The 63,383-nt window shown below is 34.4% G+C and overlaps 3 protein-coding genes across 3 annotated transcripts; 1 reads left to right on the top strand and 2 right to left on the bottom strand.

Annotated features, from left to right (window-relative positions):
* The first annotated feature begins 11,165 nt into the window (after positions 1 to 11,165).
* LOC116131791 (disease resistance-like protein DSC1) lies at positions 11,166 to 17,146 on the top strand. The gene is made up of 7 exons (XM_031417465.1): positions 11,166 to 11,730; positions 12,342 to 13,491; positions 13,746 to 14,039; positions 14,145 to 15,380; positions 15,458 to 16,134; positions 16,335 to 16,441; positions 16,765 to 17,146. Exons 1-6 carry the CDS (start codon positions 11,198 to 11,200, stop codon positions 16,408 to 16,410), a joined length of 3,966 nt encoding a protein of 1,321 aa, XP_031273325.1. The 5' UTR covers positions 11,166 to 11,197; the 3' UTR covers positions 16,411 to 16,441; positions 16,765 to 17,146.
* Positions 17,147 to 17,186: 40 nt separating this feature from the next.
* LOC116131790 (alanine--glyoxylate aminotransferase 2 homolog 1, mitochondrial-like) lies at positions 17,187 to 29,065 on the bottom strand. Its single transcript, XM_031417464.1, is given in 15 exon segments — positions 17,187 to 17,394; positions 17,511 to 17,717; positions 17,720 to 17,746; positions 18,330 to 18,555; positions 18,713 to 18,892; positions 19,005 to 19,148; positions 19,604 to 19,774; positions 19,940 to 20,170; positions 21,232 to 21,453; positions 21,961 to 22,034; positions 27,403 to 27,490; positions 27,601 to 27,744; positions 28,199 to 28,369; positions 28,565 to 28,681; positions 29,036 to 29,065. Coding segments are annotated over 15 exon segments (2,076 nt in total). The 3' UTR covers positions 17,187 to 17,350.
* Positions 29,066 to 33,141: 4,076 nt separating this feature from the next.
* On the bottom strand, positions 33,142 to 34,353 carry LOC116131802 (disease resistance protein RPP2B-like). Its single transcript, XM_031417474.1, has 3 exons — positions 34,266 to 34,353; positions 33,725 to 34,078; positions 33,142 to 33,616 (listed from the first exon to the last, which is right to left on the bottom strand). Exons 2-3 carry the CDS (start codon positions 34,043 to 34,045, stop codon positions 33,248 to 33,250), a joined length of 690 nt encoding a protein of 229 aa, XP_031273334.1. The 5' UTR covers positions 34,046 to 34,078; positions 34,266 to 34,353; the 3' UTR covers positions 33,142 to 33,247.
* Positions 34,354 to 63,383: the final 29,030 nt, after the last annotated feature.

Raw genomic sequence — 63,383 nt, 5'->3', positions numbered from 1 at the left:
CATCATCAATGAAAAACAAACTGTTCAAAATTCCATGTAGAATGCTGGAATGTGTACTGCCGATGGCAAAGGGTGGTCTGTATAGCTCTGAAATCAAAAGAAGCTGATTATATGGTTTATAACTGTTTTTAGCTGGGCTATAAGTTAAAAAATAAGTTGGAAACTTAATTTTTTAATTTTTTATTTTGGTGATCAATATATTATCTATTCTTTTATTTAATTTAAAATTTATCATTATATTTTATTTATTATTTATAAAATAATGTAATAATATTTTAATCATTTAAAATAAATATATTTATAAGTTATTTTTAAATGTATTAATTATTAAAATGACTTATAAATATTTAATCGAATCATAACTGTTTAAATTTAAATACTTCAAATTATCATTAAACACTAACGTTTAAACAAATTTTATAAACTCGGCCCCAACAAACTCTAAGAAACACTTAACTTCTTCTTTCTTCAACGGTGATGGATGAAGAAGAAGAAAAACATCCTGCTTCATTATAGACTAACATATAAGGGCTTTCCTTCTTACTTATGGCTCATTGCTGACAACCTTTAACTCTTTTAAAAATAAGAATAAGAGGACAAACAACCAAACCAATATAAATGTTTTAATTTCTTATTATAAATATAAAAGATAAAATCAATTTACAAAAATATATTAATTTCAGGAATTAGTAATATAAAATTAACAACAAAATTAGAACGTTGCTACATCGTTATGCTAATAATTAATTTCATCTTCATAGTAGCAAAAAAATAATGACTTGTAGTTGCTCAATTGTTTTAGTTTTATTAACTCAATTTTCAACTGCCTCCGACGAATTATGGTTTCAATTTCTCTGTGAATAATGCCTTGGGAATGCAAGATTTATATAGCCTAACAAAGACAATAAAATACAGTAAAAGTCCTAAACATTTCTACTCTCAACAGAAACATAATAATCCCTCATTTAGTTTATGGCAGTTTATAACATTTTTACTCAATTGATTGTTGAATAATGTATATTTTGATAACCTTGAATTCTAGCCATTTCATTGCCATCTTAGATAGATTACCATTTCTTTTGATAAGAATAATAATAGATATTATAAATGACATGACACGAAAAGGATAATGAGTGGATATAATAATCAATTCAATAAATGTGAAATAACTGTATAAATAAAAGAGTAATATTTATTTTTATTTGTATTCGTAACATTATTGTTTCTGTGCAAAATTTGTTGATAACAAAATTTTGACCTCTCATGGCCCATGATAGTTATGACCTACGTAGGTCTGGGCTCCGATGCCCATCTCAATCTTGCATGACAAGGCCCTTGTTTACCACAAGGCCACAACCAGACATTCTAAATTCACCCATTTAATAATTTTGGCTGATATGAGGAATATGGTTACCCTTTTATTTTTAAGCCCTTAACATTGAGCCTGTAGTGCTTACACAATTTGGGCATCACGGGTAATGCACCATTTGTGCTTAAAAAACATAAAATCTAATGAATATTATCTATACTAAGATAAATTAACCAAATATTCTTTAATTTTCATAAGTTATATGTTGGCAAGTAATTAAGGAGATCCACATAATTAATTAAAAAGTTAAAATTATTCCACTCTCTATATACAGTACTTGGTTGAATGTGAACCTTCTTCATTCTATACTTCTCATTATGTAGTTCTTGACAACTTGTTACATAGTCCTTATGTATGCACTTATGCTGGAAAGTTTGGTTTCAGTACATTATATATAACATAACATCTATTGTCTTCTTGGTTTTTATTTTGTTTTCACTTTAATTTCTTTCAGGAACATTAGTTAATACCCAACATCACAAGAACCACAAATTTTTCGAAATTTCACTTCAGCAAATGTTTTTCATAGGTTAAATATTGGAGGGGTTGTGCCTGGTCAGAATTTAATTGTGGCTGAATATGATCTACAGATGAACAGAGTTTAATTAACTAGAGCTGTGATATTTTTTCTGACTGTTTTATGTCTAAATAAAGTTATCTTCTAAGCGTACAATTGGTCAAATGATCTATCATATCAAAGGAATACATGATCTGTGTCAACAAGTCACGTCCACTACAAAAATCCCAAACACCTGAAGTGCCTTGGAATAGTTCGTACCATATTACTGCTAAAATGCAGTCAAAGCCCACTACATACCTGCCTTCATTACAGATAGGTTTGAAACTTACAATGGCGCAGACAGTAAGACCAAAGATTAAAGCGGTCAAATACCGTGGCATCATGAAGTTATAGCTGATCCTGTCTTTTAAAGCGGAACCGTTGGGAATTTCGTTTCTGTGAAAAAGATAAAAGCCCTACCTGGAGCAGTAAACTGTGTTAATAAAAAAAAAAAATTCATCAGTTTTGTGACATCATTAAAACTTCTGTTACATGACGAAATTAACAATCATATGAAATAAGCAATAGTGAGGAGACTTTTTTCCTGCAAGAATCTCAATTTCTTTAGAGAATCTTCCACAATTTTTCGAACGCACTTTTGATCCACCAGTTTGAAACAATTGATGAAGTTCACTCTTAGGTTTTTGGGAAGAATTTCTGGAGATAGAATGGCAAACTTAGTGATGCTTACAGTGACAGCCAATTGGTGCACTCAATACTTAATAATTGACATGGAAGTGCTGGTAAACGATCGAAGCTTTGCCATAGCTTAAGTCAAGAGAAGATAACATGAAAGGTTTGTGATGCTTGCTGGAATGCTCTCCAAAATTGTTTTCTGCCTAGAAGTAAGATCAGAGAACTTTTAGAAGCTTGAAGACAGATCAATAATTTCAATTTTGAAGCTGTATGACAGGAAAGAAATGATAGTAACATTAATACAACAGAAAGATAATCACAAAATATAACATATTACCTTAGCACCAGGCCAAAGTTGTTCAATATTGCTATAGGCATATCAAGTGCCACAGGTCTCGGAAGAAATTGACAACAAGATTTCAACGAGCATCCATGCCAACAAGGTACCTTAGCTCTATGAAAATAGAATTAAGGCCTTCAAGAACACGTACCCCAATACTGTTATTCTTTTCATAGTTTGAGTTATGTAGTTTAAATAATCTCAAATTATGCACTCATCCAATGCACGAGGTTGGAAGTGTATGATTGTCTTTCAATTGAGACACTATCAAACATATGCCTTCCATCGCTTCAGTCCACTGACAATCAAGAAAAGATGACAATTAGCTAATTAAAACACTTAAAGCTTAAATTACTAGGTACCAGTCAAGATTTAAAATTTTTGTACTCTTTTATAATACTAAATATAAAACATCTTCCAAGCTCACCCAAACCTTCTATTGCGTAGCAAATGCAGAAGGAAGTTGAAACAAAATTTCATAGCTGATGTTTTTTAACTCACGTATGAAATAGAAATCCAAGGGAGGGTATGTAGTTAAAAATGAAAAAATTAAAAAAAAAAAAAAAAAAAAAAAAAAGGTCTAAGATTTGTGGTTTTCTTTATTTAGTAAATACCTTAGATGTCACATTGTGAACTAAGCTTCAAAAAAAATGGAAAAATACATATTTTCTTTGACACTTACTGTTTTCTTCCAATACCTATTATTATCTTCAGGAACCATAGACGACTACTACTACCAGGATGTTTCGGGGATTCTTGCCGCACAATTACCATTTCTTGAAGCAAATTATGAGTTTATTATTTGTTATCACATGATATGGTTACTAGACATTTGTCAATGAGAATAGTTATTCTTGCATAGAAGCACAAGTATCTAAGAATGCTTGCAAACTCCTATCCTCCCATTTAGTAAAAACGGCAATATCTAGAAGTAGACCTTCTCCCAATCTTCAAGTTCATCGGAACTATTTTTAGCACCTTCTGAATATTCTCATTTCGGAATTATTGTAATTCTCTATGTTACTTTTCCAAAATGTTTGGTCTGTCATATAAAACAGAACCTAACACCACTTAAGAACTAATGGAACGCCTTTAGCATAACTATAATCTGTGATAACTACATCATAATCTCTTAAAGAAGATTTTGTTGAAAGCAGACCTATTAAAAAAGCTGATGAACATCTCTAGATAATCCCTCTATCCAAATATATTATGATCAGACATGCCACAATTTTTAAGCACTGCTTATCCCTTGTTGTAATGATAAATTTGACACAACAGAAACAATGTGATTAACACTTATGACAAAACAAATTACAATAAGGATTCAACGGCTATGGGTAAAATATATTTGATGAAAGGAAGACTACAGAAAGGTTCCTGCATCATCTTTGGTGAACACATTGGTGGTTGATTGAAAAATTCCATAGTCCACCTTTCCCAACAAGAACACCGAGCTCCGCAATTGCAACGAGTCAATGTAAATGAGAATTAAGAGCTTTTCTCTGAAGAAGAGGTTAGTTAATGTACCTCTAAGTTTCTCAAACAAGACTGCAGGTCTTCAGCCTTCGCAGGCAGTCTTTCTCCTACCTGTCAGATACTAATTACTCCCACATGAGTCCTCTCCCTCCACATCTCCAATGACTGAAACAGGATTTCATCAATGTGAGAAAAGCGCAAAATAAAGTTGCAATTCCGAGAATAAGACATTAATCTCCGGTACTCAAATAGCTTCAATTGAACAAAAAAAGTACAGCCAAAGAATCAGAAAGCCACAGAAGCTTTGTAGATCTATGTGAAGACTGAGGATGTTCAGAATAAGTAGACATTGTGTACAGCAGCACAGGACATGTATTATCAGTCTCTACAGTAGGATACACACCAATCATTTTAATATGATGATGTGATGTCAATCGGGGCTTCTACCAAATCACCAAATGCGTTTAAGACAAATGATTGTTTCAGTGCCGCATGGCAACCTATAGAATGAAAAGAACCACAATGGGTTTTCCACTCCATTAATATTCCTAAGGAGCTAGTTCATAAAATTCGCATCACTAATTCAAAGTCTTAGTATGACTGTAAGCTTACTCAAAAACTGGGTCTACGATGATCTTACAGATATAGAAATGAAATCTAGGTAAATAGGCCAGATCTCTTGAATTTGCAGTTCAATTAATGTGTAAAGTCAAACACAATCAATTGAGAAAAAACGGGAAAAAAAGAACACTTGAGAAGTTTTTAGTTCAAGAGTAATTACTATCTGTCTCTCTTGTAGAGCTCTCAAGCACAATCAGGTGAGAGCCAATTCAGCACAATGTGCTTGACGCTTCTCTTTATCAATAACCTGAGAAAACCGCAAAGCCCCCAGCAGCCAATACTGGGTTCCCAAAGTGTTGAACTGAATTTGAGCCATTACACGCTATCACTGGTGTTGTCACTACAGCTCCTATGGCACACCATTGCCAAATTCCTGTGAAAATCATATTATCGTAAGTAAATGATTATCTGAATGAGAACATAAGAAGGGAAAAAAAAAAAAAAAAAACTAAATTGGTGATAATATTGAAAAAGGATAACTCTTTCTGTAATCGGGCAAACATTAAGAACTAAAGGGATTATTCATCAAAACCTTTGCCATGGTAACTATGTCGGGGATGCCCCCTTGTGTCTGAATGCCCAGTAAGTGGCTTCCAGGCGACCAAAATCCCGTTTGACTTCATCAGCAAGGCGGACACCACCAGCCTTGAGCACAATGTCAAACATGTTTTAAGTAACAGAGGCCAATTCCACTGATCCCCAACTCCCTAATTCAGTCAAAATTTGAAAAAGGGAAGTGCAATGTTTAGATACCATTCAGGGCTGTTGAAAGCACAAAATTTATATAATCTTTAGGGACAACTATCAATAAAACACTAATGGTTTCAGCTAATAAAACCAGAAAACTTTTCTGAACTTCCAAATCAAGGATATTGTACGTCTCGGCATAAAGGGCCACTTCGGGCACAAAGATTCTGTGGTATGGATCGGATTTACACACAGATAGTTCACCCTGCAAAAGTGGCACGTCAGTATGAACACAGGTTGAATTTCACTCTCAACTGTTATTTCAGTTTCCCGTTTCATCAAAATAACAAATAAAGAGAATAAAATAAGTAGAATGATACAAATAAAATTTAGGTCGTCACTAAAAAATTCAGAAAACTGCTACAGTTATTGGTTATTGTAGAAGACAAAACTGAAGAATAAAAGCCATGCCAAGGCCAATATTTGTGAAGTAAGCTGTAATTCACACCCCATGTAACATGTTGCTAAAACCAGTCTTACCCTTAACATTGTTGAATACTTACTAAACCAGCTTACACTTGTGACAAGTGTATGAAAGAGAAAGAATGTTATTAATCCTATTGTTGCTCAGATGATAAGCTTCACACTATGTTGTCATTCCAAACAAAAAACCATGTTAAATACATATCCTCCGAACGTATAGAATGTCACAAAATGTGGTATGGGGTACTCCACATGTTAGGACAGTCAGTCCAATGTATTGGAGCTTCACCATGATAAGATTTCTGAGGGCAACCATGCCAAGATTACCACTGTAAAGTACTAGCCATCAACATCTGCTAGTTCATTTGCTTCTGTCCCAGAATTGACGAAATACACAACCTGCATTTTTCAAATCTCAAGTAAATATAGACATTACATTGTAATCAAATGTTGTTATTAAGTAGCCATCTTAATGTGTAATGTGTAAAATGAAATCTCATCCAAAAAATACCACAATATAACAGAAAGAATGACATCAAGTGCTAGACTCGAGAACAAAACCATTAGGTTCCAGGCATTTTTGATGCTAATGCCTCAGCAAAGGTCAGCTTAAGTATGGTTGTAGTATTAGTCGTTGATGCTGGAGAAGATTGTTTTTGCTCTGTAATCGCATTCACGATATCGGATGGCAATGCCCACAAGCCACAGAACTATTCCAGCAAAAGCATCCGGTACTGCATCCCGCTCTCATCAAACAAGTAGAGCATTTTCCCTTCAACATATTGAGCTGTCACCAAAACAAAGAAATAATACCGGCTAATCACAACAAGGAGGCAAAAAATAAAGAATAACCAATCATGCAATAACTAGGCTTCGTATTTGGGTACAACTTGCTTTACAAACCAACATTAAAAAATTGTAAACAAGTTCATAAAAATTCCGCACACTCTTGTCACATAGAAATCCCATTCTCTGCAGCAATATCAGCAGTAACGGATCTTAGGCTTAGTGACGATTGTGCAGACAGAGATGAATTGCTTACGATCAAATTAGAGGATTTTGAAGCAGCTTTAAGAATTTTACCCCAATAGATGTTTGAATGTTACTGTGCTTTTAGTGTATTTTGCTTGTGTATCAGTCGAACTTTCAATTTGTATTTGCCATATTTTTATTACTCTTTCTTTATCATTTCTATCTTTATTCCTTAGCATTGTTTTAATTTTTTGCTTTTGGAACACTGCTGCTTTGTTTATTCTGGGCATTACCTTTAAAAAAATATTTAATAGTAATTTTAACGTGGGAGCAAGCCATTTACATTACTATATAGGTGCATGTCCATGAATGCGTTAAAAAATGAAAAATAAAATAAAATAAAACAAATGTGAATGGTTCAATTACCTGTTTGTTGGGGATGCAATTATGAGTCTGGTCAAAAAATAAAAAAGGCAAGGCATCTTTTAGGAAAAGAGATAAAGTTGAAATGCTTACAGATTGTCAGATTGATGCTAATACTCAATTATATGCTGTCTTGGTTTAGCTCTTTATGTTTTTGCCAATGTGAACTGACCGTCATTTGTGGAAAGTTAATGGCGTCTTTGTCTTCTTCCGCTGTTGCTCGACTAAAGTATCATCTTTACGAAGCCTTGTGTCGGTTTGAGACTTTCATTGATGAAGATGAACTTATTAGGAGATATCAAATTTCTCCATCTCTTTTGGCTGCATTCCTGCCTACAGTTTTACACTAGTAAAAGAAAAAAAAAAAAAAAAATCAGTTCTTATGCAAGAAATTTGATTGAAATTTTTTCTTATAGCGTCAAAATTACCCATCAGGAATGGAGATATGGATTTTTAAAAAATAAGACTACATCTAAGAATTTTCAATTTGTTCAGAGGCAATGTAGAATGTGTTGAAATCTAACACCAAAACACATAAAATAATTGAAACAGAAAAGTAAAAAAGACAATCAATTTATCTTAATCGTTCCCAATATAGGAACTACATCCAATATTTAAGATAAAAAAAGTCTTTATTAGGTTTCAAAAATCTACAGCAAATACAATAGTAATAACAACAATTCACTCTTTCTCTCCTCGCTTTCATTATTCTTCTCACATTAGGTTTTTCCACTATTATAGTACACATGTAATAGTAAACTTAATCACATTTGGGCTAAACACTTCCAAGCCCAAATAATTACCCTTGAGTGCATCAAGGTTGGTAGATAATCCATTAACCTTGTGCAAAGTATGAACCACATCCACTAGAATAGTGTGTTAGGAATTTCACAAAAATGGTTAAATTTTCTTGAGCAGACATGGGGAGGTCACTATTTTAATTTGGAAACTTTTGGGTGTACGGGGAGGGTAAATTATTTGACCATTATCTATTACCTCACAATTATGTGTTACAAATGGTAACCTTCATTAAGGAATTTCTTGTGTGTGAATCAATGAATCTGTGTAACACAATTACACCAAATGTGAATGGCTCATTAGTTGCTTGTTAGGGATGCAATTGTAAGTCTGGTCAAAAAAGAAAGAAAGCCAAGGCACCTTCTAGCAAAGAAGACAAATTTAAAATGCAGAGAACTTGATGCAAAGACTCAATTATATGATGTCTTAGTCAATGGATTCTTGCTCTCCTTCCACTGTAGTGCTCAACTAAAATATGATCTTTTTCTTAGTTTCAGAGGTGAGGACACGTGTCACAATTTAGGATAACTAAGTAGCTAGTTTGTTTTTTGGTAATTTGAAAATTCCTCGAACATGTTTTGCAAACCCAAATTTAAAAATTGTAACCTCCATTGAATTCTACAATTTTTTAAAAACAAAAAATTATGGTCTCTAACCATATGGGTGTCGATGTGTGAAAAATAAGAAACAATACCCTTTGATTATATGGGTGTCCACTAGAGAATTCGAATTCCATGCCTTCTTTGTTTGAGTGTTTTGTGCTTTAGTAACCTTTAGCTTCAGTAACTGTCCAACTTTCTATTTGTATCTGGGATGATGAAATCTCTACTCTTTCTTTGTCATTCCTATCTTAATTACCTAGCACTGTTGTTAACGTTTTTTGTTTTTTTGGAACACTGCTTTTATTTGGCATTTAATCCTTCGAGGCTAGCTTTTGTTTATTGTGTTTGCTTTCTTGTTGTATGGCTATTAATCCTTACATCAATTGGGCTGATCTCAAATCTCTACAGACATTTAGTGCATTTCGGGTGAAACCATGAATTTATTTTCGCGAGAGTTGTCTAAGTAATTTTTCATATATTTCTAAAAGGGTTATTTTTGTCGTTTTAATATAAATTTAAATGTCAAATAACATTTTTATTAAGTCAAAGAACTAAAACAGTAGTATTTGGAAACTAGAAAGACCATATTGTAGTATTTGAGACTGTTATTCTTAAATGGCAGTAAACTGAAACCACAAGGACTAAAAAGAATTAACTCTAGCGGAATGCCAACATAAATCAGCAAAATTAGTAAGCCATTGAGATTGTTGTCTCTTGTTTACTAGTTCTCTTGCTGCAGTGGCAATTGTCAAAGTTTGAGTATAGGCAAGAGTAGCAAGAGAAATGAGACTAACTGAGTATGCCTAAGAGGAGAAAGAGAGAACAAAAATATTTTCTGCATTCAATTGTATATTGTGTATTTGTACAATCTTCAATTTATACACATTTGTAACAATAAAGAAAGGAAATACAATCATGTCATGAAGGCCTAATCACACAAATTATGCTAACGGAATATTTGACATTCAAGAGAAAATATCAATCACTCCAATCACTCTATGATTATCTCCACCAGATCTCAATCTTTCCATGATTATGGTCATCAGCAATGACAGAGTTCATATCTTTTGATTTGGGGAATTGACAGAAGCAAACTGATTACTATTAGAATCCTTTTTTTTTTTTTTTTTAAAAGAACCCAATATGATTTAAAAAGCAATTTACCTGTTAGAACTCATCCTAATCTACAAAGACATAATATTAGGCAGGCAGGCAGGCATCGATCTTCGGAGAAAAGAGATGAAAATAATAAAGAATAAGGCAAGGCATCTTCCGAGAAAACAAGATGAAAGTGAAAATAAAGTATAATAATTGTCAATTGTCACAGGGGTGGTCTGATCACCTGCACCGAAAGAGAGAACAAAAAAGTGAAAGCACTTAAATTTTTAACTATTCTTAAGCGATAATGTAATCAACAAACAAAAATTTAAAAATGAAAAAGCAAACAAAACGTCATTAAGATTTAGTTTAATCAGTTTTTCCCTAATTTTAGAAATAATCGGCTTTAAAAATATTTTGTGTTGGGGTTCCTATATCGACTAAGCACAATCAAGCCAATGAGTTTATAAAAATGGGTAATTCTTCCACTCAATAAAGCCTTTTGGGTGAAGAGTTAGGTCCAACTCCAACAAGTGGTATCAGAGTCAGCCCCATTTAAGCTGAGTGATTGACCAGCGGTGGGCTGTCAAACTACCTTCATTCATAGGCAAGTGAACCATATGGGCTTGACCATGAATGGGAGTGTTGGAGATCCCACATCGACTGAGCACGCTCAAGCCAATGGGTTTATAAGAGTAGGTAATCCTCTCACTCAATAAGACATTTTGAATGAGGAGTTAGGCCCAACTCCAACAAGGGAATGTGTTTAATAAATGACTTCTAATTGTGTAATTGGTAAATTAAATATTTTTATAATTCTAATTTATATTTTATACGTAATTAATAAATATTAAAATAATTTATGTGCGGGGCCTTGATGTAGCTTCGCCCCTGCTTTGGTTCATGAACCTTCTGAGAAAGTTTTGATTAATTAATCAACTTTATAAAATAAAATTAAGTTAGTAAAACCTAAGAAAATTTGCGCAGGGCATGCGTCTTCCTGGAAAAAAAAGATGAAAAAAATAAAATAGAAAAAGGCACAGCAATCAATCAAAGACATAGAGATAGTGGAATATAAACTCCTTTACTCTCTTATGTAATGTTTTAGTTTAGTCCTCTACGTTTTGTTAATGCGCAGTGCCTCTCATCACTGGAACTTAATGGCTTCTTCTTCTTCTTCTTCTTCTTCTTCTTCTTCCACTACTCCTAAACTAAAGTACGAAGTTTTTCTTAGTTTCCGAGGTGAGGAGACCCGGCAAAACTTTACAAGCCATCTGTGTGAAGCCTTCAACCGGGAAAACATTAATACTTTCATTGATGATAAACTTAACAGAGGAGAAGAAATTTCTTCAGCTCTTTTGAGTGCAATTGAACAGTCAAAGATCTCGGTTATCATTTTCTCTAAAGGGTACGGCTCTTCAAGATGGTGTCTCAAAGAACTTGAAAAGATTATTGAATGCAAGAAAAAGTATGGTCAGATTGTAATTCCTGTCTTTTATCACGTAGATCCATCAGAAGTAAGGAAACAAACTGGGGATTTTGGGAAAGCATTTTCTCAGCTTGAAGATCGTTTTGAGTTTGATGATCCAGATATGTTGCAGAGATGGAAGAGTGCTTTGACGGACACAGGCAACATATCTGGCTTTGTTTCAAATAACAACAGGTAATTGTTAATTTATTATTAATGATGTCTTTTATGTCGTAATTTTACTTTCGGTCATTTTTTTTTTTTTTTTTTTTTATCTCTTCAAATTTACTATGTTTTAATTTTATTTTTATAGTGATAAAAATTATTTACTTTAATATTTATTAATACCATTTTTTATCAATACAATTATAACAATCCGGCTAGACGATGAAATGAGAAAACCTATAAAAGTAGAATATGATTTATTAAATTTAAAGAATTTGTGCTATATCTAAACCTTAATTTATTAAGTTTGTGTCATTATGTGTTTTAGTTACATATAATCTACAATTTCGTTTACTGTATTTTTTGCTTAATTATTGGATGGGATTACTAAATCTGTATATGATGTACATGTGTCTTTTTTATAATCTAAAATCTCATTTAGCTTGTTTTTAGCCTTAATTTATTAAGGCAGTAGAGTAGGTTAATACTCTATTCCATAAAATTCTCATATCCTAGGATGGAAAACTACTGTATTCTAATCTTTGACCGGTTCTAGGAAATAAAATTATATTATGTTTGTTTCTTTTTCATTTATCTAATTTTATTATTATTATTTTATTTATTTATATTTTACTATTTAGGTACGAGTCACAACTTGTACAGGATATTGTCAACAATATTTTGAAGCTATTGGATGAGGAGTACTCGGTAATTGACAAGAAGAACCTAGTTGGACTAGATTCAACAGTCAAGCAGATTGAAAAATTATTATGTACGGTCGGTGTTTGCAAACTAGGAATTTGGGGCATTGGGGGTATAGGTAAAACGACTCTTGCTGATGCTGTATTCAGAAAAATCTCTAAACAGTTTGAAGCTGCTTACTTCATTCGAAATATTAGAGAAGAATCGGAGAAAAGCGGGGGACTAAATGACTTGCGCCAAAGACTTAGTTCTAGAGTTTTAGGGGATAAACATTCCAATAGTGGGTTCACCTTGGAAAGAAAAAGGCTTGGCCGTGTTCTTATTGTGCTTGATGATGTGACAAAATTAGAACAAATGGAATGTTTAATGGAAGAATTTGGTTGCTCGGACTCCGAAAGTCGAATAATCATAACGGCAAGGGATGAACGAGTACTAAAAGAATGTGATCACATACATGAGATGAAAGGATTACCTCATGATAACGCTTTTCAGCTCTTTAACAGATATGCCTTCGGAGGAAATAGTCCAGCAGAAGATTATATTGAGCTATCATCAAGGGCAGTAGCATATACTAAAGGTGTTCCTCTTGCTCTTAAAGTTTTAGGTTCCTCTCTATTTGAGAAGACAAAAGAAGATTGGGAAAGTATTCTAGAAGATTTGAAAAGAACTCCTCGTATGGATATCCATAACGTATTGAAAGTAAGTTATGATGGACTAGATAATAAACAAAAGCAAGTATTTTTAGATATTGCATGTTTCTTTAAAGGGTGTGAAAGAGAGCTTATAGAAGAAGTCTTGGATGCCCGTGGCTTCACCGCACGTATTTGTATAGATGTTCTCATTGAAAGGTCTCTCATAACTACCTCATCCAACATCGTAACAACCTCAACCAACATCAGAACTACGTCGTCAAACATCATGACAACTTCACCCAACATTATAACAACCTCATCCAACATCATAACAATGCATGATTTACTTCAAGAAATGGGTAGAGAAATTGTTCGTGAAGAATCAGCTGATAATCCTGGCGAACGTAGTAGGTTGTGGGATCATGAGGAAATCTGCTCAGTATTGAAAAAAAATAAGGTGAGAGCCAAAAACACTAATTTTTTATCTCTACATTATATATGAGAAATGATAAAATATTAGCTTGCAGAATATTCCTTCCATTATCATTGGGAATCAGCTTAACTGGTAAAGTAATTAGGTGGGAATATGAGGTATCTTATATTTACATATTTTGAAAAAATAATGTTTAATATGAGAATTAAGTACTTGACACATTATGTAATTGAGAAATTTCAAACTAATTTATCATCGATCTGTTCTTGATTTTATAGGCGAAAGGAGCCATTCGAAGCATAAGCTTGGATATGTCTAAAGCAAAAGAGATACGTTTACAGCCTAAAGCTTTCAACAAGATGCATAACCTAATGTTCTTGGAAGCCTATGGCTTCACCCGCGGGAACAAGGTACAGGGTTTTGAAGAGCTTCAATCTGATTTCTCTGAGCTAAGGTACCTTTGTTGGTTTAATTATTCTGCCGAATCATTGCCACGAGATTTTGATCCAGACAACCTTGTTGCACTGTACATGACTGATAGCAAAGTTAAACAACTTTGGACTGGTAAAAAGGTATTTTTTAACTTTTATAGTACCATTTTGTGCTTTAAATTCTAAATATTTATATGTTATTTCTATTTTTTTTTTTAATTTATTCAATTTTTTATTTTCTTACAGAAACTTAATAAGTTGAAGCATATTGACCTCAGTCATTCCAACCATCTACTCCAAATGCCAAATCTCTCATTAATTCCAAATCTCAAAAGCTTGATTCTACAAGGTTGTACAAATTTGTATGAGGATTTCTCATCTATCCGTGATCTCAATAAGCTTGTCCTCTTGAATCTACGAGAATGTAAAAGATTTGAAAGTCTTGCAATCAACCCTGGTTGTAAATCTCTTCGAACACTTATTCTCTCCAAGTGTTCAAATCTGAAAACAGTTCCATATATCCCCCATACGGTAGAAGAGCTATATTTAGATGGAACTGCAATAAAAGAATTGTCGTCATTAAAGCATCTTTCCAGCTTAAAAATATTGAGTCTTGAAAATTGTTCAAAGCTGGAGAGTCTCCCAGAGAGCATTCGTGAATCAGAAGATCTTCGAATAGTTATTCTGTCCAATTGTTCAGAGATCAAAACAGTTCCATGCATCCCTAGTAGTGTAGAAGAATTATATTTAGATGGAACTGCGATTGAAGAATTGCCGCCATTAGAGCAACTGTCTAAACTAGTAAAATTGAGTCTTAAAAATTGTTTAAGACTAGAGAGTCTCCCGGAGAGTATTTGTGAGATTAAATCTCTTCGATATCTTTATCTTTCGGGTTCTTCAAAACTTGACAGATTGCCTAGCGGCCTGAAAAATTTAAAAGCACTGGAGGAACTTGAAGTGGAGGGAATTGGTATAACAGATATACCATCGTTGACTTTGACATGTTTGAAAAACCTTAAGAAATTATCTTTCCTGAGATGTGGGCTTCAGAAGCCACCGGTTTCTCTACTGTCACAGTTACCGGCCTGCCACAAGCTGGAGCAGCTAAATCTGGAAGACTGTTGTATCGAAGTGCTACCCGAAAATCTCAGCGAATTACGCTCACTGACATTTTTATATCTTGGCGGAAACAATTTTGAGAGTCTGCCAGAGAGTATCAAAGACCTCTCTAAGTTGTATGAGCTTGATTTAAGCAATTGCCAGAGGCTGAAATCCTTACCGCAACTTCCAGATAGGTCACTACGTATAGAAGCAAAGGGTTGCCCATCACTGGAAGCGGTATCAGGTTTACCAACTCAGTGCCTAAGTATGGGGACTCACAACGAGGAAATTAGCTTCATCAATTGTTGCAGTCTGAAACTAGATTTGAATGATACTCTGCTGAATATTGAGAGAAATGCAGATCTATGGTTTAGGTCTGAAGTAAGTCTAACTCTCTCTCTCTCTTTTTCATATTATAAATAAATAAATGTTAGAAGTTGATGATTTTGTTGGCACAGGAAAACACAACATCGCTGTCAAGGGTTAACCTGCCAAAGGCATATAGCCTGCCAAAGGCATGCAGCCTGCCAAAGGCTTCTTTATGTTACCCTGGAAGCGACATTCCAGATTGGTTTAACTTTAAAAGTCAGAATGGTTATATAGAGCTTCCATCAGATTGGCTCAATGATGACTTAATTGGTTTCGCTTTGTGCGCTGTTGCATCGTTTCGAGACCATGAAGAGGCTGAACCTCTGCAAGTTCGTTGTTTTCTGGTTGTTGGCGAGACGATCGTTTCCTCTGGCTGTTTGTTTAATGATTATGGACATAAGGTTATTGAATCAGATCATGTATTCTTAGGATATGATTATGATATCATGGCCTTGGAATTGCTTACTCTCAGCTCGAAGAGCAAGGGCTACATGGAGTTCTTTGTTGAGCATGGAAGTAATAATTGCAGAAGAAAAACCAAGTTGAAAAATTGTGGAGTCAGACTGTTGTACGCCAAAGATAATTATACGAGAACAGATGGAAGAGTGGAAAGAGACCAGAGATTTCCATATATAAATGGCTGCTTGAGGTGCCATCTCTATTGCTGCGTGGAACATGATGAAATGGACGAAAAAAAACCATATGAAATTTTAGATAGCTGGTCCCCGTATTCAGAAATATACAAGCCACCAATAAGATGGGATTAGTAAGTTGGATTAAATCACGAAATTATACGGTTTGGTTTCTAATATTTGGTTTCTACGTGAAGCATAACTAATCTTTTTATTTCAAAAGAAAAAAAAAAGGATTATACAATGATCTTGCATTATATATTTACATGTAGAAATAACATATGGCTATGTTATAATTTTTTTTATTGATGTAAATATTCACTGTATTTTACAGTTCAAATTATATCGGGTGCAAAGTGGTTGCACACCATCTGCATCGGAAGCGCATGGACTGGGCTAGACCGGTGTGAAACTTGAGGTTGGAATCTTCTTAAGGAAAAGGTGATGTAACTCCAAACAGATGAGCTTATTATACAAGGTTATTGGAACAATTTGAATGATTCTCCTTTACTTCCCCATGTCCCTCCGGCTGTAAAATGATGGCTGATGCTTGTGCAAGTTCAGCACGGCAGGTTTCTTCTTGCTTTGTTGGGAAACTCTCCACAGGGAAATCAAGGCTTTTTACTCCATTTCTGCGCATAAACGGAGGAATTTTTTTTAAAACATATATTCATGCCCTATGCTCTGCCGTTCTCCATTCTGTTCAAGAATTTTGAAGTTATATATATGCTTTTTTTTTCTTATGTTATTCGTTGTCTTTTCAGACTGGCTTGATCTCGTTTGCACATGCTCACGATTTAGCTGGCAACTTGGCGCGTGAACATCTCAATGTTTTCTGGATTTTCTTCCCTGGAATCGAATTATGTTAGCGGACTACTGTGAGTGGACACATGCTGTTTTGATATTTCTGGTGCTTCGCTTTCTGGACTGTGAAAGGATGCTGATTGCACTTTAATAGTGTTGTAAGCCGACATTATGTGAATGTTCTGTTTTGTTTGAAACACTAGTTTATTGTGAACTTAAAATTTTCCTGATGTTTCTGCCTTCTGAGGCTGCTTTAATCTTTTACTTGCATTATCAGATTTGTTTCCAAATAGTTGGACTTCTTATCACAAATATTTCCAGCTTTCTACATAATCTTTTACTACTAAAACTCAAATAGTTGGACTTTCAACCAAGATTGCATTCAAAATTATCACAATCATTCTGTGAAAGATGTATATAGACATTGCAAATCTTTGATGCTGACGTACGTGCGTATTATTGAAAATAAGCTTTCTGAAGAGATTGATACTCCCAAGGATTTGAAGAGTTACATGATTTTTCCAGGCTCTTAAAAGACTAATACTCTCATAACTTTGACATTGCATAGTCCAAAGCATCAACAAGAAAATCTGCATTTCCATAACAGAACAGTGTGATTAAACATTATGACAAAACAAATTTACAATAACAGATTCAACGGCTAATGGTAAAATCTATCTGATGAAAGGAAGTTACAGAAAGTTACCTGCATCATCTTTGGTGAAACACATTGGTGGTTTGATTCTGAAAACATTTCCATGCAGTCCACCTTTCCCAAGAAGAACACCCAGCTCTGCAATTGCAACGAGTCAATGTAAAATGTGAATTAAGAGCTCTTCTCATAAGAAGACTGCAGTTTCAGCCTTTGCAGGTGTCTTCTCCTCCCTATCAGTTACTAATTCTACTCCCACCTGAGTCCTCTCCCTCTCGCATCTCCAATGACTGAAACAAGATTTCATCAATGTGAGAAAAGCTGCATGATAAAATTGCAATTCCAAAGCATAAGACATTTAATCTCAGGTACTCAAACAGATGTTATAAGCAAAAGACATATTATTATTAGTTTTTATAGTACCCATATCACACCTTCATTTCAATATGATGACATGATGTCAATTGGTTCTTCCGCCATACAACTCCAAATGTCGTTATAAGCAGAATGATTTATTTTCAGTGCTGCATGAAAACCTATAGAATGAAAATAGATCCACAATTTTGGGTTTTCCACTCATATGTATATTCCTGAGGAGCTTACTTCATATAATTCTGGGGAGGTGTAGAAAGAACATGTGTGCATGCTGGCACATACACACTAATTCAAAGTCTTAGTATGACTGTAATGAGCTTACTCAGAAACTGGCTAGGACATGTATTTACATGATATAAAAATATGGTTAAATAGCCCAGATCTCGCCAAATTTGCAGTTCAATTTAACGTGAAGTCAAACACAGTCAATTGAGAAAAAAAGAGGGAAAAAAAAAAAAAAAAAACCCTCTGAGAAGTTTTTAGTTCAAGAGTAATTACTATCATGTCTCTCTTGTAGAGCTCTCAAGCATCCAATCAGGTGAGAGCCAATGTCAGCACAATGTGCTTGACGCTTCTCTTTATCAATAACCCTGAGCACCGCAAGCCCCCCAGCAGAACATACTGGGTTTCCACCAAAAGTGTTGAACTGAATCTTCTGAGCCATTACACTAGCTATCACTGGTGTTGTCACTACAGCTCCTAATGGCAAACCATTGCCAATTCCCTGGAAAATCATATTATCGTAATGTAAATGAATTATCTGAATGAGAACCATAAGAAGGGAAAAAAAAAAAAAAAAACTAAATTGGTGATAATATTGAAAAAGGATAACTCTTTATGTATAGGGCAACATTAAGAACTAAAGGGATTATCATCAAAACCTTTGCCATGGTAACTATGTCGGGGATGACCCCTTGTGTCTGAATGCCCCAGTAGTGGCTTCCAGTGCGACCAAATCCAGTTTGCACTTCATCAGCAATGCAGACACCACCAGCCTTGCGCACAATGTCATAAACATGTTTTAAGTATCCAGAGGCCAATTCCACTGATCCACCAACTCCCTAAATTCAGTCAAAATTTTGAAAAAGGGAAGTGCAATGTTTAGAGACCAATTCAGGGCTGTTGAAAGCACCAAATTTATATATATCTTTAGGGACAACTATCAATAAAAACCTGAATGGTTTCAGCTATAAAACCAGAAACTTTTCCTGAACTTCCAAAATCAATGTGATCTTGTACGTCTTCGGCATAAAGGGCCACATTCGGGCCAAAGATTCTGTGGTATGGATCTGGATTTACAACAGGATAGATTTCACCCTGCAAAGTGGCACGTCAGATTATGAACACAGGTTGAATTTCACTCTTAAACATGTTATTTAGTTTCCCGTTTCATCAAATAAACAAATAAAGAGAATAAAATAAGTATATATGATACAAATAAATTTAGTCGTCACTAAAAAATTCAGAAAACTTGCTACAGTTATGGGTATTTGTCAGAAGACAAAACTGAAGAAATAAGCATGCCAAGGCCAATATTTGTGAAGTAAGCTGTAATTCACACCCCATGTTAACATTGTTGCTAAACCAGCTTACCCTTAACATTGTTGAATACTTACTAAACCAGCTTACACTTGTGACAAGTGTATGAAAGAAGAAAGAAATGTTATTAATCCCTATTGTTGCTCAGATGATAAGCTTCACACTATGTTGTCATTCCAAACAAAAAACCATGTTAAATACATATCCTCCGAACGTATAGAATGTCGACAAACCTGTGGTATGGGGTACTTCCACATGTTTAGGACAGTCAGTCCAATTGTATTGGAGCTTCCACCATGATAAGCATTTCTTAGGGCAACCATGCCAAGATTACCACTGTAAAGTCTAGCCATCAACATTGCTAGTTCATTTGCTTCTGTCCCAGAATTGACGAAATACACAACCTGCATTTCAAATCTCAAAGTAAATTATAGACATTTACATTGTAATCATAATGTTGTTATTAAGTAGCCATCTTAATGTGTAATGTTATAAAATGAAAATCTCATCCAAAAAATATCACAATATAACAGAAAGAATGACATCAAGTGCTAGACTCGAGAACAAACCATTAGGTTTCCAGGCATTTTTGATGCTAATGCCTCAGCAAAGTCAGCTATAGTATGGTGTAAGTATATAGTCGTTGCATGCTGGAGAAGATTGTTTTGCTCTGTAATCGCATTCACGATATCAGGATGGCAATGCCCACAAGACACAGTAACTATTCCAGCAAAAGCATCCAGGTACTGCATCCCGCTCTCATCAAACAAGTAGAGCATTTTCCCTTCAACAATATTGAGCTGTACACCAAAACAAAGAAATAATACCGGCTAATCACAACAAGGAACGGCAAAAATAAAGAATAACCAATCATGCAATAAACTAGGCTTCGTATTTGGGTACAACTTTGCTTTACAAACCAAACATTACAAAAATTTAAACAAGTTCATAAAAATTCAGCACACTCTTGTCACATAGATAATCCATTTCTCTTCAGCAATATCAGCAGTAACTCAAAAACGACAAACAACTAATTGGATTTTTTGATAAAAGGTGATAATCAAAGTAGAAATTAAGCAATTATGCAACTCTCTTAACTTCATATCGAGTATGCTTATAACATTAACTAAGAATTTATGACTCCAATTCATACAAAGGCCCAAAACAAGATCATAGTACATCAACATACTTCACCTAAATAGAATCCAAAAAGCGCTTTCTTTTCTCAAGAACTTGTTCAGCAGAAGGACCCAAATAAGGTTTAGGCTGATAATCAAAGGGCGGCAACTGAGGCGGCAAGGAAGAAGAAGAATCATCATCACTAGGAAACCTTAACATAACAAAAATTTAAAGAAGTTCATAAAAATTCAGCACAATCTTGTCACATAGTATCCATTTTCTTCAACAATAACTCAAAAACAATAAAAACTAATTGGATTCTTTGATAAAAGTGATCATTAAAGTAGTGATTAAGCAATTATGCAACTCTCTTAACTTCATATCGAATACGATTAAAATTAACTAAAATTTTATGAATCAAGTTCACAAAATTTTATGACTCAAGTTCATACAAAGCCCAAAAGAATATATATCATAAACAACATAACAAGCCATGAACTAAAAAAACCATTTGACAAAAGTAAAATACTCTTTGTCCTTCAAATGCACCCCAAAAAAAAAAAAAAAAAAAAAAAAAAAAAAAAAAAAATCCTCTAAATAGAAGCACTTTGCCTCCATAACAAATAGTAATCACAAACAACACAACTTAAAAGAGTTCAACTTTAAGATAAAGATCATATTTTTAGTACAAAAACACTAAAAACTGACTACGTTAAAACAAACGCATTTCCCAAAAACTTACAGGCTTTTGATAGTAATAGAACAGAGAAGGACCCAAAAAGCGCTTTTTTCTCAAGAACTTGTCAGAAGAAGGACCCAAGTAAGGCTTAGGCTGATAATCAAAGGGCGGCAACTGGGGCGGCAAGGAAAGAAGAATCATCATCAATAGGAACCGCAGAGAGCGAACTGCAGAGATTCCTCTACAGTTCCCATTAAGCACCGGCTTCCTCTTCAAGATTAGCCTCTGCAAAAAAAGCATTAAAACCCCACTTCCTCCAAACTTCCCTCTTTTCCAGGAATGAAAAGACAAAAGCACCAAGTGAAAATGCAAAGCAAAAGGGTCCAAAGAAAATAAATAAATTGGTGAATTGGCGCTTGTCAAGTCATGAAGTTCACTGAACACTAACTTGGGGAGTTGATTTGTTGTGGATTCATTTAACTTAATTAATTAGCGTTTGATTGTGACTATGGATACGTGTGATATATAATATAAAATTAAAATTAGGGGAAAATAAATAGTACAAATTAAAAGAGAGAAAAAGACGGTTCCTCTTCTGATGTCCAGCCAGTAGATTAGTTGCTTCTGTCAAAGCAATCCTCTACCTGCACCTTATCTTTCAATTGTTCTTCTATGATTTGAAGCTTCTTTAGCCTCTTGTTGTAAAGCTTTCTACAAGCTTAGCAAATCCATCCCCAAAAGTTCCCGTTTGATTCCTCACATGTGATGGATCTATGGATAAACGGGTATTACCACCTCAATTTGCGCTTTCTTGAACTCCAATATCTTCACAAGTTCTTCGAGACACCATCTTGAAGAGGCATAACCTTCTCAAAAAATAATAACTGAAATCTTAATTCTTCGATTGCATCTCGAGAGACGACGAAATGCTCTCTTCTCTGTTAAGTCATCATCAATGAAAAACAAACTGTTCAAAATTCCATGTAGAATGCTGGAATGTGTACTGCCGATGGCAAAGGGTGTGCTGTATAGCTCTGAAATCAAAAGAAGCTGATTTATTGGTTTATAACTGTTTTAGCTGGGCTATAAGTTAAAAAATAAGTTGGAAACTTAATTTTTAATTTTTTATTTTTGGTGATCAATATATTATTATTTTTTATTTAATTTTAAAATTTATCATTATATTTTATTTATTATTTGATAAAATAATGTAATAATATTTTAATCATTTAATAATAAATATATTTATAAGTTATTTTATAAATGTATTATTATTAAATGACTTATAAATATTTAATCGAATCATAACTGTTTTAATTTAAATACTTCAAATTATCATATAAACACTAACTGTTTATAAACAAATTTTTATAAACTCGGCCCCAACAAACTCTAAGAAACACTTATACTTCTTCTTTCTTCAACGGTGATGGATGAAGAAGAAGAAAAAACATCCTGCTTCATTATAGACTAACATATAAGGGCTTTCCTTCTACTTATGGCTCATTGCTGACAACCTTTAACTCTTTTAAAAATAAGAATAAGAGGACAAACCAACCAAACCAAATATAAATGTTTTAATTTCTTATTAAAATATAAAAGAAAAATCAATTTACAAAAATATATTAATTTCAGGAATTAGTAATATAAATATTAACAACAAAATTAGAACGTTGCTACATCGTTATGCTAATAATTAATTTCATCTTCATAGTAGCAAAAAAATAATGAACTTGTAGTTGCTCAATTGTTTTAGTTTTATTAACTCAATTTTCAACTGCCTCCGACTGAATTATGGTTTCAATTTCTCTGTGAATAATGCCTTGGGATATGCAAGATTTATATAGCCTAACAAAGAACAATAAAATACAGTAAAAGTCCTAAACATTTCTACTCTCAACAGAAACATAATAATCCCTCATTTAGTTTATGGCAGTTTATAACTTCTTTACTCAATTGATTTGAATAATGTATAATTTTGATAACCTTGAATTCTAGCCATTTCATTGCCATCTTAGATAGATTACCATTTTCTTTTGATAAGAATAATAATAGATATTATAAATGACATGACACGAAAAGGATCAATGAGTGGATATAATAATCAATTCAATAAATGTGAATAACTGTATAACATAAAAGAGTAATATTTTATATTTTTATTTGTATTCGTAACATTATTGTTTCTGTGCAAAATTTGTTGATAACAAAATTTTGACCTCTCATGGCCCATGATAGTCTTATGACCTTACTGGTCTGGGCTCCGATGCCCATCTCAATCTGCATGACATAGGCCCTTGTTTACCACAAGCCACAACCAGACATTCTAAATTCACCCATTAATAATTTTGGGCTGATATGAGGAATATGGTTACCCTTTTATTTTAAGCCCTTAACATTGAGCTGGTAGTGCTTACACAATTTGGGCATCAACTGGGTAATGACCATTTGTGCTTAAAAAACAAAATCTAATGAATATTATCTATTAAGATAAATTAACACAAATATTCTTTAATTTTCATAAGTATATATGTTGGCAAGTAATTAAGGAGATCCACATAATTAATTAAAAAGTTAAATTATCACTCTCTATATACAAGTACTTGGTGAATGTGAACCTGTTTCTATTAATTCTCATTATGTAGTTCTTGACAACTTGTTACATAAGTCCTTATGTATGCACTTATGCTGGAAGTTTTGGTTTCAGTACATTATATATAACATAAATCTATTGTCTTCTTGGTTTTTTATTTTGTTTCACTTTAATTTCTTTCAGAAACATTATAATACCAACATCACAAGAACCACAAATTTTTCGAAATTTCACTTCAGCAAATGTTTTTCATAGGTTAAATATTGGAGGGGTTGTGCTCTGTCAGAATTATACTTGTGCTGGAATATGACTTACAGATGAACAGAGTTTAATTAACTAGATCTGTTGATATTTTTTCTGACTGTTTTTATGTCTAAATAAAGTTATCTTCTAAGCGTACAATTGGTCAAATGATCTATCATATCCAAGGAATACATGATCTGTGTCAACATAGTCACGTCCACTACAAAAATCCCAACACCTGAAGTGCCTTGGAATGATTCGTACCATATTTACCTGCTAAAATGCAGTCAAAGCCCACTAACATACCCTGCCCTTCATTATCATGATAGGTTTGAAAACTCTACAATGGCGCAGACAGTAAGACCAAAGGACTTAAATGCGGTCAAATACCGTGGCATCGAGAAAGTTATAGCTGATCCTGTTCTTTTAAAGCGGAACCGTTGTGGAATTCGTTTCCTGTGAAAAAGATAAAAGCCTACCTGGAGCAAGTAAACTGTGTAAAATAAACAAAATAAAAACTCATCAGTTTTGTGACATCATTAAACATTCTTGTTACAAATGAGAATTAAATCAATGAAATAAGCAATAGTGAGGGAGACCTTTTTTCTTGCAAGAATCTCAAATTTCTTTAGAGCATCTTCCACAATTTCGAACGCATTTTGATCCACCAGTTTGAAACAATTGATGAAGTTCACTCTTAGGTTTTGGGAAGAATTTCTGGAGATAGAATTGGCAAACTAGTGATGCTTCAGTGACACGCAATTGTGTGCATCAATACTTAATAATTGACATGGAAGTCTGGTAAAGATCGAAGCTTTGCACAATAGCTTAAGTCAAGAGAAGATAACATGAAAGGTTTGTGATGCTTGCGGAATGCTCTCAAAATTGTTTCTGCCTAGAAGTAAGATCAGAACTTTTAGAAGCTTGAATGACAGATGTCAATAAATTTCAATTTTGAAGCTGTATGACAGGAAAGAAATGATAGTAACTTTAACATACAACGAAAGATAATCACATAAATATCAACATATTACCTTAGCACCAGGCCAAAGTTGTTCAATATTGCTATAAGGCATATCAAGTGCCACTAGGTCTCTGGCATGAAATTGACAACAACGATTTCAACGAGCATCCATGCCAACAAGGTACCTTAGCTCTATGAGAAATAGAATTAAGGCCTTCAGAACACGTACCCCACATACTGTTATTCTTTTCATAGTTTGAGTTATGTAGTTTAAATAATCTCAAATTATGTCATGCCAATGCACGAGGTTGGAAGTGTATGATTGTCTTTCCAATTGAGACTATCAAACATATGCCTTCCATCGCTTCAGTCCACTGACAATCAAGAAAAGATGACAATTAGCTAATTAAAAACTTAAAGCTTAAATTACTAGGTACCAGTCAAAGATTTAAAATTATTTGTACTCTTTTTATAATACTAAATATAAAACACTCTTCCAAGCTCACCCAAACCTTCTATTGCGTAGCAAATGCAGAAGGAAAGTGAAACAAAATTTTCATAGCTGATGTTTTCTTAACTCACATGTATGAAATAGAAATCAAAGGGAGGGATGTAGTTAAAAATGAAAAAATTAAAAAAAAAAAAAAAAAAAAAAAAAAGGTCTAAGATTTGTGGTTTTCTTTATTTAGTAAATACCTTAGATGTCACATTTGTGAACTAAGCTTCACAAAAAAATTGGAAAAAACATATTTTCTTTGACACTTACTGTTTTCTTCCAATACTCTATATATCTTCAGGAACCATAGAACGACTACATCTACCAGGATGTTTCGGGATTCTTGCCGCACAATTCAACCATTTCTTGAAGCAAATTATGAGTTATTATTTGTTATCACATGATATGGTTACTAGACATTTGTCAATGAGAATAGTTATTCAAATTGCATAGAAGCACAAGTATCTAAGAATGCTTGCAAACTCCTATCCTCCCATTTAGAAAAACGGCAAAATCTAGAAGTATGCACCTTCTCCCAATCTTCAAGTTCATCGGAACTATTTTTAGCACCTTCTGAATATTCTCATTCGGAATTATTGTAATTTCTCTAGTGTACTTTTCCAAAATGTTTGGTCTGTCATATAAAACAGAACCTAACACCACTTTAAGAACTAATGGAACGCCTTTAGCATAATATACAATCATGTGATAACTCATCATAATCTTAAAGAAGATTTTGTTGAAAGCAACCTATTAAAAAGAGAGATGAACATCATCTTCAGATAATCCCTCTATCCAAATATATTATGATCAGACAATGCACAATTTTTAAGCACTGCTTATCCCTTGTTGTAATGATAATTTGACACAACAGAACAATGTGATTAAACTTATGACAAAACAAATTTACAATAAGGATTCAACGGCTATGGGTAAAATTATTTGATGAAAGGAAGTACAGAAAGTTACCTGCATCATCTTTGGTGAAACACATTGGTGGTTTGATCTGAAAACAATTCCATGTAGTCCACCTTTCCCAACAAGAACACCGAGCTCCGCAATTGCAACGAGTCAATGTAAAATGAGAATAAGAGCTTTTCTCTGAAGAAGAGGTTAGTTAATTGTACCTCTAAGTTTCTCAAACAAGACTGCAGTTTCAGCCTTCGCAGGGTTTTCTCCTTCCTGTCAGATACTAATTACTCCCACCATGAGTCCTCTCCCTCTCACATCTCCAATGACTGAAACAGGATTTCATCAATGTGAGAAAAGCTGCAAAATAAAGTTGCAATTCCGAGCATAAGACATTAATCTCCGGTACTCAAATAGCTTCAATTGAACAAAAAAAGTACAGCCAAAGAATCAGAAAGCCACAGAAGCTTTGTAGATCTATGTGAAGACTGAGGATGTTCAGAATAAGTAGACATTGTGTATCAGCAGCACAGGACATGTATTATCAGTCTCTACAGTAGATATCACACCATCATTTTAATATGATGATGTGATGTCAATCGGGGCTTCTACCAAATCTCCAAATGCGTTTAAAGACAAATGATTTGTTTCAGTGCCGCATGCAAACCTTAGAATGAAATAGAACCACAATGGGTTTTCCACTCATTTACATATTCCTAAGGAGCTAGTTCATAAAATTCGGCATACACTAATTCAAAGTCTTAGTATGACTGTAAGGCTTACTCAAAAACTGTCTAGGAATTTCTTACAGATATAAGAAATTATGGTTAAATAGGAAAAAAAAAAAAAAAAAAAACTAAATTGGTGATAATATTGAAAAAGACTAACTGTTTACGCATAAGGCAACATTAAGAACTCAAAGGATTATCATCAAAACCTTTGCCATGGTAACTATGTCGGGAATGACCCCTTGTGTCTGAAAGCCCCACTAGTGGCTTCCAGTGCGACCAAATCCAGTTTGCACTTCACAGGCAATGCAGACACCACCAGCCTTGCACACAATGTCATAAACATGTTTTAAGTATCCAGGGGCTAATTCCACTGCTCCACCAACTCCCTAAATTCAGTCAAAATTTAGAAAAAGGGAAGCGCAATTTTTGGAGACCAATTCAGGCTGTTGAAAGCACCAAGTTTTATATGTCTTTAGCGAAAACTATCAATCAAAGCCTGAATGGTTTCAGCTATAAAACCAGCAACTGTTCCTGAACTTCCAAAATCAATGTGATCTTGTACGTCTTTGGCATAAAGGGCCGCATTTGACCCAAAAATTCCACGGTATGGATCTGGATTTACAACATGATGGATTTCACCCTGCAAAGTGGCAGATCAGATTAAGAATACAGGTTGAATTTCACTCTTAAACATGTTATTCATTTTTTCTTTGCATTAAATAAACAAACAAAGAGAATAAACTAAGTATATATGATACAAATCAATTTACTCTTCACTAAAAAATTTTAGAAAACTTGCTACAGTTATGGGTGTGTGTTAGAAGACGAGACTGAAGAAATAAGCATGCCACGGCCAATATTTGTAAAGTAAGCTGTAATTCACACCCCATGTTAACATTGTTGTTATTTACTAAACCAGCTTACCCTTGTGAAAAGTGAATGAGAGAAGAAAGAAATGCTATTAATTCCTAATGTTCCTGAGATGATGAGTTTCACACTATGTTGTCGTTGCAAACAATTCCAGATATTAAAAGTTTATCAAACAAAAACCATGTTAATTACATATCCTCCAAACATATAGAACATGGACAAACCTGTGGTATGGGGTACTTCCATGTGTTTAGGGCAGTCAGTCCAATTGTATTGAAGCTTCCACCATGATAAGCATTTCTTAGGGCAATCATGCCAAGATTACCACTGTAAAGTCTGGCCAGCAACATTGCTAGTTCATTTGCTCCTGTCCCAGAATTGACGAAATAAACAACCTGCATTTCAAACATCAAAGTAATTAAAGACGTTTATTGTCATCATAATGTTGTTATTAAGTGGCCATGTTAATGTGTAATGTTATAAAATGAAAATCTCATCCAAAAAATATCACCATATAACAGAAAGAATGGCATCAAGCGCTAGAGTTGAGAACAAACATTTAGATTTCCAGGCATTTTTTATGCTAATGCCTCAGCAAAGTCAGCTATAGCATGGTGTAAGTATATAGTCATTGCATGCTGGAGAAGATTGTTTTGCTCTGTAATAGCATTCACGATATCAGGATGGCAACGCCCACAAGACAGTAACTGTTCCAGCATGAAGAATTTAAGAACAAAAAGTAAAGAAATCAAGAAATCAAGAAAGAGTAAAAACTGACGAAGAAGGTTCTGGTAAACTGAATTCCTTTCGTTAAGTGAAAACAGAGTAGGGGTAGCTAATTTATACACTTCCCATATTACATCAATACTCAGTCGTTTCAATTAAGTACATTTGTACTAAAGACATAAACTTCGTAAAGTTTACAAACTAAACCCAATCATTACATTTAAAAACGAATCAACTTTACTCAATATATCCCCTCTTAAACTAAGCTCTCTTTTTCACCTTTGTTCATACTCAATATCTTCCCTTGAACTAAACTCTCTATGTGTTATTTTCACCATCTGCTCATACTCAATATCTTCTTTCATTAACAACATCAGTTTTTCTCAACAACTCTAATATACTGCAGCTTCAAGAATCTTCGCACAAACCACCTCAAAACACACCAGCTATAAAACAGCTTCTAAAGAGAATCACACAATAAAAACAAACACACCAGCTATCTCAGACTACACCAGTTTATACAGCAGCTTTAAGGGAACTTCACAATAGCCAGCTCTAACAACAATTCAAACAGCAGCTATCTCAGACTACACCAGTTTATACAGCAGCTTTAAGGGAACTTCACAATAGCCAGTTCTAACAACAATTCAAACAGCAGCTCTACTACACCAGTTACCCATCAGCTTTAAAGAAATCATATAATAGCCAACACTAACACTCCAGTTCACAAACGCAAGCTCTAATACACTGCAGAACAGCTACAAAGGCTCAAAACAAAAAATATCAGTACAGTAATCAAAACTCTAACAGCAAAAGCATCTAGGTACCGCCTCCCGCTCTCATCAAACAAGTATTGCCTTTTCCCTCCAACAATATTGAGCTGTACACCAAAAAAAAGAAATAATATCGGCTAATCACAATAAGGAACAGCAAAAGTAAAGAACAACCAATCATGCAATAAACTTGGCTTAGTGTTTGCATACAACTTTGCTTTACAAACCTAACATAACAAAAATTTAAAGAAGTTCATAAAAATTCAGCACAATCTTGTCACATAGATATTCCATTTCTCTTCAACAATAACTCAAAAACAATAACAACTAATTGGATTCTTTGATAAAAAGTGATCATTAAAGTAGTGATTAAGCAATTATGCAACTCTCTTAACTTCATATCGAATACGCTTATAAAATTAACTAAAATTTTATGAATCAAGTTCACAAAATTTTATGACTCAAGTTCATACAAAGGCCCAAAAGAATATATAATTCATAAACAACATAACAAGCCATGAACTAAAAAAATCCATTTGACAAAAGTAAACTACTCTTTGTCCTTCAAATGCACCCCAAAAAAAAAAAAAAAAATAAAAAAAAATAAAAAAAAAAAAAAAAAAAAAATCCTCTCAAATAGAAGCACTTTGCCTCCATAACAACTAGTAATCACAAACAACACAACTTAAAAAGATTCAACTTTAAGATAAGATCATATTTTTAGTACAAAAACACTAAAAACTGACTACGTTAAAACAAACGCATTTCCCAAAAACTTACAGGCTTTTGATAGTAATAGAACAGAGAAGGACCCAAAAAGCGCTTTCTTTTCTCAAGAACCTGTCAGAAGAAGGACCCAAGTAAGGCTTAGGCTGATAATCAAAGGGCGGCAACTGGGCGGCAAGGAAGAAGAAGACACATCACTAGGAACCGCAGAGAGCGAACGCAGAGATTCCTCCTACAGGTCCCATAAAGCACCGGCTTCCTCTTCAAGTTAGCCTCTGCAAAAACGCCATTAAAACCCCACTTTCCTCCAAACTTCCCCTTCTTTTCCAGAAATGAAAAGACAAAAGCACCAAGTGAAAATGCAAAGCAAAAGGGTCCAAAGAACATAAATAAATTGGTGAATTGGCGCTTGTCAAGTCATGAAGTTCACTGAACACTAACTTGGGGAGTTGATTGTGTGTGATTCATTAACTTAATTAATTAGCGTTGATTGTGACTATATTTACGTGATATATAATATAAAAATTAAAATTAGGGGAAACTAAATAGTACTAAATTAAAGAGAAGAAAAATGACGGTTCCTCTTCTGATGTCCAGCCAGATAGATTAGTTGCTTCTGTCAAAGCAATCCTCTACTTCTGCACCTTATCTTTCAATTGTTCTTCTATGATTTGAAGCTTCTTTAGCCTCTTGTTGTTAAAGCTTTCTACAAGCTTAGCAAATCCATCCCCAAAAGTTCCCGTTTGATTCCTCACATGTGATGGATCTATGTGATAAACGGGTATTACCACCTCAATTTGCGCTTTCTTGAACTCCAATATCTTCACAAGTTCTTCGAGACACCATCTTGAAGAGGCATAACCTTCTCAAAAAATAATAACTGAAATCTTTAATTCTTCGATTGCATTCTCGAGAGACGACGAAATGCTCTCTTCTCTGTTAAGTTCATCATCAATGAAAACAAAACTGTTCAAAATTCCATGTAGAATGCTGGAATGTGTACTGCCGATGGCAAAGGGGTGTCTGTATAAGCTCTGAAATCAAAAGAAGCTGATTATATTGGTTTATAACTGTTTTTAGCTGGGCTTATAAGTTAAAAAATAAGTTGGAAACTTAATTTTTAATTTTTTTATTTTTGGTGATCAAATATATTATAATATTACTTCTATTTAATTTTAAAATTTTATCATATAATTTTATTTATTATTTGATAAAATAATGTAATAATATTTTTAATCATTTTAATAATAAAATATATTTATAAGTTATATTTTATAAATGTATTAATTATTTATCAATGACTTATAAATATTTTAATCGAATACATAACTGTTTAAATTTTAAATACTTCAAATTATCATATAAACACTAACTGTTTATAAACAAATTTTTATAAACTCGGCCCCAACAAACTCTAAGAAACACATTATACTTCTTCTTTTCTTCAACGGTGATGGATGAAGAAGAAGAAACCATCCTGCTTCATATATAGACTAACAATATAAGGGGCTTTTCCTTCTACTTATTGGCTCATTGCTGACAACCTTTAACTCTTTTAAAAATAAGAAATAAGAGGACAAACCAACCAAACCAAATATAAATTGTTTTAATTTCTTATTATAAATATAAAAGATAATAAATCAATTTACAAAAATATATTAATTTCAGGAATTAGTAATATAAATTATTAACAACAAAATTAGAACGTTGCTACATCGTTATGCTAATAATTAATTTCATCTTCATAGTAGCAAAAAATTAATGAACTTGTAGTTGCTCAATTTGTTTTAGTTTTATTAACTCAATTTTCAACTGCCTCCGACTTGAATTATGGTTTCAATTTCTCTGTGAATAATGCCTTGGGATATGCAAGATTTATATTAGCCTAACAAAGAACAATAAAATACAGTAAAAGTCCTAAACATTTCTACTCTCTAACAGAAACATAATAATCCCTCATTTAGTTTATGGCAGTTTATATACCTTTCTTTACTCAAATTGATTTTGAATAATGTATATATTTGATAACCTTGAATTCTAGCCATTTCATTGGCCATCTTAGATAGATCCTACCATTTTTCTTTTGATAAGAATAATAATAGATATTATAAATTGACATGACACGAAATGGATCAATGAGTGGATATAATAATCAATTCAATAAATGTGAATAACTGTATAACATAAAAGAGTAATATTTTATATTTTATTTGTATTCGTAATATTATTGTTTCTGTGCAAAATTTGTTGATAACAAAATTTTGACCTCTCATGGCCCCATGATAGTTCTTATGACCTATTACTGGTCTGGGCTTCCCGATGCCCATTTATCCATATCTGCATGACATGGCCCGTCTTGTTTACCACAAGTCCACAACCAGACATTCTAAATTCACCCATTTAAATATTTTTGGGCTGATATGAGGAATATGGTTACCCTTTTATTTTAAGCCCTTAACATCTTTGAGCCCTGGTAGTGCTTTACACAATTTGGGCATTCAACTAGGTAATGCACCATTTGTGCTTAAAAAACATAAAATCTAATGAATATTTATCTAAGATAAATTACCACAAATATTCTTTAATTTTCATAAGTATATATGTTGGCAAGTAATTAAGGAGATCCACATAATTAATTTTAAAAAGTTAAATATTATTCACTCTCTATATACAAGTACTTGTTGAATGTGAATTCTGCTATTCTACTACTTCTCATTATGTAGTTCTTGACTACTTGTTACGTAAGTCCTTATGTTATGCTGGCAAGTTTTGGTTTCAGTACATTATATAATAACATAAATCTATTGTCTTCTTGGTTTTTTATTTTGTATTTCACTTTAATTTCTTTCAGAAACATTATTAATACCAACATCACAAGAACCACAAATTTTTCAGAAATTTCACTTCAGCAAATGTTTTTCATAGGTTAAATATTGGAGGGGTTGTGCTCTTGTTTCAGAATTTATACTTGTAGCTGGAATATGACTTACAGATGAACAGAGTTTAATTAACTAGATCTGTTGATATTTTTTCTGACTGTTTTTATGTCTAAATATAAAAGTTATCTTCTAAGCGTACAATCTGGTCAAATGATCTATCATATCCAAGGAATACATGATCTGTGTCAACATAGTCACGTCCACTACAAAAATCCCAACCACCTGAAGTGCCTTGGAATGATTTCGTACCATATTTACCTGCTAAAATGCAGTCAAAGCCCACTAACATACCCTGCCCTTCATTATCATGATAGGTTTGAAACTCTACAATGGCGCAGACAGTAAGACCAAAGGACTTAAATGCGGTCAAATACCGTGGCATCGAGAAAGTTATAGCTGATCCTGTTCTTTTAAAGCGGAACCGTTGTGGAATTTCGTTTCCTGTGAAAAAGATAAAAGCCCTACCTGGAGCAGTAAACTGTGTAAAATAAACAAAATAAAACTCATCAGTTTTGTGACATCATTAAACTTCTTGTTACAATGAAAGAAATTAAAATCATATGAAATAAGCAATAGTGAGGGAGACCTTTTTTCTTGCAAGAATCTCAAATTTCTTTAGAGCATCTTCCACAATTTTTTCGAACGCATTTTGATCCACCAGTTTGAAACAATTGATGAAGTTCACTCTTAGGTTTTGGGAAGAATTTCTGGAGAATAGAATTGGCAAACTTAGTGATGCTTCCAGTGACACGCAATTGTGTGCATCAATACTTAATAATTGACATGGAAGTTCTGGTAACGATCGAAGCTTTGCACAATAGCTTAAGTCAAGAGAAGATAACATGGAAAGGTTTGTGATGCTTGCTGGAATGCTCTCAAAATTGTTTCTGCCTAGAAGTAAGATCATGAACTTTTAGAAGCTTGGAATGACAGATGTCAATAAATTTCAATTTATGAAGCTGTATGACAGGAAAGAAATGATAGTAACTTTAACATACAACAGAAAGATAATCACATAAATATCAACATATTACCTTAGCACCAGGCCAAAGTTGTTCAATATTGCTATAAGGCATATCAAGTGCCACTAGGTTCTCTGGCATGAAATTTGACAACAACGATTTCAACGAGCATCCATGCCAACAAAGGTACCTTAGCTCTATAGAAATAGAATTAAGGCCTTCAGAAACACGTACCCCACTACTGTTATTCTTTTCATAGTTTGAGTTATGTAGTTTAAATAATCTCAAATTATGCATCATTGCCAATGCACGAGGTTGGAAGTGTATGATTTGTCTTTCCAATTGAGACATATCCAAACATATGCCTTCTATCGCTTCAGTCCACTGACAATCAAGAAAAGATGACAATTAGCTAATTATAAAAACTTAAAGCTTAAATTACTAGGTACCAGTCAAAGATTTAAAATTATTTTGTACTCTTTTTATAATACTTAAATATAAAACACTCTTCCAAGCTCACCCAAACCTTCTATTGCGTAAGCAAATGCAGAAGGAAAAGTTGAAACAAAATTTTCATAGCTGATGTTTTCTTAAATCTCACATGTATGAAATAGAAATCAAAGGGAGGGATGTAGTTTAAAAATGAAAAAATTAAAAAAAAAAAAAAAAAAAAAAAAAAAGGTCTAAGATTTGTGGTTTTCTTTATTTAGTAAATTACCTTAGATGTCACATTTTGTAACTAAGCTTCACAAAAAAATTGGAAAATTACATATTTTCTTTGACACTTACTGTTTTTCCTTCCAATACTCTATATATATCTTCAGGATACCATAGACGACTACATCTACCAGGATGTTTCGTGGATTCTTGCCGCACAATTTCCCAACCCATTTCTTGAAGCAAATTATGAGTTATTATTTTGTTATCACATGATATGGTTACTAGACATTTGTCAATGAGAATAGTTATTCCAAGTTCTGCATAGAAGCCACAAGTATCTAAGAATGCTTGCAAACTCTCTATCCTCCCATTTTAGAAAACAGGCAATATCTAGAAGTATGCACCTTCTCCAAATCTTCAAGTTCATCGTAACTTATTTTTAGCACCTTCTGAATATTCTCATTCGGAATTATCTGTAATTTCTCTAGTGTACTTTTCCAAAAATGTTTGGTCTTGTCATATAAAACAGAACCTAACACCACTTTAAGAACTAATGGAACGCCTTTAGCATACCTTATTACATCATGTGATAACTCATCATAATCTCTTAAAGAATGATTTTGTTGAAAAGCATACCTATTAAAAAGCAGATGAACATCATCTTCAGATAATCCCTCTATCCTAAATATATTATGATCAGACAATGCACAATTTTTAAGCACTTGCTTATCCCTTGTTGTAATGATAATTTGACACAACAGAACAATGTGATTAAACATTATGACAAAACAAATTTACAATAAGAGATTCAACGGCTATGGGTAAAATCTATTTGATGAAAGGAAGATACAGAAAGTTACCTGCATCATCTTTGGTGAAACACATTGGTGGTTTGATTCTGAAAACATTTCCATGTAGTCCACCTTTCCCAACAAGAACACCGAGCTCCGCAATTGCAACGAGTCAATGTAAAATGAGAATTAAGAGCTTTTCTCTGAAGAAGAGAGTTAGTTAATTGTACCTCTAAGTTTCTCAAACAAGACTGCAGTTTCAGCCTTCGCAGGCGTCTTCTCCTTCCTGTCAGATACTAATTCTACTCCCACCATGAGTCCTCTCCCTCTCACATCTCCAATGACTGAAACAGGATTTCATCAATGTGAGAAAAGCTGCAAAATAAAGTTGCAATTCCAGAGCATAAGACATTTAATCTCCGGTACTCAAATAGCTGTTCAATTGAACAAAAATAGATACAGCCAAAGAATCAGAAAGCCACAGAAAGCTTTGTCAGATCTATGTGAAGACTGAGGATGTTCAGAATAAGTAGACATTGTGTATCAGCAGCACAGGACATGTTATTATCAGTCTCTACAGTAGTCATATCACACCATCATTTTAATATGATGATGTGATGTCAATCGGTGCTTCTACCAAATCTCCAAATGCCGTTATAAGACAAATGATTTGTTTTCAGTGCCGCATGCAAACCTATAGAATGAAAATAGAACCACAATTGGGTTTTCCACTCATATACATATTCCTAAGGAGCTTAGTTCATAAAATTCTGGCATACACTAATTCAAAGTCTTAGTATGACTGTAATGAGCTTACTCAAAAACTGTGTCTAGGAATTTCTTTACATGATATAGAAATTATGGTTAAATAGCCCAGATCTCTCCGAATTTGCAGTTCAATTTAATGTAAAGTCAAACACAATCAATTGAGAAAAAAAGGGAAAAAAAGAACACTTGAGAAGTTTTTAGTTCAAGAGTAATTACTATCATGTCTCTCTTGTAGAGCTCTCAAGCATCCAATCAGGTGAGAGCCAATGTCAGCACAATGTGCTTGACGCTTCTCTTTATCAATAACCCTGAGTACCGCAAGCCCCCCAGCAGAACATACTGGGTTTCCACCAAAAGTGTTGAACTGAATCTTCTGAGCCATTACACTAGCTATCACTGGTGTTGTCACTACAGCTCCTAATGGCAAACCATTGCCAATTCCCTGGAAAATCATATTAGCTTAATGTAAATGAATTATCTGAATGAGAACCATAAGAAGGAAAAAAAAAAAAAAACTAAATTGGTGATAATATTGAAAAAGGATAACTCTTTATGTATAGGGCAACATTAAGAACTAAAGGGATTATCATCAAAACCTTTGCCATGGTAACTATGTCGGGATGACCCCTTGTGTCTGAATGCCCCAGTAGTGGCTTCCAGTGCGACCAAATCCAGTTTGCACTTCATCAGCAATGCAGACACCACCAGCCTTGCGCACAATGTCATAAACATGTTTAAGTACCAGAGCCAATTCCCTGATCCACCAACTCCCTAAATTCAGTCAAAATTTTGAAAAAGGGAAGTGCAATGTTTAGAGACCAATTCAGGGCTGTTGAAAGCACCAAATTTATATATATCTTTAGGGACAACTATCAATAAAAACCTGAATGGTTTCAGCTATAAAACCAGAACTTTTCCTGAACTTCCAAAATCAATGTGATCTTGTACGTCTTCGGCATAAAGGGCCACATTCGGGCCAAAGATTCTGTGGTAGGATCTGGATTTACAACAGGATAGATTCACCCTGCAAAGTGGCATCAGTCATATGAACACAGGTTAATTTCACTCTTAAACATGTTATTTATTTCCCTTTCATCAAATAACAAATAAAGAGAATAAAATAAGTATATTGATACAAATAAATTTAGTCGTCACTAAAAAATCAGAAAACTTGCTACAGTTATGGGTATTTGTCAGAAGACAAAACTGAAGAAATAAGCATGCCAAGGCCAATATTTGTGAAGTAAGCTGTAATTCACACCCATGTTAACATTGTTGCTAAACCAGCTACCCTTAACATTGTTGAATACTTACAAACCAGCTTACACTTGTGACAGTGTATGAAAGAAGAAAGAATGTTATTAATCCCTATGTTGCTCAGATGATAAGCTTCACACTATGTTGTCATTCCAAACAAAAAACCATGTTAAATACCTATCTCCGAACGTTAGAATTCGACAAACCTGTGGTATGGGGTACTTCCACATGTTTAGGACAGTCAGTCCAATTGTATTGGAGCTTCCACCATGATAGCATTTCTTAGGGCAACCATGCCAAGATTACCACTGTAAAGTCTAGCCATCAACATTGCTAGTTCATTTGCTTCTGTCCCGAATTGACGAAATACACAACCTGCATTTCAAACTCAAAGTAAATTATGACATTTACTGTATCATAATGTTGTTATTAAGTAGCCATCTTAATGTGTAATGTTATAAAATGAAAATCTCATCCAAAAATATCACAAATAACAGAAGAATGACATCAAGTGCTAGACTCGAGAACAAACCATTAGGTTTCCAGGCTTTTTGATGCTAATGCCTCAGCAAAGTCAGCTATAGTATGGTGTAAGTATATAGCGTTGCATGCTGGAGAAGATGTTTTGCTCTGTAATCGCATTCACGATATCAGGATGGCAATGCCCACAAGACACAGTAACTATTCCAGCAAAAGCATCCAGGTACTGCATCCCGCTCTCATCAAACAAGTAGAGCATTTTCCCTTCAACAATATTGAGCTGTACACCAAAACAAAAATAATACCGGCTAATCACAACAAGGAACGGCAAAAATAAGAATAACCAATCATGCAATAAACTAGGCTTCGTATTTGGTACAACTTTGCTTTACAAACCAAACATTACAAAAATTTAAACAAGTTCATAAAAATTCAGCACACTCTTGTCACATAGATAATCCATTTCTCTTCAGCAATATCAGCATAACTCAAAACGACAAACAACTAATTGGATTTTTTGATAAAAGGTGATAATCAAAGTAGAAATTAAGCAATTATCAACTCTCTTAACTTCATATCGAGTATGCTTATAACATTAACTAAGAATTTATGACTCCATTCATACAAAGGCCCAAAACAAGATCATAGTACATCAACATACTTCACCTAAATAGAATCCAAAAAGCGCTTTCTTTTCTCAAGAACTTGTTCAGCAGAAGGACCCAATAAGGTTTAGGCTGATATCAAAGGGCGGCACTGAGGCGGCAAGGAAGAAGAAATCATCATCACTAGGAACCGCCGAGAGCGACTGCACAGACTCCTACAGTTCCCATAAAGCACCAGCTTAAAACGCCATTAAAAAAAAAAATTTAAGAAATCAAAAACAATTTAGAAGTAAATTTGTTAAAAACTTAAAAATCAACAAATATATTATATTTTCCATTATTTATACGTTCAAAAAATTAAAATAGAATTAATAATTAAAAATCCAACACTATTTTCATATTATTTAAAAATTTAAAAACATTTTTAAATTAAACCTGAAATGAAATAAATAAATGAAACAAAAAAACCAAAAAACAAAAAAAAATCACAATATATTTTACACTATCTAAATGGCCTCCATTCTTTTCGTTTCTTTTTTCTAATTTATTATTATTATTTTTGGAGAGTTTTTTAGTTAAATCTGATTTTATATTTTTAAATTTATAAATACTTAGTAAAATATTGGGAATTATTGAATTACTTTTTCCTGGTTACCGCGTAAACTTCCCCACTCCACATTTTTCACTCGGCAACAACATTCCCTTTCATATTTAAATTATAACAAAAAATTGGACAGTCACCGTATCGAAGAGGAAGTTGGTGATGTCTATCATATCCAAGGAATACGATCATATCCAAGGAATACGTGATCTGTGTCAACATGTCAGGTCCACCTAAAGTGCATTGGAATGATTCGGTACCATATTCCACCTGCTAAAATGCAGTCAAAGCCCACTGCACAACCGTGTCCTTCATTATTATGATTGTTTTGAAACTCTACAACGGCGCAGACACAAGACCATAGAAGAAGTTAAATGCGGTCAAATACCGTATCATCTTGAAAGTTATATCTGATCCTGTACTTTGAAAGCGGAACCATTTCGGAATTTCGTTTCCTGGGAAAAAGATAAAAGCCCTACCTGGACAGTAAATTGTTAAAAAAAACAAAAAAATTAAACAACATAAAGCTCGTCAGTGTTGTGACATCATTAAACTTCTTGTTACAATGAAAGAAATTAAAATCATATGAATAAGCAATATTCAGACAGACCTCCTTTGGTTTTTCAAGAATCTAAATTTCTTTAGAGCATCTTCCAAATTTTTCCGAACGCAATTTGATCCACCAGTTTAAACAATTGATAAAGTTCACTCTTAGGTTTTGGGGAGAATTTCTGGAGAATAGAATTGACAAACTTGGTGATGCTTCCAGTGACACGCAATTGTGTGCATCAATACTTACTAATTGACATGGAAGTTCTGGTAATGATCGAAGCTTCGCGCATTCGCTTAAGTCAAGAGAAGATAACATGGAAGGTTTGTGTTCTTGCTGGAATGCTCCAAAATTGTTTCTGCCTAGAAGTAAGCTCCTTAGTGAGGATAGTTGACAAAATGTTAGTAACCCTCGATACAACAATTGGTCAATTTAATTCCTTCAGAGCTTTTAAATATAGTAAGTTGTCAACAATCATCCAGTTTTGAACATCCTGGAGATTCAGATGTTCAAGAGATTTCAACTTACAAATATTGCTTGGAAGACTCTTAAGCATTGAACATTTTTGAGATTCAATATACTAGTTTGGAAGGCTCTTCTATCCTTAGCGGCAAATCCTCTATTGCAGTTTCGTCTAAAAGTAACTCTATTGCATACTCGAGACTTCGGAAGCATCTTTAGATTTAGCAATAAGAGAGGCTGATTTTTCAAGAGATCCAATTCAATGCTAGTTGGAAAACTTGAAGGTTTTTGCAGTGCCTTAGATTTAAGATAACAAGTTTATCAAGCCTTTGAATAGAAGAGGAAATCTCATACAAACTTGAACAACCTTCTAAAATTAAACTTTGAAGATTTGGGGCCAATGAAAGATCATACCTTTTAGAAGCTTCGAATGACTGAGGTCAATAAATTTCAATTTATGAAGCTGTATGACAGGAAAGAAATGATAGTTAGTACATTAATATACAACAGAAAGATAATCGCATAAATATCAACATATTACCTTGCACCAGGCCAAATTGTTCAATATTGCTATAAGGCATATCAAGTGCCACAAGGTTCTCCGGCAAGAAATTTGACAACAATGATTTCAACGAGCATCCATGCCAACAATACCTTAGCTCTATAAATAGAATTAAGGCCTTCAGAAACAAGTACCCCACTACTGTTATTCTTTTCATAGTTTGAGTTTGTAGTTTAAATAATCTCAAATTATGCGTCACTTCCAATCGCGAGGTTGGAAGTGTATGATTTGTCTTTTCTAATTGAGACATATCCAAACATATCCTTCTATCGCTTCAGTCCACTGACAATCAGGAAAAATGAAATAGTCTAATTATACACTTAAAGCTTAAATTGCTAGGTACCAGTCAAATTTAAAATTATTTTGTACTCTATAATACTTAATTAAAACTCTTCCAAGCTCACCCAAACCTTCTATTGCGTAAGCAAATGCAGAAGGAAAAATTGAAACAAAATTCTCATAGCTGATGTTTTTCTTAAATCTCACATGTATGAAATAGAAATCAAGGGAGGGGTGTAGTTTAAAAATGAAATATTAAAAAAAAAAAAAAAAAAAAAAAAAAAAGGTCTAAGATTTGTGGTTTTCTTTATTTAGTAAATTACCTTAGCTGTCACATTTGTAACTAAGCTTCATAAAAAAAATGGAAAATTACATATTTTCTTTGATACTTACTGTTTTTCCTTCCAATACTCTATATATATCTTCAGGATACCATAGACGACTACGTCTACTAGGATGTTTCGTGGATTCTTGCCGCACAATTTCCCAACCCATTTCTTGAAGCAAATCATGCGTTGTTATTTTTGTTATCGCATGATATGGTTACTAGACATTTGTCAATGAGAATAGTTATTCCACGTTCTGCATAGAAGCCACAAGCATCTAAGAATGTTGTTGCAAACTCTCTATCCTCCCATTTTAGAAAACATGCAATATCTAGAAATATGCTCTTGTCCAAATCTTCAAGTTCATCGTAACTTATTTTTAGCACCTTTTGAATATCCTCATTCTGAATTATTTGTAATTTCTCTATTGTACTTTTCCAAACATGTCTTGCCTTGCCATATAAAAGGGAACCCAACACTTCAAGAACTAATGGAACGCCTTTAGCATACCTTATTACCTCTTGTGATAAGTCATCATAATCTCTTAAAGGATGATTTTGGTGGAAAGCATACCTATTAAAAAGCTGATGAGCATCATATTCAGATAATCCCTCTATCCTAAATATATTATGATCAGGCAATGCACAATTTTTAAGCACTTGCTTATCCCTTGTTGTAATGATAATTCGACTTCCCTCGCCAAAACATTTAGAATCTTCAATCAAATACTCTATTTGCTTAAAATGTGTTACATCATCAAAAACAATGAGGACCTTTTTTGAGCCAAACCTTCTTTTTGCAAAGGTGGGATCTATTTTTGAAGGCCTATCTCCTAATATTGGAGAAAACATTTCTTGTTTCAAAGGAGCTAATTTAGTATTACCACTTGATCTTTCTCTAACATTATCAACAAAATAAGAAGCTTCAAATTGACTTCTTATTCTAGTATATACAACTTTTGCAATAGTTGTTTTCCCCATACCACCCATTCCCCAAATTCCTATGGCGAGAAAATTAACATTAACTTGGAAATCACGAACATAAATTTCATCGCATAAATAACGAACTATGCAATCACAAATACCTTGGATTCCAACCAAGTTCTTATTATCAGCATCTGCGGGCAAATCATCTAATTTCCTCAAAACTTCCTAAACAACTCTCATTGCAAGTTCAAATGCAACCCTAATAAGAAAAACAAACAATACTAATAAGTAATGTAAGTAAACCAGGAGAAGGAAAAAAAAAAAAAAAAGTGATTTCTATTCTGCAATAATTGATCAAAGAAATAGGTCATTTCACGCTTGAACATCGGAAATTTCTCCTAGAAGAATTATGTTAGTAATTAAAAATAACTAAAAAATACAGCTGTAAAAGGGATTTGACCAAGAAAAGATTTACACATCTATATAACTTCATTTGGTCAGAATTGACCGTAAATGGAATTTGATCTTTGGCTTTGCATCTATATAACCTTAATTTGATATTCCACATCTTAATATTGAAGATTTTTTTTTTAAACAAATTAAACATACGATAATGCTTGAGATTGTTGACTAATGACCAATTACTGTTCAAAATGTGATACCCCGTGTTTTTTTATAAGTTTTACTAAGAATTATTGGTTATAATTTAGGGTGAAAAGTGCAAGAATTAGGAACTTTAAGGGAGGGAAGGTCACAACTGGAACGATGAAGGGCTAAATTGAAATTTTCCCAATTAGCATAGAAAGGGCTAGGGTTCTCTCATTGGGGGCAAAGTCGGAGAAGAGAGGAAGAGGAAAAAAGGAAGAAGAAAAGAGGGAAATCCGAAATTGGTTGAAGGTAGTGGAATTCATGTACATTTCATCCTAAACCCTAAAAGCATGTTCTACTTCACGAAGTGTGTTCATTTTAGTGTATAGTGATACAATGTTTTGTATTTGATTTCTAAAACTTATGTTTTAAGAGACCATTTGTATTTCTAATTTATGATTGGTAATTGATTTTTATGTAATGTTTTCGAAATATTCACCATCCTTTCGAAATCTTGAGTCCCTCGGAGCGCCCAGATCCGATGGGATTTGGACTACGGGGGAGGAGATGTGACACAAAATGTTTAAAATAAATAGAACTTTTGAATAATGAAAAAGAAATAATTAGTTGTTACCTGTGAATTTGAACTTTTTGAAGTGCAGGAGCATTTAGATTTGATTTTATATGCTCATGAATTCTGTGAAATATTTATCTCTCGCAAACTTGACAAAAAATAAAATAAAAAATAAAAAGAAAATAGAAACTCATCTGAAGCGATAAGTATTGTAAAAGAGTAGAAAATTACGTTGTGTTAGTTGCGGTGTAGCCAGATAGGTTGGCTACTTTTGTCAAAGCATTCTTCCATGTCTGAATCTTCTCTTCAAATTGTTCTTTTGTCATTTGTAGCTTTTCTAACTTCTCCTTATTAAAACTTTCTACAAGCTTGGCAAATTCATCCCCAAAAGTTCCAGTCTGATTCCTTAAATTTGATGGATCTACATGATAGAAAATTGGTAGTACTATCTGTTGGTGTCTTTGTTTGCATTCAATGATCTTCGCAAGTTCTTCAAGGCACCATCTAGAAGAGGCGTACCTTTCTGAGAAAATGACAACTGAAATAGCTGATTCTTCAATTGCATTCATAAGAGATGACGAAATTTCATCTCCTTTCTCAAGCTCGTCATCAAAGAAAACAGTGATATTTTTCTCAAGCAAAAGTCCACGTAGAGTGCTGGCAAAACAATAGCGAGTGCCCTCCCCTCTGAAATTAATGAAAACATCGTGCTTCTTTATTACTGAAGGAGTGGGAGATGAAGAAGAAGACGCCATCTCAACAAAACTCAAAACAATATCTCAAGAACACATCTCAAAATTATAAAAGCATATCATTGGTTAATCTCTAAGCAACTTCCTCCAAACTTCCGTAAAGTCTATGCCACTCAATTTAGAGAAATTTTCATGAATGACCCTTTCTTAATGGTGAAATTAATTAATTGACAGGGAGTTGTACCAAACAATGTTTTCACCTAACTCTCTTCTTTTTTAAATTAATTACTTAGTCTTCGCAGGACCGTAGCCTTTTTTTTTTTTTAGCCAAAAGAATATGGAATACATGAAATTGAATGGTTAAAATATCTCTATTTATTTGTTTTCCCTTCTACTTCCAAAATACAATATTTTTTTTCCTTCTCATTCCTTAAATAAAAAATTAAAAAAAAAAAAATCCTTTGGACTCTCTCATGGTTTCTCCGGTTCTCCACAACATGTCTTCTCGCAACAGCAATAATTAGGAGTAATGAGTTTTAATATTTGGTGGATATCCCTCCCTATCATTTAAAAAAAAAAAAATCTTATACTATTAAACAAGCCAAATGAAATCCATTAGCATTTAACAATACCATTAGCGTATTTAATGCATTTAATATTTAGTATTAACCAATTTATAGTATTATAAATCGTCCTTTTGTACTTACTTTAAATTGTTATATGTTTAATCCAAATTAATGTAAATTAAAATATTAAAACATCCATTTATACATTGTATTAGGAAGTTTATGATAGAATTTATAGTTTATTTAATATTTGACAAATAATTTCACTTATCTCATTAGCTTAAAATCTTATGAATTTAACATGTATAATTTGAAAATCTTATGAATTTTTACCTAGTTTCTCAAATTAGGAATGAATAAAACAATTTCACACATCTGTTTTCCTTCGATATAGTTTACTCCAGCAAATAAAATAGAGCTCTTCAAAAGTATATAAAATTATAAATATAGTTTTAAGAACCCCACCAAAAAATATAGATATATTGTTTGTTGAAATTGAAACTTAATGTTACAATGGCTGGAAATATGACATTGACAAGACAGACATCAAGGCCCACACTTCAACAAAGAAACTGAAATGAAGACTTGGAAATATGATCCAAGAGTAGTGTTTTTAATTTATTTCCGGCTCACGATTATTGAATTTTCATATATCAGAGTCTAAAATGCGCCCCGTCGACTTTACGTGTGCGATGCGCACCAAGTAAATGGCCATGAATATTGAATAATGATGTTGAGCACATCTCAAATGCGTGAGCGGCGCGCAAGGACCGAGTGTTCAGTTGGCGCCACTTGTTTTACGCATGACTCAGAACAAATTACAAATACTGTGAGAGTGACGGTTTTTTACAGTTGGTTCAGTAACAGGTTACACTCCACACATAAATAGGCTTGAGGTTCACGCCCAGGGCGCATGTGCCACATTTTAGCTCGGTCAATAAATATTTTTAATTATTTTAAATGTTTAATTAGTATTTATATTTTATTAATGAGTGGGATGGACATGGTTGATTGATGAGAGATGTTTGGTGTGGTGTGGATAAGAAGATAGGTGTGGGATTTGGCACACTGTTTTCTTATGGAAGTGATTAGGATGACAGGTGGCCTTACTTAAACTACTTGTACTCTTTAATTTCCTTTTATGGATGCTGACTCACTCAATCCGATTCTCTCGTGTCAGACCATTACTTGCCCACACATGTAGAGATAAACACGTATTTTTCTACGCGACTGATTTTGAATATTTGAATTTGTGGTATTTTTTTTTGAGTGAATAAATATATTACTCAAGCATATAAAGGGTTTCAAGGGTGTTAAAAGTTCAACTTTTCTACTCAAACGTTCAATTTGGTTCAATTGTCACAGTAGGCAGTTGCTTTTGTGTGAGCTTTCACATTTATCCCACCCCCCACAGTATACAAGTTAGGCGCGTAACTTTGGCCGTCGTTGACCGACAAAAACGACCATATCTTTGCGACGGCCAGATTTAATCTTTTACGGCCGTTGACGGCCAGATGTAACTGGTCTATGTTGTAATGCCAGATTCTGATTAGATTCCAACAGTAGTGGCTGGAATCTGGCACTATGAGTAAGTAAAGGTGTTTTTGTTATTTTAAAAAAATTTTATATATTAGGATGTTTAGTTAAATTAGCAAACCTATAAAGTTTTTTTATTAATTTTTAAATTTTATCTCGTAATAATCACCTTACTCAATTACCCAATACTATTTCTAAAATCCTATACAAAATAAAAAACCAAACGAAATTACGTGAACTTTTCATAAAGTTGTTTCCCACTAACTTTAATTTTGTGGTCCCATCTTCTTTCCTTACTTTGACTCAATCTATCTTTGAAATTACTTTTTTTTTTTCCTTCTTGTAGCAGCAATAATATAATTTTACCGTTCTACTATTTAAAATTGGATTCCGTAATTTCTAAAGAGAGACTATTATTGGGCATGACCCAACCTATCCTTTAAGGGGTGTTTAGTTGGGGGTTATATGAGATTATTGTAGTTAAATCATCCTATATTATTTGATTATCATGTTTGGTTGTCAAATAATATAAGATACCGGTAATCTTCAAGTACCAATAGTTATTACTAATACTATTGGTAATATTGTAGGTAATCTGATTACCTCTATTTTTTTAGATGTTCTAAGATTACCAAAGTTATCTTTTTTTGTTACAATTGTATCTCTTGTTAATAAAAATTTTGGACAATAATGCCCTTATTTTAAAATAAATTTATATTAATATACTATTTCAATTTTACCCTTGTTTAATTAAATTTTTGGATAATAATTCCCTTATATTTAAAACAATTTATCGACCACCACTGCCACCGAGCCACCATTGTCGGCAGTAGGCCAACCACCATGGAGCACCTTTGAAAAGTCGCCAGAGTCCTTAAAAAAGACCTAGATTCGGTGGGAGACTCTGGAAGGCTTCGCTATGGTCGTTTCCAGCCATATTGATGGCCAAAAATGGCCATACCAGAAAGGGCCAGATCTATTTTGGCCATTTCCAGCCAGATCGATGGATTTTTCCGTTAACGAGGTTTTTAGTTTTGTTTTTTGATAATTCAAAAATTCCTCGAACTTGTTTTGCAAACCCAATTTTAAAACTGGAACAATAAAAAAATAGTGGTCTCTAGCAATGTAGGTGTCAATATTTGAAAAATATGAAACAATACCCTTCAATCATATGGGTGTCCACTAGAGAATTCGAATTTCAGACATTGTGGAAACAAACCAAGGCCTAACCTATCTGGCTTTGTGCATGTTTGAGTGTTTCTGTGCTTTTGTGCTTTAGTGTCCTTTAGCTTGAGTACCAGCCCAACTTTCTATTTCTATTTTGTCATAACTATTTCAAGTGTATGAGATTAGAGGTGGAACAAATGGGTCGGGTTAGGCAGGTCAACCCTAACCTGGCTAGCATCAAGCCAGATTCAACTCGGACTGCATAAGAGATAGGTCGAGTTCAACCTGGCCTGCATATACCCCGCCGGGCTGGCCGAGTCTTCATAGACCAACTCGGAGGCCCGATGGGTTGTTTATTTTAAAAAAAAAAAAAAATCCATCCAACCCTCCAGGTTGACCTGTTGGTTGGCAACCACCAACCTGGCAGGTTGGACAAAAAAATTTAATTAATTAATTTTTTTTCAAATACCCTTTTTACCCTTGAAATATAGGTGTTTTATAGCTGTTGGAGGGGTCTTTTTGGTCATTTTCTTTTCCTTTTTTTTTTCTATAAATAGGGCCTGAAGTCTCATATTTTCTCACATCCTAAATTCTCTCATTTTCTCTATTGAAATCTCTTAATTATTTGGGATCTGAAGTTATCTGGGAATCGATTGAATAATCATTCGGGTTGTCCACGACTAGCTTATGCTAGGTCGAGCTACGGCTCGACGAGCTTATGCTGGGTCAATCAATCATAGTCACCGAGGTCATTTTGAGTCGAGCTATATCCTCGCGTCGACCCAAGCTTGACGGAAAAACCACACACAACAGTTCCAAAAAAAAAAAAAAAAAAAAAAAAAAACTAAGTAATTAAGATAGGAATGACAAAGAAACAGTAAATAGTTCTTAGAGGTGGAACAAATGGGTCTTGTTACGCGGGTCAACCCTAACCTAGCCCGCATCAAGCCGGGTTCAACCTTGATTGCATAAGAGGCAGGCCGGGTTCAACTTGGCCCCCATATACCCCGTCAGGGGGGCTGGGTCATCATAGACCAACCTAGCGGCCCGACGAGTTGTATATATATATATTTAAAAAAAAAAAAAAAAAAAAACTCATCCAACCCACCGCGTTGGGGGTTTTCAACCCGACAGGTTGGCTGTTGCAAGCCTAACGGCCAACCCACCGGGTTAACCCGCAGGTTGGACAAAAAAAGTTAATTAATTATTTTTTTCAAATACCCATTTTACCCTTAAAATATGATCGTTTTATGGCAGTTGGAAGGGTCTGTTTGGTCATTTTCTTTTCCCCCTTTTTTTCTATAAATAGGGTCTAAACTTTCATATCTTCTCACATCCCAAATTCTCTCATTCTTTCATTTTCTCTATTGAAATCTCCCAATTGTTCTCTTTGCTGTCAATTTGCTCTCATTTTAATTTTTATTAGTTTTTGCAATTTTCAATTCATATTTCCAAATTCCAATTCTCCTTCTTTAATTTTATTTCTTCTATATCCTTTTTTTTTTTTTAAACTATAATGGATAGATATTTCCATCCCATCAATTTCGATGATGAAGGAAATTATCATAGTTCCCCTGAATTTACTAACTTAAATGCAGTAGATTCAAATAGTCCTGCTTTCCCATTCTTAGAATATGATACACCTCATAATATTCTCTTCCTTCCTCCCTATGCTGCTACAGCTCCCGGTGGTTCTAGAAGTCATCCTCGTCCAACTCCATCTCAAGCAAAAGCGGGTTCACCAACTGCAGTCGAAACCGACGATAGGCCTACATTAGACGTTTGAGTGCATTTCGATAAGATTTACGAGATAGAAAATGGAGTTCACATGAAGAAAGCAAGATGTAAGTATTGTGGAAATATTTATAAAGATGATGCAGGTAATGGTACTAGTACTTTAAAAAGGTATGCTAATAAACATATTACTCAACATGGAAATACAGAAACCAATCAAACTTAAATAACTAATATGGGTACTACTTGACGTTATAATTCTGATGTATGTAGGGAATAATTAGCTTTATGTATTGCTGCAACTGATCAACCAATTAATATGGCTAAAGATAAATATTTTGAAAGATTTATTAAAAATTCATTTTTTCCAGGACTTAAAAGTTATTCTAAAACTACAACTAGAAATGATTTAATAAAATTGTTTGGGAAAATGAAATTAGAATTAAAAAATAAAATACACAGTTGTCATGTTAGTGTGGCTCTAACCGCCAATATTTGGAGTGGTAGAGCTAAATAAAATTATATTTGTGTGACAATCATTATTTTAATAACGAATGTAAATTAAATAAATCTTTATTGAGATTTAGATTAATGGATGTGGATCATAGTGGTCAACAAATTTATAATAAAATTGTTGAAGTTCTAGAAGATTATGATGCTATTCATAAAGTAATAAGTTTAACTTTAGATAATGCAAGTTCTAACAGTAGAGCTATAAATTTTTTTAAAATAAATTTTCCTTTTCATGACAATTTGAAGTTTTTTCACCAACGTTGTGCATGTCACATTATTAATTTAATTGTGAAAAGCGGTATAAAAAAAATTAGAAATAATATTGATAGAATTAGAGATTCTTTAGCTTGGATTATTAGCAACAATAGAAGAAATGTTGAATTTCAAGATGCTTATATAAACTCAAATGTCTCCTTAAAATTACTATTTGTTTTGCTCATCTCGAAGAGCTCATCTTATATTATATTAATGGTTAATTTCCGTTTGGCAATACAAAAGCAAAGAAATGGAAAATATTAAATTTATAAATGAACAAGCCCACCCAACTCTTATGATTCAAAGTTTTGTTACTTTTTATTTTATTTATAATTTTAGGCATCCTCCTGGAAAAAGAGATGAACACAATGAAATAGAAAAGAGCTAAGGCCACTTCCGGAAAAAAAGAAGTAGAAATAAAGTAAATATGGGTGCCGTTTGTTTTAATATTTTTGATAGTATTTTTGAAAAAGTAAGAGTTGAGTGGTAATAACAAGCTAGGATTTGAAAATTAACAAGAACACCCCCTAGGTTTGTTAATTTACTAAACATCCTTGTAATAAAAATATTAAAAATTATAAAAACATCCCCACCCACTCATTAAATACCAACAGTTGGCCACCACTGTCGAAGGGTGGTCGGAGTCACTGTATCAGCGCACGACCGGTTGGATCTAACCGATTGTGCACCGAGATGGCCTTTTCCAGCCAGATCTATCATGGACCTGGTTGAAAAATGTTAGATCTACAACTAGATCTGGCCATTAACGACCAAATCTGATCGCGTTTGGTTAGAGGTGGGCATTTGGGACTGGGCCCAAAAACCTAGCCCCAAAACCCTTGGGACCAGGCCTAAGGAGGAGGGCCCGAGACCTCCTCCAAGGCTTGGGCCCGAGACCTCCTCCAAGGCTCGGGCCTGGGAGCAAATTTTATTGGACTTTTTTAGTTTAGTCCCCTACAAAATTATAGAAAACCCCCAATCAATTTTAAAATAAACATAAATTACAAGAGTTAAACAGATATTTTACAAAATTTATAAAAAATAAAAAAAAATATTTTACTAACCGTTGGCTGCTATCAACGGTTATAATTTTTTTTTTTTTAACAGTTGGCTGGCAGCCAACGGTCACTGGCAGCCAACGGTTATAATTTATATTATAACCTTTTTTTTTTCATTTTCCCCCCCACAACTACACTATAAATAACCCTAAAATCTTTCATTTTTTCCACACCAATCAATCTCTCATTCTCTCATTCTCTCAATCTCTCTACTCTAAATCTCCAACCAAATTCTCATTCGATTTATATTTATAATTTATTCATATTATTTATTTATATTATTCAATTTTTTTTTTCTATTTTTCAATATCATCATAATTTCATATTATTATTTAATTTCTTTTCATTTTAGTTATTTATTATTTTATCATAAATTTATAATGGATTCCCTAAATGAGTTTTACGTTCCATCCACTGAAGAAATGGAAGGGTTCAATCCATTGTTACTATTTCCTCCAGAGGCAGAAGCTGCAATTCCACAACCACATTCGGTCAGGACGAGGTGTAGCCAAACATATGCAACCTGCGAGTCAACGGGCATGGGCATAGCTCAACCCTCCCGACCGTCAAAGAGGGTCGTGTTCGATGTATGGCGACACTTCACCAAATCAAAACGGCCAAAGACAACTGGAGAGGGGGAAGAATCGTGTGAGATATGTAATTTCTGTAGAACCATTATTGGCGCTGAGAAGGGGACTTCGACGATGCGACGACACGTGGAGAAGAAGCACCCCCAAATAATGCAGTTGCCTAGTACATCTTCAACTGGACCAGGTAGACAAATTCAAACTCAACTTAATTTTAATCCACAATCCTCAATTCTCTCAACATGACAATACAATGCACATGTTGCATGAGAGAAAGTAGCAAGATTCATAGTTGCCACGGACTCTCCCATTTGTTTATCTGAAAATCCTTATTTTATTCATATGATTAAAACTAACATATACCCTTGTTATTAGAAGTCCAGATAGAAGAGATATACTAAAACTTTATAACAAAATAAATAATAAACTTAAAAACGAATTTCAAAATTTTAGGAATATATCTATTGCACTTACATTAGACATATGGGCTTGTAGATCAAAAACCGATTTCTTAACTGTCACAGTACATTTTTTAGATCATAATTGGGGTTTACAACAAAAATAGATAGGTTTTAAACCATTATATGAAAAACATAGTGCTGAAACTATTTATTTACAATTCTTGAAGTTTTGCAAGAATATTTATTAACTAATAGAGTTATAGCGCTAGCGCTTGATAATGCAACTGCTAACACCACGACAATCTCTTTATTTGAAAAGAGATTGAATCCACGTGGTGAAGACAATTTTTTTTCACCAGAGATGTGCTTACCACATCATCAATTTAAAAGTTAAAGCAGGTTTAGATGCTATACATTCGAAGATGGAGAGAGTGTGCGCGACTATCAGATTTATTGCCAGCGGTAGCAATAAAAGATGGCAGGAGTACAGCAAATATTGTAAGCAAGAGGAGCCACCGGTTCGACCTTTGAAGTTATGTACGGACATGCCTATCCGTTGGAACTCCACCTACTTGATGTTGGAAAAAGCTTTGCCAACTGTGAAACAAATTACAAATTTTGTCAACCAGAAGCACTATCTAGAGGAAGTTGTCAGCTATGATGATTGGGCGGTTTGTGAACTTTTTTATTCATTTCTTAAAATTTTTTATGATGTTACTAATACATTAATGGTATTTATTATCCGACTACTAATTTAGTGTTAGATATTTTACTTCAAATTGCTAAAACTTTTGCTAAATATAGATATAATAACGTTTTAAGGGGAATTGTTTTAAAGATGGAAGAAAATATGAGAAATATTGATTAGATATTCCATTCTTATATGTATTAGGCCTTTTTCGAGATCCTAGGTTTAAATTAAACGTAGTTAACGGTGTAATTACTGAGTTAGGCCAACATTTAGGACATGATTATATGCTTTATTTGACTGACTTTAAACAAAAATTAGATATGCTTTTTTCTTTATATGAGAACAGGTACAATGGAAGTAGAAGTGGAAGTGGAACGTTCAGGAGAGAGGATCAGGACCTTGATGCAGCCCTCCGTCAAGGATCAAGCAAGTGGAAGTATGTGGAACGTCGCGGAAGCTCTAGCTCGTACATAAATGGACCAAATGAGTTGAATCGCTACCTACAGGTACACCTGACCTTTATGACGATGAAGGAGCAACTTGATATGGATATTCTTCAATGGTGGAACCAACATGAAAGTCGATTCCCCATTGTATCCCAAATGACACGTGACATTTTATTTGTGCCGGTTTCTACAATTGCATCCGAGTCAACATTTTCAGCGAGTGGTCGGATTGTTGAAGACAGAAGATGTTCTTTAACCGATGAGATGATTGAAGTGATAACGTGTTTACGAGATTGGACTTATGCAGAAAAAAGACTACAATAGCACCCTGAAGATCTCGAACTACTTGAACTCTTTAGGAATACAGATTTGAATGATGTAACTATTGTTGACGATGAAATTGAAGATGAATAATTTAATAAAAAAATTATTTAATTGTTTATTTGTGAAGCGTGAATGTGTGAAATGTGAATATTACATTTATGTTAAAAATTAAAATTAACTATTAATTTATTAATTTTTCAAATTAATTACATTTTTAGAAACTTACTAATCAACCCCTAAAAAATACTAAAAACCCCCTATAAAATTTCGTTTCGCCTCTAAATATAAAAAGAAAAAAAGATTAGGGGGGACAAATGAATTATCCAGGCCCATAGGATCAGTCCCTACCAGTCCTAGGGCCTGGTCCGGGTCTTCATATTTCTCATGGGCTGGGATCCCAGGCCCATGAGCGACTAGTCCCATTTGGGACTAATCCCAAACGGGCCCAGGCTTGGGCCTGCTTGGGACTGGTCCTTGACCACCTTTACCTTTGGTCATCAACGATGGCCAAAGATATGGTCGTCATTGACGACTAGCTACGGCCAAAGATCTGGCCGTCAATGGCCAATTCTTTGGCCGTAGATTATCATTTTTCGGCTAGATTCACAACTGGATCTGGCCGATAACGCACCTATACAGCCTTTTCTAGCTAGATCCACGATAGATCTGGCCATAAAAGACTATATCGGTGCACTACCGGTTAGATCCAGCGGGTAGTATGCCATTATACTAGATTGTGGTCACCTACCAGCAGTGGTGGCCAGAATTTGGTAAATGAGGGTGGATGGAGGTGTTTTTGTTAATTTTTAAACTTTTTTTGGGTATTTAATTAAATTAACAAACTTAGAGAGTTTAAAAATAATTGAATAATATATAATAGTATTTTTAAAATAGAAAAACAAATATATATTTTGGAAATGATAGGAATAAGATAAGACAAAACTAGGAAAACAAACGCATCCGTAACTATCACATGGTGGCCTTGATCATAAGTGTGGCATAAATAAAATCATTGAAGAGCGTCAAAGGTAAAATAATCGGAAGTTATAGAATTTTAGGAGAAATTGCTATATAAGCCAAAAAAAATTAAGTGGGCCCCCCTTTCGTTCTCATCGTGCCATGTGTACAGCTGATGTGACTAATACCATGTGATTTTGTATAGAATGGTGACGTGGACCATGCGTGGTTAGCTATGCTGGCTTCAGTATCATGCACCAATCGAGTTATTAAATAAAACTTCATCATGTAATTGAATTTTGTATGGGTAGCAAGTATCAATTGGATGGATTTGTGTCAATTATTACTTGCATCTTCCTTTCCTGGAAAAAAGATGAATCCACAACAATCGATGCAAAGACTTAGAGATCGTGGAAGAGCGAAATCCAATTTGGTCCCGGAGGTATGGTCTAAGTAACAGGAGGTCCGGTAGAATGTGATAGTATTACTTACTACTTAAATCCTTGTCAATTCTTCATTCAACCTCATTTTATCAGTAATTTGTTAAGTTGATTTCTTATATTAATCTATCCATTTATTTGGTGACACGTCAATTTGTATAAAAGTTTTTATATGTACACTTTCTATTTGTAGAATTATCAAATAATAACATTATGACAAATTGAAATTTTAAAGAATGCTCAATTGAATGGGTGGTAAGTACTATAAAATGGATGGATTTGTGTCAATTGTTTTAAGTATGAGATTATGATTTAGAGTTTTTAAAATTTTAGGTAGGGCGTGCATCATCCCACTTCAAGGAAACCAATTTTTCTAGTAGTTTTTTTTTTTTTTTTTCCCGGCTAAGTCAAATATCATCTTTTCATTTAAAACAAAATCATAGTTTGCATGTTTCAAAAGCAAATTAATAAAGTTAATGGCAAACAAAGTAGTTGTGCATAAAAAGCCACACACACACCCAACTCGGGGACGAAATTGGATTCCACTCTTCCATAATCTCTAAGTCTTTGCATTGCTCGTTGTGGATTTCTACTTTCATATTTTTTTTTTCCCAGGAAGTTTTAGGTTCCTCTCTATTTGGAAGGACAAAAAAAGATTGGAAAAGTACTCTAGAAAATTTGAAAAGAACTCCTCATATGGATATCCTTAATATATTAAAAGTAAGTTATGATGGGCTAGATAATGAAAGAAAGCATTTTTAGATATTGCATGTTTCTTTAAAGGGTGTAAAAGAGCTCGTATAAAATAAGTCTTAGATGCCAATGGCTTTAACTCACATATTTATATAAATGTTCTCGTTTAAAGGTCTCTCATAACTACATCATTCAACACTATCACAATGCATGATTTGCTTCAAAATATGGGTAGACAAATTGTTCGTCAAGAATTAGCTAATAATCCTGGCAAACACAGTAGGTTGTGGGATCACGAGGAAATCTATTCAGTATTGAAGAATAATACCGTGAGAGCAAAAGATACCAATTTTTTATTTCTACTTTATATATGAGATATAATAAAATATGAGCTTGCAAACGCCGTATGTTATTATTTTTACTCCATTTCTGGGCATAAACGGAGGGAAATTTAAGAAAAAAAAACATATAAATGAAACTCATGAAGCTCTGCGCTCATGGCAATTTATCAGCTAGCTTTCTGCAATTTATATTCACGTCCTAAGCTCTGCCGTTCTCCATTCTATTCAAGAATTGTGAAGTAGTTTTTTTTCTTGTGTTATTCGTTGTGTTTTCAGACTGGCTTGATATCGTGAGCACATGCTAATGATTTAGGTGGCAACTTGGCGCATGGACACTTATTCTGATGACTGTCAGCTCAATGTTTTCTGGATTTTCTTCCCTGGAATGACTACTCTGCGTGGACACATGCCGTTAATGTTTCTGGTGTTTGGTTTTCTCATTTCTGGACTGTGAAACGATGCTGATTGCACTTTAATTGGGTTGTAATTTGAATGTTCTGTTTTGCTTTAAACACTAGTTTAAATGAAGTTTTTGACTACCTGATTCAGAGAGTTAAATAATCATAACTAGGGATAAATATGTACTATCTACTTTTGCCCAAGTTTAGTTTTCTACTTTTCTGGTAGTGAAATGATGCTGATTACTCTATTCACTGTTGTAAACTGCTATCACTGGTTCATTCTGGTCTTCTTATGATGTTGTGTTAGGTTAATTGGTTTGTTTCTTTTGTATGCCTATGGGGACCAGAACTTATAAACTGCTAAATTAACATACTTCTATCCCTACTAAAACTCAAAGTTTTTTGGACTTTCAATCAAGATTAACACGAACCTTACGTCTGTATGTTAAGGGGCAGTTTACTCAAAGGACATCTCAAGTTTGCATTTAATTAAAAGGCTATCATGTTTTAAAGTGTTAACTAAATAGCCATATTATTGATTAAGGGTAATTAGTGCTTAATTAGGATTAATGAAGTATTATGTAATTTTTTCAAAATTATACTATATTCCCACAAACCCGAAATTTTTGTTAACAAACCCAAACACCTTCCTGCCATTAGCGCATCTCTACCTCTACATCTTCTTCTCTTCTTCTTAGCTTCGTCTACATCTTCTTCTTCTTCCTCCTTCCTCTGCATCTTCTTCTTCTTCCTCCTTCCTCCTTCCTCTACATCTTCTTCTTCCTCATTCCTTTATATCTTCTTGTTCCTCTGCCATTAACACTTTATTCTTCCTCCACCATTAACATCTTCTCCGCCAAAGATCCCCCTCCTCTCCTCCTGACATTTCCTCTAAGTATGTGTATGTCCTTTTTACATTTTACATTTAGATTTACAAAGATTTAATAATGGATGGGGTTTGGATTATGATTTTGATTTAGTTGTTTAGGTTGTTGGGTTGTGTTTGATGTAATACAAGTTGAAAGGAGTGAAATTTGTTGAAAATTTGTTCTGGGTATGATGGAATCGATTGTAGATGGAGATGACTAAAAATATGTTATGGGTATGATGGATCGCTTAAGCGATCTGGTAGGTGTGGTAATGCAGCAGATAGATCGCTTAAGCGATCTGGTATGCAGCAGATAGATCGCTTAAGCAATCTGGTAAACGTCTGGTGTATAGGAGTAGATCGCTTAAGCGATCAGTAAATGGCATAAGATCGCTTAAGCGATCATGGTTATTTATATGGGATCGCTTAAGCGATCATTTCGCTTAAGCGATATAGCAGACCATAAGCACTGTGCAGATTTTTTTTTAAAATATTTGAACCCTTAGTACAGCATTTAAGAATTTTTTTTTTCTTGCATTATAGGTAGTTGGCTATTATTACACATGGGACAAGTTGTCTGGGTGTTGAATATTTTGGTGAGTGGGTGGAGGAAGCACGTAGTTGGCAGTGGATTGGGAAGAGCAAAGAAGCTATACCAATTGTTGTGAGCACAGAGGTTAGTTTTGATGAGTTGATTGATGAAATAATTAGAAGAGGTAATTTGAGTTGCTCGCGTAGTGATATAGTTGTGAAGTATCTTTTAAGCAGAGTTCCTGAAAATTATAAGGTACCTCCTGTTATATTAAAGTCGGATGAAAGTGTGAAGTTATATATGATTGATGTGGCCGATAATGGATCGAGGTCGATTTTAAGGGTTTCTCTTATAGAAAACCATCGAAGTTGGTTCAAAGGAAGGGGATAACGAGGAAGTAGGCGGAGATTTGCCTGTTTTAATTTGAACTACGAGGCCAATGATTTGTTAGTTGAAAAATCAAGAGTAGATAGTTAATTGGGGTGTGAGGAGGACACTGTAGAAGAGGTTGGTGATCGGGGCAGAATGAAAATGTTGAGGAGGAGACCTCGTAGATGTTCCCACAGATGTAGAGATTCCTTTAAATACAGATTATGCAAAGGCATAGATTGTGAGGAGAGAACACCATGGCGTTTATGAAGGTTCAGAGGGCAATTGGGGTAATATTGAATCAGCTCATGTTTTTACGGATGGATCGGAGTTGCACATAGGGTATTTTATTGATAACAAGAGGAAGTGGTGAGGAAGCTAAAACTTATTGCTGTGAGAGGTAATTTTGAGTTCATCACAAAAAGTCAAATTCATTGGCTGTGACGTTGCATGTCATGACCGAAAGTGCAACGGCGGATTTATTGTAGAATGTTGCGAAGTCGGAAAAATTAATGCTTAGCACATATACCCATGAGCACACTGTGGTTTGGGACTATTTTCAGCGAGCATCGACAAGCGTCCGCTGATGTTATTGGACAATTTGTCAAAAGTCGGTTCATTGAAGGAAAGGTCCATCTCCAAAGACATTCAGAGACTTGTGCGCACAGAGTTGGGATGTCTGTTAGTTATTGGAAATACTAAAGGGAGACAACATGCACAAGATTTTGTTAGGGCACGCCAGAGCACGGCACGCAGTATTAGAAGCGTACCGTTATATGTTTGAGTTGACAAAACTAAGGTAGCAAGACGGCTTTGAAGTGGACAAATAGATTTTAAATATTTTTTGTTGCTTACGGTTCTGCTATAAGGGGTTTTGTAAACATGAGAAAGGTGTTGGCTGTTGATGGTTGCTTTCTGTTGGAAAGTATGGAGGTACATTGTTGGTGGCCACTACACGGATAGCGAGAATCACACATATCCTGATGCATGGTGTGTGTTGACTCTAAGAATGACGCGTCGGACTTGGTTTTTTTCAGCAATTACGTATGATAGTGTCTGACACGGACGAGTTATGCATATATCCAATAGGCATAACTCTATAAGAAGGGGATTGCCACTATTTACCGTCAAGCACATCACAGACTCTGTATCAGGCACCTTGGTGAGAACATAAACAAAAGTTTAAGTGTGCTGGCCTCCTCAGACATACTACATGGCAGCAAAAGCTTATGGGGTTGATACGTTCGAGGAGCAGTTCCGCAAATCCGAATCAAGGATGATAGAGTTGCTAATATCTTGAGCATGATGTTGGTTTCGAGCGATGAAGTAGAGCTTACTTTCTTGGAAGAAGGTTAATGTCATGACCACGAACATAGCCGAGTCCATAAATTCGAAGTGGTTAATAGAAAGAGAGTTTCCAATAGTTCACTTTTTGATGCAATCCAAGGACACTGTCACGGTGGTTCCATGAGCGTCGTACGGATTCAGATAATTTTACTACAACCCTTGTTCGTCAGCTGAAAAATTATTGGAGAAACGTATGGAACTGTCAAATGCACTGTTTGCCTCCTCTTATGCTCAAAGTTCATTGTGCGCGCTATGGTTCGGATGCTCTAGTTAACCTTGTTAGAAAAACTTGTAGCTGTAAAGTGTTTGACATTCAACGTTTACCTTGTCCTCATGCACTAGCAGCATTGAAACACCAACAGAAGCCGGATTTTGGTTCAAGAATTTACATGGAACTTTGCTCCCCTCCTATATACAGATCACTACATGCTAGCTTATTTAGAAACGATATTTTACGCCTCCAGAAGAGGAGTGGGTACTGCCGCCAGAGGTCTAACATTATCATTCACCCGCCATTCAAGAAGACAGCAAGGGGAGAAAAGAGTTAACGTATTCCATTAGCCTTTGAGGTTCGCGGAGATGATAAGTGCTCAATTTTCAAGCAACCTGGCCACAAGAGAAGCAGTTGCCAAAAGCAATCACGTGTACATCCACCAGAAAATTAGGTTCGAAGAAGGATGAAATTCAGGGAGTTGCCAAGGCCAACCGTTGATGAGTTATTGTTTTCAATTATTGATGTTAAAAATTTTATATTTCTTGTTACATGGCCTAAATATTTGTTGTTGATTTTAGTTTGGAATTAGGTTGTCAAATTGAGGAGAAAGTATGGAATTAATACTTGTTGGTAATTTTAGTTTGTCAAAATTCAGGAGAAAAGCAGGAAAAATATATATCACCAATGATCGCTTAAACGACTAAGTATATCGCTTAAGCGACTAAGGGTTTTTCAAACAGGATCGCTTAAGTGATATCACAGATTGCTTAAGCGATCGTCCACCCGGGAAGATAATTCTGCCCATGGGTACGATCGCTTAATCGACCAAGACAAAAAGACAAGAATTGCTTAAGCGATATCTAGGATCGCTTAAGCGATCGTCCAAATGGGCAGATGATTTTGCCCAGAGGCAGGATCGCCCAAGCGATCCACGTTCGCTTAAGCGGTATCTCGAATCGCTTAAGCAATCATGCACCTGGAAAGATTTGATTCTGCCCAGGTGTGCAATCGCTTAAGTGATTTACGATCGCCTAATCGACGAAGACAAAAAGAGAAGAATCGCTTAAGCGATCATGCACCTGGGCAGATTTGAGTCTGCCAATCACATGATCGCTTAAGCGATCCACGATCGCTTAATCGACCAACTGAAAAAGTAAAGAATCGCTTAAGCGATATCTATGATCGCTTGATCGCTTAAGCGACCCTATGTAATCGAAGTTCCTTTTATTACGATCGCTTAATCGACCAATGAAGGATTTAAAAATTTGACAAATACACCCCCACCTACCCAACTTCCCAGATCCTGGCCACCACCGTCAGAAACCTACCGAGAAAGAACTTTACGACACATTGCGACCGGATCAGGCTGATAGGGCGTCGATATGGCCTTTTCCGGCCATATCGACCATGGATGTGGGCAGAAAAGTCCAGATCACGGCCATATCTAGCCGTCGATGGACGGAAAATGCGACATCTAGCCAAAGATATGGCTGTCGTTGACCGTCAATGTCAGCCATTTCATTTGAAAGTCGATGACGGCCCGATGTGGCCTTTTCCAACCAGATCCACAGTGGATCTAGCCGAAAAATGTCACATCTGTGAATTACCAGCTATTTTCGGTCGTTTGTAGCCGTCGGTGGTGCCAGAATCTGGGAAGTTTGGTGGGTAGGGGTGTTTTTGTTACTTTTGAAACTTTTTTAGGCGGTATTAATGAAATTAATTCAGTTAATGGGTCTAAAATTTATTAAAAAATACTTATATTTGCTAAATAATTAAACAAAGAAATATTATGGGAATAGGATTTATAATATTTATATGAATATTCAACCAAACGCACCCTTTATGTTCTGAACAAAGACGAATCATAGACCCTATATGTTTACCATAGACATATATATTCTACACTTTATATGTTTCATATTGAAGTAAAAGAACGTTATGTTTAATATAAATATAATAACGGTCATAGTTAACAAAGACGAATCGTAAACCCTATATGTTTAGCATAGACATATGCACTTTATATGTTTCTAGCAAAAGCTTATCGGGTTGATGTGTTCGAGGAGCAGTTCTAGCAAATCCGAATCAAGGATGATAGAGTTGCTAAGTATCTTCAGCATGATGTTGGTTTCAAGCGATGGAGTAGAGCTTACTTTCTTGAAAGAAGGTTTGATGTCATGACCACGAACATAGCCGAGTCCATAAATTCGAAGTTGTTAATAGAAAGAGAGTTTCCAATAGTTGCACTTTTTGATGAAATCCAAAGGACACTGTCGCGGTGGTTCCATGAGTGTCGTACGAAGTCAGATAATTTTACTATAACCCTTGTACCGTCAGCTGAAAAATTATTGTGAGAACGTATGGAACTGTCAAATGCACTGTTTGTCTATCCTCTCAATGCTCAAGAGTTCACTGTACGCGGTTATGGTCCGGATGCTCTAGTTAACCTTGTTAGAAAAACTTGCAGCTGTAAAGTGTTTGACATTCAACGTTTACCTTGTCGTCATGCACTAGAAGCACTGAAACACCAACGGAAGCCGGATTTTGGCGATCATGCAACTGGGGGCACGATCGCCCAAGCGATCCACGTTCGCTCAATCGACCAGGACAAAAAGACAAGAATCGCTTACCCAATATCACGGATCGCTTAAGCGATTGTGCATCTGGAAATATTTGATTCTGCCCCAGTGTGCGATCGCTTAAGCGATTTATGATCGCCTAATCGATGAACAGAAAAAGAGAATAATCACTTAAGCGATTCTTATAGGATCGCTGAAGCGATCATACACCTGGGCAGATTTGATTCTGTCAATCACATGATCGCTTAATCGACCAACTGAAAAAGTAAAGAATCGCTTAAGCGATATATATGATCGCTTAAGCGACCCTGTGTAAATGAAGTTCCTTTTATTACGATAACTTAATGGACCAACGAAAGATTTGAAAATTTGACAAATAAACCCTTACCTACCCAACTTCCCAGATCTCAGCCACCACCGTCGAAAACCTACCAGTAAAGGGCGTTACGATGCATTGCGTCCAGATCAGGCTGATAGGGTGTCGATATGGCCTTTTCCAGCCATATCGACCACGAATGTGGCCAAAAAAGGCCAGATCACGGCCATATCTGGCCGTCGACGGATGGAAAATACGACTTTGGCCGTCAGCTATGGCCATCATTTTCGGTCAACGATGCCCATGATTTGGCTGTCGTTGATCGTCAACGTCAACCATTTCATTTGAAAGTCGATGACGGCCCGATGTGGCCTTTTTCAGCCAGATCCACAGTGGATCTGGCCGAAAAATGTCACATCTGTGAATTACTGGCCATTTTTGATCGTTTGTAGCCGTCGGTGGTGCCGGAATCTGGGAAGTTTTGTGGGTGGGGGTGTTTTTGTTACTTTTGAAACTATTTCAGGCGGTATTAATTAAATTAATTCAGTTAATGGGTCTAAAATTTATTAAAAAAATACTTATATTTGCTAAATAATTAAACAAAGAAATATTATGGGAATAGGATTTATAATATTTATACGAATATTCAACCAAACGCACCCTTTATGTTCTGAACAAAGACGAATCATAAACCCTACATGTTTAGCATAGACTTATACATTCTACACTTTATATGTTTCATATTGACATAAAAGAACTATATGTTTAATATAAATATAATAACGGTCATAGTCAACAAAGACGAATCGTAAACCCTATACGTTTAG

Source organism: Pistacia vera, unplaced genomic scaffold, assembly GCF_008641045.1.
Source record: "Pistacia vera cultivar Batoury unplaced genomic scaffold, PisVer_v2 Contig243, whole genome shotgun sequence".
Taxonomy (NCBI): Eukaryota; Viridiplantae; Streptophyta; class Magnoliopsida; order Sapindales; family Anacardiaceae; genus Pistacia; species Pistacia vera.
The sequence above is the reverse complement of the archived record's forward strand: the minus strand, read 5'-3'. Positions and strand labels throughout refer to the sequence as shown.

Excerpts from the sequence above, each read along its gene's own strand:
- LOC116131802 (XM_031417474.1), bottom strand. The coding sequence starts at position 34,045 with ATGATCTTACTTCTAGGCAGAAACAATTTTGAGAGCATTCCAGCAAGC. Across the intron at positions 33,617-33,724 it reads AGATTCTTGCAAGAAAAAAG|TTTACTGCTCCAGGTAGGGC; the intron begins GTCTCCCTCACT and ends TATTTTACACAG.
- LOC116131791 (XM_031417465.1), top strand. The coding sequence starts at position 11,198 with ATGCGCAGTGCCTCTCATCACTGGAACTTAATGGCTTCTTCTTCTTCT. Across the intron at positions 14,040-14,144 it reads AACTTTGGACTGGTAAAAAG|AAACTTAATAAGTTGAAGCA; the intron begins GTATTTTTTAAC and ends ATTTTCTTACAG. Across the intron at positions 16,135-16,334 it reads CCACCAATAAGATGGGATTA|TTCAAATTATATCGGGTGCA; the intron begins GTAAGTTGGATT and ends TGTATTTTACAG.